Raw genomic sequence first — 72,089 nt, 5'->3', positions numbered from 1 at the left:
GGGGAATACAAAGCTGGCGAGGGAGAGATTTGACGCTGCGAGTGAGCAATATTAGAGAAGAAGGCATGACTCGCGCAGTCTTGCCTTATCTCCTCACAAAGTTGAAGCTGAACCTGACAACAACAGCAAAGTAGAATAGCGGTTCAGGCACAGTATGACATAGTCCAGAAATATTTGTGACTATATTTTGACAGCTTTTTTTAAAAACTTGTATATGCTAAGTATGGAGCACAGTGACGGCTGCAGCTTAACCAGGTGTTATTTTTTCTGTTCTATGCACACGCCAGTACCCCTAAATTTAGCTCTACATTTTGAGATGAAACTTTAATGATCCCTGTGGGGAAATCGGGTCACTGCAGCAGCAACAAAACAAAGTATACAGTGCTGCCTATGAATAATACAAATATAATATACAGCCTATATGGTCCAGGATAAAGTTTGAATTAAAATCAGGGCTGGGCAGAGGGAGCACTCCATCCCAAAGCACCCAAATGAGAAATTCATGAGACCTTGGATTTCATTAGTATGACCGATCCTGCCGCCTTTCTGAATGTCTTTTTTGAGTATCCTCAAATCCAGCAGGGGTTTATCAATGAAAGGGACAGTTCAGCATTTTGGGAAATGTGCTTATTCTTTCTGAAAAAAAAAAAAAAAAAAAAATCAATAAGCTACCACTCTTTGTGCATTGAATATGCATTAATTGATTTTTGTCCATCAACTTCGACTGTGTCTGAGCACCAAGCATCGATGTTGGACTGCAAAATCAAAACAGTGTGTTGAAAGATGCTAAAGTGTTGAGGGGAACTGCAGAGTAAAGTAATAACTCTCTGTGGGTTTGAGCGATACCATTCGCATTACATGCACACTCATTTCATCCATTGTTAATAGAATAGATATTGATGGGTACAGCTGGAGTCAGCATTTAGCTTTAGTAGACAGAGGGGAAGATCTAGACTGGCTGCCTATGAAACCTATGACAGAATACACCAACAACAAAAAAATACACATATGAAGGTGGTCACCTGTTTTACCTTGATTGTTGTACTGGACAGAAATAAAGAACAAACAAACATCATTTTTTGTTTAAGGGAGATTTGTGTGCTTCAGCTGTATATTTTCTTTCCCAGTGATATTGGCAAAGTTTCTAGCCAAAGCCTGTGTTCACCAACAATGTCTTGGAACTCACTCGCCACATTTGGAGATGCTATATGAAATAGCTCCAAACCTCTAAACTCACTAACAGCTGAACTTCTTTGTTACCATGAATAGGCATTCACTCCATACTTTGTTGATGTGCAGGATTGGTGTTTTGGAGACATACTGAATGAACAGTTTCACTTCGCAGGAACAACATATGTGAATTCTGCTCTAGCGTAAGAAGATTTGCAAGAACTACAGCCAGTAACAGATGTCAGTGCTCTCTCTCACTTTTTTTACTTTGTGTGTGTGTGTGTGTGTGTAAGCACTCAAAACTTGCATGCTGCTTCTCCCTGGCTCCTGATGGCACTCAGCCTGGCATGCCTGGGTAAGCACTGGATTGCTTGGCTGTGCGCCTGTGTCTGTAATCATGTGTGTGTGTGTGTGTGTCTGTGAGAGAGCATGTGTGATGACGGAGGGAAAAAGTAGAGCAATACCGCCGTGAGGTTGCAGAGTGAATATTCCTCGCATCGCCGTCCCTCTGCCTGTGTGTCTTTCATTGTGCCAGTTTGCTCACTTGTCTGTGTATCTGCCTTTGTCATTTCAAAGTTTGCTCGCCTCTCTGTTTGTTTGTGTTTCTGCCCGCCCAGTCGCCTGCATATTTGCACACCTCCGAGCCAGTCTGCCAGACTTATCTGCCCGTGTGGCTGTTCTGCATTCCTGCCTCTCTTCTCTCATTTTGTCCAATTTTGCTGAGCATCTGCTAGAATACAGTATGGCTGCTTGCTTGTCTACATGCCTTCTTGCCTTTGACCTTTCCATCTGCCTATCCGTTTGCGCGCACACTTGCCGAGTTTGGGCCTTTTCTATTTTTGCAGTCATTTTAAGCTCTGATATGTGCCTTAAATGTAAAACATAACATCTAAAAAGGTCTTTCTGCCACTTCCATGTTTCCCTGCAGCCTGTGCCCTTTATGTTCTATTGTCCATGTCTATTATGTGTCTGTATCTGCTTGTAACCGTCTTCCTCTCAGTCTTTCTGGCGGGCTGACTACTTGTCCACATTTAACTTTGTTGATCCTGGTTATCCTGTCAATTTCCCTGTCAGTGTCTGCACAGCTTGATTTCCGTGTCTGTTCCTCTGTCTTCCCTCATCAGCAACCGCTTTCATCTCTCCTTCCCTTTCCTGTAGTCTCGCCTGCCGTCTTTTCCTCTGTCTCTCGCACTCCCCCTCGCAGCTCAGCCGTTATATGAAATACCAATTCTAAGTCGGGATGATTTTCTCGGCATGGCGGCGGAGAGGAGAGGGAAGGACAAAGGTGGAGAAGAGTGGCTGCTAATCAGCAAGCATGGGAGGGTAGGATGATAGGAGGACAGGAGTGGAGAGGTGCGGCTGCTTCACCTCGGAAGTTTCACCTGGATTTTGCAGGGAGGAAAGGATTGGGGAGAGACAGGGAGGGCCAGAGAGGGAAGAGAGACACAGAAAGGGGAGACTAAGTGGATTAGAATAAAGGACATGAGGGAAGAGTGAAAGAGAGAAACATCAAAGCTGTTGAGAGAAGATGGTATGTGGCATAGGAGAGAGAGAGGAAAGATGAGGCTTGAAAAGAACTGAGAGTGCTATAACTTATCAAAAAGCGGACAGCAGGCTTAAGTTAGATGTCTGACAGCCCAACCTTGAGATCTGAACCTACCATCCTTCTCTGTGGTGGTAAAAAGTCAAGCAAGGTTAGATCCTGCATTCATTTGGGCGCTCAATAATAATCATGTGCTTGAGTTTCATCATTAATTAGATTTTTAAGAAACTCTGGTTCATGCGCATGTCATGAATCAAAATCCACATCCTTTATTTTCAGTATGCTGGAACAGCATCACACAATGCTTTGAATGCCCTCTATTAGTCATTGCCAGAGACCAGAGTTAGGAGAGTGGGGTTTGGCATAACAACCGCTAAGCATTACAATAGACCACAGGGGTGTGCATTGGCTAACGTGCCCAAGAATTCTCTCACAAGCCAATAAGACTTTGGCACTGACCACCAAAAAGTTTCTTTAAAGCTGGCAACTTGGCCTACGGTCTGAAGACCGAATTTTCTCAAGAACACACACGGTAATGCAGATGCAGTCGAGCTTATCGCCAATAGTTTTTCCAAAAAAAGGGAAGTGTAAAAGTTGTGACAGCAGTACACAAATCGGTGTATTGTGGCTGCTTAGCTGAAAAGAATGAGATATACATGAGGAATGATGACCCAGAGCAGATCCTGCCTTAAAGAATGATTGCTTTCCCTGGTGGACATCATACCTGCACAAACTGATGGATGGATATTTTCACCCTAAAGCTGGCAGGCTGCATTTCGGAATGTGCTGAGCTGCAGGATGTAGCTGGTTTTCTTTATGTCACCCTGTAGCCTCGACTGTATTTTTAGCATTATGTCACCTGTGCGCCTTTAGCTTCATGATAAGTCTAAAATCCCCACATGCAGAATTTTGTCAAGCCAGTATGACACACACTTGCTCGGTTTCATTTCATCTGTCATGAACTCCAAGTCACCTTATTATGTATCAGAGGATAAACCCATGTTTACCCACCCAGAATGAGAAAAATAGAATGACAAATCTTATAATCTTAATATATATACATATATATATATATATATATATATATATATATATATATATATATATATATATATATATATGTATGTATAAAATGCAATTACAAAGCTGAATTCATTAACATTGCATTTACGTACCCCTTTAAGTAACCCATACTACCACAGTCATGAATACAATGGCGTCTTTGTGCACACAAACACTCACAAAGCCAGTGACTGTTCACAGAATCCCTAAACTTATGGTCTGCATGCACAGGAGACCATGTGATTCATCGTCACTGCAAATAAAAGTACAAACCCACTGTGACGTCACGGACTACCGTTTTTAAAGCATCAAGCTGTTGCCATCTTGTTTTTTCTTGTTTCTGAGGTGCTAGATCGAGTAACAAGCAGGGTCATTTTCTCATAAGCGTACGTAAAGCTAGACTTATTTTTGATACCGGTAGAGTCTCCCCATGCTGGCAATTATAAAGAATGCAGGTTTAAGGCTTCACTTTTCAGACTGGGAGGCTCCGTCTGTCAGTCAGTGGTCAAGTGTTGTTTCTGTTTGTCTTTAGGAATAGTGTCCTCTTGTTCACCACAAGAAAGTCCTGCACTATCATTGTCTCAGTAATAACAGATTTTGCTTGGTCATCCCATGTTGTCAGTTCCCTCTATCTGGTCATGACATAATCTTGCTATAGGATCCTTGGCACTCATCCAAATCGAATTCTGAACTGGAGGTCTATTGGGAGTGTGGGTGGCCTGCCAAAATGAGAAGCATCTAGAGAAGCGTTTCGCCTCATTAGCTGTTCAATTATAGGTACCAATGACCTTGGGGGGGCGGAGGTTGAATTTTCAATTTCCATTTCTGCTCATCTGTAAGTGTTCTTAACATAAAGAGAACAATTCCAATAAGTCTCTTTCTTTGTCCTTACCCATGAGAGCGATACAGGCTGGTCTGAGACCTGCAGATACTAAAGAGTGCTTTGAGTCTCATCCCTAGCTGTGGTGCAGGATTTATGAAAAAAGAACTTTTGCTCATTAGCTGCAGCTTGCATTTGCTTAGATAAACCAAGTCTAATGGCTCATTATCATAAGTGTCCCCTTACACCCACAAATAAATTCTTTAAGTTGCCCAAAGTCAAGTGAAACTAACTGGAATAGCCTGAACACTTATCACGTGTGCACATGCCAGTCTGTTTTCTGTTCTTGAGACCCTTGCAGACATTTGTGGCAAAATGGTTTATATCTCTTCGCATTTTGGGCCAAAAGAAACAGTCCCTAATCAACTTTAATGGCCTTTCTGTGCCCAAGTGACCCATTACATTTATGCAGCTCATTTAGAATGAGAGAGCAGTGCACTTCTGGAAGCAAGGGCTGCCATTTGGTTTGATTCTCTCCGTGCATGGTTCCATCTGTGCTAATCACTCTGTGCTCACCCAACTTCCTGACTACAGCCTCACAACTTTCACCTTTCCATGTGTGTGCAGCGGGTCTGTTATTTCTCGTTCAGTGGTAAAATAATTTTCCAGTCACAGGACCTTGTTGTTTCATTCCCTGCATCGCTTCTCATGGTAAGAATATCCTGTGTTTCTGTGTGTTGTTGGAGTGCATAAATGAGCGGATATTGTTCTCTCTGTTGCTCCCAGAAGCACTGCTCTGTTGTTCTACCTATGCCCTAACTTGTATACTGACATTCTTGTCAAACTATTTGCTTCAGCTTTGCCGGACCAATACCAATCTAATCCATAATGCACTATACGTGAGCAGATTCTGCAACGACTGCAAAATAGGGACCATGTTTAAGTACCTGCCGCATTCAGTGGTGGCCTATTTCAGGGTCAGAGGCTTTAGCTCACTTCAGTTTAGCTATGATCAGATTTGGATCTAATGCTAATAAGCAGATTTATTTGCTGGAAACATAAGCCGTTTGGCTATCGCGCCATTATAAAAGTCCTTCATGTGAAACATCTACATGCAGAACAAACTGGTTCAGGTTGAGATAGAAAGGATTCAGGTATCAGGTTTCTCAAAGTTGGTGACAAAGGAGCTTGTGAGGGTTACTGTGCGTCCTTGGGATATCTTTCAAACCTTTCAGAGTCCACTCTCTATCCGTTGCGTCAGGTTGGTGTATGACAGTCTGTCACATTGTCCTTCTTCAATTATACGTGAGCACGGATGTAGAACTTTGTCAAAACAGCCACTTCAAGTATCAGATTCATTCTTTTTGTTGCCAAGAGCTTTTATCTCCTCTTCTAAAGATTTGTGGGACTGCTGCCCCCGTGCAGAATACTTTCATCTCTTTGAGGTGTAGATTGTCCTTCTTTCCTTCATAACAGCTCTCCACTGCCTGGCCTTCCTTGAAGAACAACTCCTCTCAAACCATTTGAATTGCTCCGTCTGTGGGGCCAGAGATACATGCAATTGTTTGATCATTTTGTGAATCAAAGGATTTGAGTAGATTGAGTGATGGAGGTGGTTAGAAGCCTTAGCAAGAGAACCAGGATACCATTTGGAGACAACACAACTTTGGTCCACTTTGTTTGCTTTTGTTTTGCCCTTCAAGTTTCGGATGCAAGTGGAGATTTATGATAGTGAAAACATTAAAGGTGTAAGTTGGAAAATCCAAATCGATGGGGGAGTTAGCCGCAAAGCTAAGTGAACTCTATTAGCTGACTGAACTCCACCTGGACTATGACCTAGGATCATAGGGGGCTCATCACAGGCAATGTAGCGCAACCCAGCCTGGCTCAGCAGCCTGCCGGTGACAACAGGCGGGGACAGAACACAGCTTCAGTGACCGACAGAAGTCAGTTTGAAGACACGGGATACAGTATGGAGGTGATTTACAGCGGCTCCAATTAGTATTTATATAACTCTTGGAATGAGAAGACACAGCAGACGGGGACAGATGAGGGAGGACTGAGCGCAAATTGGGCATAAACTAGCAATGACACAAACGATGTGCAGCACTTTGTAAGATGCATCAATCAAATGCCAGTGTTTATATTTGTCTGCTCTAGTTTTCAAACACCCACTTTCACAACTATATCTGTTGTATTATTGGACCAACTCTGATTAATGTTAATTCAGCCAAAACTTAATATTTGTAGTTTGTATTTGTAATTTGTGTTTAAAGGGTTTCATTAAAGAGACCATCAGACACCAGACTGTGGAAGTTGGTGGAGAAAAAAGCAAGATGGATGAGTTGGGCAGCTGAAAGGGATGAGAGAGAGAAAAGGCAGATAATCATGTGTTTGACATTTCAGCGTCTGGTGAAAGAGAGACGATGGGAGAAAAGAAGATGAATAGACAAGGGATTAGGGGTCTGAAAAGGAAGACAGCTTCTCTTAAGATGCTTTCCCTCTGAAATACAAGTGGGAGGAAGTGAGAGGAGGACCTGTGGTCAGAAAGAAAGACAGAGAAAGTACGAAAAGAGAAAGATGTGAGGGGGAAAAGAAAGGGAAAGTGAGAGAGCCCTCCTACACTCACCAGTCTGTTATTTCTAAAAACGACCCTCCGGGCTCTTAGGATGGAGTGACGCATATCTGGCTACTTTGGATTCACTTGTTTTCTAACACACAAACACACAGAAGAGAGAAAAGACGCACGTAAGAACACAGAAAACAAAACACATTCATCGTCTGTCATTTCATAAAAAGTAACTTCAATCAACTCCCACAGGGCAGTCTATTTAGATACATATCTCACTGTATACATACACACGTACTGCATACAAAGCCCTTACAACTGCAGGGGAAAATATTCATTTAGTTTTATGTTTCCTCTTTATTGTGAGCAACATGTTTTTACCTTGCACCATCAAAAAAAAAAAAATTTTATCAAGCGCTTTGTTCGCTTCCGTTTCTGCTCCCATTTCCCGAAAAAGACAGAACAGAAAATAAGCATAACATATCCACTTATCAAATTTCATTAGAACTGTCAAAAGTGTTGCTTAATCTTTCCCGTAATCTGGTTGTTGGGACACGGCCATGAAGGGGTTGTGTGAGAGCCAAGATATGACACAATGAGGCTGAACGACGAGACAAGAGAATTGAGATCATCGTGTTCCCAAAAAACTCTGATAAGGCCTCTTTTAGATTCTGTGAACTAGACATGGATTTATGAAGAGAGAGTTTGATATTTTTCCTTTTTTTTCTCTGCCATACAATCACTCCCTTGCTGTCTCCTTCTCTCACTTTTAACTCAGCTAGATTACCTTACAGACATGACAAGCGGAGCAACATGGCAGTTCAAAGAGTTTGGGGTTCTTCAAAGGGGTCTCGGAAAAAGCCAAGATCATGTCTCCGAAAATAAACACAATATGTGTTTAGGTGTGTCTATAATAAGAACTGAAACAATATTAAGTGTTAACTTTAGATATATAAATGTTATGATGACAGTTTTTTTGCTGTCTTGTTGTTTGGAGTTAACTCGGTATTGGTGGGAAGCCAGTGAGGGATCATGAACATGTTGCTGCAGATCATAGCCAAAATTCTAAAGCTACAGACACAAAGAACTAGTCCATCTCCATCTCTAGGGAAACCAACTAATGAGGACAGACTATAGACTTATTGATCATTACCCACATGGTACTTGAAAGACACAAATAAGCTATAACTCATACTTTTAATTAAGGAAAGGATAAACCAGTCATTTCAGTGTACAGCTTATACGTCAATCGACAGCTGTGCCATGATAAAGAAATGACCCTTTGGCTCTTCTATCGAGACCACCAACATCAATCATTTCCCCCTGTGGAGTATTAACGGACATTTCCCCCCAGCATAGACTTTAATCACTCTTCAATATGTGCCTTGCTGAACTACTTATTGGTTTTACAGCCAAGGCACCAGAATAATATATTGGCATTTAATGTTTCTGAAAACCACTAATACTTTTGTGGGTGTCATACCAACACATTCTCGTTCCAAACTCAACAAATACGGCAGCCAAGCTTCAAACTAGCAAGTTCTACCTATCCCTCATTTATGCTCATGGAAGGCTCTGTGGTCAAGGTAGCAGTAATACAGAATATTCACCATCATGTTATACTTTCAAAATAAAATTTACTGTCAAACAGGAAATGACATATTATGACTTTCAGACTGTAATTAACATTGTTTAATTAGGTTTAGGAAAATATCATGTTTTGGGTTAATCCTCAGTCTCCTAACGTTCCTAACATGAGTGACGGAAGTACGTCACTAAGTAATATTAGTGACCTCATATACTGTTCGTGTGTTAAATGTCTTAAATCATATAACACTCTTGCTCACAAATGGGACGCAATAGTCAACTTTAACGGGAAAACTAGTGTGTTGCTCCTCATGGCACTAAACTATATTGTACATTGAAAAGACCTACTTCTGGAAAACAATTTCAAACTTGTCTGTCCAAACTGTCTCTATTAAAAGTATTTCAGTAAGTCCATTCTGCAACTATTCATTACTTGTTTCATTCCTTTTTTCCATTATATTTTTCATTATTCTCCCAGTTGTTTCTCCCAACAACTAATCACAGTAAACACTTTTTTGTGTGTGCAGCCTTAAAAACGGTCCGAATATATCATGAATATGTCCACAAAGAGAGAGACCAATGTACCCACATCTGTAGTTGCCTTGTGTTGTTTCATGTGGCTGTTCAGTAATTTATTTGGATCAACTGCCTGTTTTCTACAACATAATTACCATTACATATCATTAATACTGTAACAAATCATATCCACACACATTTTCATCTATTTGTTTGCTACTTTACACAATGTATTTTCTACCTTTAACATATACATTAATTTATTTATTGTTACAACTTCCTATTTCCTCTTTTTTTTCATTTCTTCTCTCATCATCAGAGATTCTGTTAAAGTAGACTGGCACTGGGTGACTTGGGTGAGGGTTGTGCCCCTGACAGAATAACTACTACAAAGAAAAGAAATATAGCAACAATACAATAACGGACTGACTCAATATCAAAAGAGTCTTGGGCATTGTGAGAAGAAGGAAATGACCTGCTATGGACCAGCAATGTTTTTTTTCTTTTATTTGACCCACGTCTGTGTATTTGTCAAGTTATCACCTCTACCCCTAACTTTACCCAGCACTATTTCAGACAAAAGTTAACAAAACTCATAAAACTCATTTCCAGTCAATGGCGGGCATTCTGACATGATGACTGTTGCTAGCATTTTATTGGCTGTAGCTAACTACTGCAATGACAAAAACTCGATAATCCTGTTAAAAGGTCTTCAATTTGAGTTTGGAGGTTGCATACAGGTACATTACTTTGGATATTGTACATGGACACTGAGCTTACATGTGTTCTGTTGGTTTCCCAGCCTGATTTATTATCCCAGTGGTCATTTAGGTTTACCGCAGGTCTTAACCATGTTATAGGCTCCTTGGCTCGGCTAAACCTGTAATGCTCAGGTAGGCTACAAAAAAACTACACTGAGATAGCATGACTTCAATATCACCAACACGGAGTATCTTGCAGTTCTATAGTTCACAGTTTTTTAAAAATGGATCAATCTATAAGTTGTAAAGATAGAGTTAGAATAGTTTGTAAAGATGGACTAAAGAGTAAATGATTATTCGTGTTCAGCATCATGACGTTTAATATACCCCCAAACTTCTATAGTCTCATTTAGAGACCTGTATGCAATCCCATTTTTTTGGACACTTCTTCAATTCAAACCTTGGGTATTCACTGATGTATATATGGTTATAAAACAAATCAGTAGATATCTCTAGACAGTGGTAACCACAGACATTATTTCAGGGATTTAAATGAAAACCCATGAAACAACCCACTGACTTCAAGACGAGGGAACCGTGAGTTCAAAAATGCACAACCACATGCCTGTGCATGATTTGATCCTGGTGACTGAAGCCCTATCAAATCAAATGAACTCTGCATAGAACAGTGTCAACATTGGAAATACAGGCTGTATATTCTGTCCGCTTTTTAGATTGAACATTTGACAGGCAGATGTTTTATTTTGTTTATGCGAAAACTCGCCTAGATTGAATTGCATGCTTCCTATATGAGTCCTTGAGGTGTTTCCTCTGCAGACTCAGGTACAGACAGTATATCAGAGGTGGAGGCGTAAGTGTTTAAAAAAATGAAACTGCTCCTGAACATTTTGATATGAGCTGTATCTGCAGCTCGGCCAACAGGCTGTCAATTTCAAGTGTGAAGACTGACTGGGAGAGCCGACAGTTCACACTCTTGATCCAGGCAGTCGCTTTTTGTTTTGTCACTTGCTGTGCGTCTCCCTCAAAAAAATCCTCAAACTATTTGAGACATCTTCCTCGCACCTGCTTCAAAACTGACAAAATTGACAGCAGAGACCAGACACACATTCTCTCTTTAAACGACGAGATCTACAGGACAACACGGGTCAATTTCTATTGCGTGTAGTGCAACACTCACTCAAATGTTGAGAGAGGACTTTCCCAGGCTACCCAGAAATCCAGCTTCTTGCTTGCTCTTTGTTATCATAAGAGTCCATTCTTTATTTTGCCCAGTCACGTCTTGGTTAATATCAAAATAAATGCTCAAGATTGGCATAAATTAGATACAGAGTGCGTTTGTGGGTATAGAGCAGAGCAATTTGTAACTGGTCCCTGTCACTAAGTCTGAATTGACAGTCTGCCAGCTTTATAGGCTCACGTAATGAAAAGCAGTTTCCTGGCAATAGTTTAGACGGTTAACCCCAACCACATAAAGAGCATGGACAAAATAATAAGCCCCCTTAGTTATTGAAATTTGGAGTGTAAATGGTATTATCATTTAGATGTGATATGAATAATGAAAACCAACACAAATATAAAAGTTGCATTTCTGCAAGGCAATTCTTCTGCAAACTTATAATAATAAAGAAACTCTTACTGCCAGTAGGTCTATATGAAAGGGAGAAATACTATAAGGGAATGTGATGGTCTGTACATGTAAACAGGCACATTCTGAACACTCCTTTTGAGTGCCTGTCTCTTTGAGGCTCTCCTCCATAAAAGTCCTGTGTGCTCTGACTGGTCAGCTCACACAAGCCTGAACAGGCACCACTTCCTGTTTTTCCGCATCTGCTCTGGTCTTTTTTGCAACCATGCCTGTGCTGGGGTCCTGGCTGAAGGCGAAAACTGTATACTTGTGACATCACAACCTTAAGGATGTCATGATGGCTTGTTTCTGTGCTGGAGATACAGTTTATGAATTTGCGCCATGATTTCTCCGTTAAATGAGTGTTTCCATATTTTCACAGTAGTTATATAGCACCTAGTCCTACTTTATGATCAAAAAGACATGACATCTCACTTCCTACAATATGGGACCTTTATGGTATCCCATATCTATTGATATATGAATATTAATGCCCTTGTATAATCTAGGACTTTGGTCAAATTATTAACTTTTTGTATAGGAGAAAAGAGGAGGTGAGCAATATCATAAGCTTCACAAAAGTAGTATTTCTTGCAGGCCTTGCATTATATTGTATAGGTGTTCAGAGTATTGTTTCCAGTCTCTCTCTATCAGTGGCTGTAAGTCTCAGCAACAGAGGTTATCACAGTGAGATTTAGAGAGAGGCAATGAGAGGGGGAGCAATTCATGTCGCTACAGTAGCCTTAATAAGTCTCTGCAGTGTGTGCGCCAGTGTGTGTTGGCATGCGTGTCAGCCTGCGTGTACGCGCTTCACAGTAATAAGCTTGTTGGCTTCTCCAGTTCATTTATCTGCCGCCATTCAGAGTGACCTTCAGCTACACGGGCTGCACTAAGATATTCTCCACACACACTCTCTCCACACACACATGCACAGTGGCCAAAAAGAGGTAGACAAAAAAAACCCACAAACACACACTTTAAGGCGTTAATCATCTCAACGCTAATAATCCAATTTTCATGAGGTTTCTGAAGACGTGTAAACTGCTATATTCTACTTTTTCAATCCACACTCGGCTGGGATTATACAGATGATAGATGTTCCGTAGATGGATGAAATTTGTCATCCTGAAGTTCTTTAAGTCCTTTCCTCTTCATAATTGAGATAATAACTGTTATATTAGCCTCGCAACTTTGCACAGATAAATGGCCTGTGTTCAAGATGATATACGATCAGAGTTATGAGGCCTGATTTATGAGCTTTGCTCAGGTTTAGTGATAAGTTGTTCAGCCAATCTTAGTTATGAGGTAAAGAGCTTGGGCACAGACTATTGACACTATCAGCCAAAATATATACGTGTGTGTGTGTGTGTGTGTGTGTGTGTGTGTGTGTGTGTGTGTGTGTGTGTGTATATATATATATATATACATATGTAACAAAACTTGCATATGCCTAAACAAATGATGTTCAACTGTCTCTACTTATGGTCAAAGAACGACATGGAGTTATTAATTCATATTACCTTATTTACTCACTTTAAGACAGTCATGTCTACAGATAAGTAGATATATAAAAGAAGTTAAAAGTGAAAATGAGTATCTAAAGTATCAGAAGAGAAATACTGGCATCACTGCATTCCTACTGATAACCGGTATTCCTTGTGTGCTATTTTTTAGTAATGCTCTCACCTTCTCTCAGGTCATTTTGGGACCACGGCAAGATTTTCTCTGACTCCAACCTTGTTTAGTACTGTCTCGTCTTCAACAAGCAATACCGTGACACCCTATTTCTCAGCTGCTTGACGGATGACTCAGGTTCGTTTCTGCAATAAAGATGCTTTCCACCTCCTCTGGAATTTATTTGCTCTGTGGCAGCATACAGTAACATGAGGCAAAAACTCTTAAAGGTAAAGCTGAGTTTACTGCAGGCTCATGGCTGGGACACTACAGGCAGGCAGGTAGAAACCATGCATAATACAAGACTCTCTTTTTGTCTTTCAAACGGATGTTATTTTTTTTCTGGCAGAAGGAAATCTGCCAGAAATCTTACCTCTTTTAACTCAAGAAAATTTCGTATCATGAATCATTCTTATCTCTGATTTACATAAAGTCAGACATGCTTTTATTTTTTCTCACCTGGACTACTGTTATGTACTAAATGACGGTATCAGGCAAAGCTGCCTTCACTGAATCCAACTGGTGCAGAGCACTGCTGCCCAAATCTGAAAAACACAGCCATCAAGAGACACAAACACATTCTCGTCCTGTGCTAGCCAACTTATAATGGCTGCCAGTTCTGTTCTGTATTGATTTTAAAATTGTACTGATCACAAGCATTTAAGGGCCCCCAAATTTCATCAAGGATATATTAACCCCCCATGTGCCTGCATTCCCTTTTACTGGTGGATCTCTGACATCCTGCTTTTGACCGAAGGTGACCGCGGAATACTGCCTATTGAGATGAGAAAGGCTCAATCATTAAATGAGACATATTATGCAAATGTTCTGGTTTATAATTTAATTTTGGCTTACAACTAGAGCAGGTTTACATGCTTCAGCGCTCAAAAAACACATAAATTTTCTCATACTGCCAAATGCTGCAGCACGCTATTCTCCCTCTGTCTGAAACGTCTCTTTAAGACCCCTCTTCCCAAATACCCAGTCTCCTGTGATTGGTCAGCTTGCACATGCCTGAGCCAGCACTGCTAACAACCACAGAACGACTTCACTGACTTTATTCTCACGTGCTTAACTGGCTGCAACGCATACATTATGCAAATTTGTGACATGGTGATGTCAGGAAGTCGCGGAATTAACCCTTTAGGCGCCAGAGAGCTGTTTTCTCCCAATAGAGTGTTACATGTCGTTCATACTCCCCACCAGTAGTTGGCAGACATCCTATACTTAGACCTTAGCTCATAAAAACGTCTTGCTTCAATGCAAAATGTTCGAGGAAGTCCCAAGCAAACTGTGCAGTGAGAGAGTGGAGACAGTGCGCTAGGAAGCCATTTTGCTGAAGGGGTATTGCTGGATTCAGACGTTATTGAGACGAAATAAACGACAATGGCATGCAAAAAGTTGACACTTAGGGAAGTGATTGAGCTCCTATTCGGTGATTCTGATTCTGAAGTGGAAAATCTAGCTTTGGGAGATGACGGTCGGTTGATTAGTGAGCTTGCTAGTCGCGGTGCGTCTTTGCAAAGCAATGGCGGTGCCGCGCAAGCGAGGAAAACGCACAAGCACTAACACACGATCCTCTGCCAAATAGGTGGGAATTGAAATGATACACGAACTCGTAGTATCAGTAGGGAAGCGAATGGATGTGGTAGAAGTAGCGGTGGTGGTGAGAATACCGCTGGGTGTCAGCGTTAGTGTTCACTCTTTCCACCGCGACGGTCATGTAGCCTCCATCCGCGGCAGCGGTGCAGCTATGCGCCGCAGCAGTGTTCACGAAGCACAAAGCACACACGAGTCCAGCTCTTCTCACAACACTAGAGGAGATAGCAGGGGGAGACGTGGGCAAAGTGTTTGTAGAAAGGCTGATGGGTGTCATAGGGGCAACAGGGGAAGGCAGAACAGGGCTGGAAATGATGATGATGATAATGGTAATGGTGGCTGGGCTTACTTGAGAGATGAAGTATATGGATAAAGCCCTTTGATGAGCAAACTGGATATCGTGGTGACAGAAAGCTAAGCAATGATTCAAGGTCTATAGTTTTTTTGTCTCTCTTTCTGACTGATGATTTCTGGTATCTTATAACAATGGAGACAATGCTCATCAGTATTTAGGCTGACATGAACTAATTCCAAGTTCACGGTTTCATGAATGGTATGATATATATATATATATATATATATTAGGGCTGTCAAAGTTAACGCAACATCCTCTTAACGCCGTTAATTTTTTTAACGCGCGATTAACGCTCGGTATAAAAAAACAAAAAACAAAACAGGCATTGAAAGATTTACGGCCGTCAGTGGCACCTGTAGTCTTGATCCAGAGGGTGGCGGAGGAAACGATTCAGCCAACCAGCACTCGCTGCAAACTCCTCATCTCTGCTGTCACTCACGGTGGCGGACATTTGTTTCTCCATCGTCCTGATCATTCTGCAGGACACTCTCTCGTGGCGTGCCCGTTTGCTGATAACTCATCCCCGCATGTTTATCTCAGTCTCCTCGCTAGCCTTCTTCCTCCCTCCAGCAGGCAGCCTGGCCCTATTGATGTCCTCCTCGGACAGACGCTCAAGCTCCGTTTCTCTCACTCTCTTCTGGTCGACAGAGAAACATCTAGCGGCTGCTTCTCCCGAGTTTTCCTCTGCATATTTTAACAGAAAGTTTGAATTTCAAGTGGTACTTTTTATTGTTTTGCTGCACCGGAGCCATGGCGATCATCAGTGTGATACTGACTGACAGAAAGCAGCACACTGCGTGAAAAAGGTGAAGAAGAAAAACGTGCAGTGTCAGTGGACACCTCTTCTTCCTTAATTTTTAAAAAAATAAAAAATTAGACCCGACATTTATTTGGAACCGGCGGTTATTTACCAAAATATAGATCTGCACCGGCGTTTAAAGGGACCCTGTGTATAATTGAAACCCGTATATTATTTGGTCATTTACGGTATGAACGGCAAACTACTTTCGAAACACTGCCAGATGGTTCGGTCGATAGGACAAAAGTTATCTGCATGTACTATCGACATGAAATGACTTACCATCGAAGTACATTGAGTCTCAAATATCACTTGCAAGCCAAACACAGGGCAGATGCAGAGAGCCCCCCCCCCCCCGCCAAAAATGTTCATAATGCAAGCATATTTGCCCTTTATACATCAAGGTACATTTAGAACAGAAAAAAATGTGCCAAAAAAATTGCGATTAATTTGCGATTAATCGCGAGTTAACTATGGACAAAATGCGATTAATCGCGATTAAAAAAATTAATCGTTTGACAGCCCTAATATATATATATATATATATATATATATATATATAGTTCTTATTGTCTCTATGCCTTGCAATGAGAGGCTCCACAAATATTACAAACTTTTATCTGGATAGATGGGCACAGATAAGGCCTCTGCAGCTAAAAGACGACTACTGTTATTATTATCATATAATAATAATGATAATGATGATAATAACAATAATAATGATAATAATAATAATAATAATTATAAAGAAGAAGAGAAGAGAAAACAAGAAAAAGGGAAGAAAAAAAACGCATACTGTTTACATGAGTTTTGTGGTGTACTAATAGTGCTAGTTTATGACTGTTGGCTTACAATTTACTTTTTCCCTGTTCATTTGATGTGTGGACAACATAACAAATGGATGGAGGGGATGAATCTGATGAAATAAGTTCAACTCTCTTTCAAAATACCAGGTATTTCATGGAAATTACATAATCCAATATGGCCACCACCATATGACGTCATAATATGCAAATTAGATGGGAAAAATTACTCCCTTCATAAACTTTAGGTCATTCTCAATATTTGTCTCATTTACACTTTGTCTCTATCTCAAACTACATTCAAGCCAGAGCCTTCTGAAATTTAGATGTCAAAATCTAGTATTTTTTTAAATAAAACCCGGCGCCTAAAGGGTTAAAGGCGAGACTACTGACGACACATTTCAGGAGCAGTGTTTTCTGTAGGAGAGAGGTGCTTCTGTTGGTTTGGACTTCGACTTTATTTTACTTTAAAGACATTTTACATGCACAAGAACCTAAATAAAACTCTGATGGAAAGGATAAGAACAAAAAATACAGTAGGTCTCCTTTAATGTCTTTTCAATCGGTGGTCAAAACTTTCTTTTCTTTATCAATATTTCCCATATTGCTGTGTCTCATCGTACCAGTTTTGTAGTTTTCTTGGTGTTTTCTTGGTGAATCTTGAATATCTATCACTCCAGACAATGTTCACTACCATCTGAACCTGAAACCTAAAATGGTTTGTTTTCAAAGTCAATGAGCGGAGGAGGTTGAATAGTGCTGAAAATCTCTCACAGTAATACGCTTATGCAAAAAAAGAAAAAAAAAACATTTAATACTAAAGTGATAGCAGTAACTTGCAAAACATTTGAAGTTATAAATAAGCCAATAAGCCAATGTACTTTAGATAACTAAGGCTTTGAATCCTAAAGTGAATATTTTTTATGAATTATTAATTATGATAATGAAACATCTGCTGTGAACTAACAACCACCACTTCTTCTTCGTCTTCATGACCTGTTCATCAAAAAATAAGATCAAAACAATTTGGGGAAAGAACAGCCATCACACATTTATGCAGATTATGTACAGACTCATGAAACATCACTTACATCAACTACTTGTATACAGTATATCATGCATACTAATGGAAAAAAGGCAATTACTTGTAATGACGCGCTTCCATCTTATCTCACTGTGATTTCTGTTGGCTTCAGATAAATCAGTTGCCATGATTTCACTTAGAATTAACATGCATGTCAGGTGGATGTATTGTGATTTGGTATTGAGATATGGTGAAGCAGAGCATATTCAGAGGTGGAATTGGCGGTGTGTGACCACATTCTTCAAGCAAGGTTTATGTGAACATCCTGGGCCAGCACAGCTGACTTCCTCTGTGTAGATTGAAGTATGTACTCGTTCATGCATCAGATTAACGGTCATATTGATGGAATTTTTATTTCAAAATGATGTAATCGTATCTGTTTTCCCTTATAACATAATCATGATTGTGGATCAATCATTTTACTTTATATTATCTCTGTGAAAGATTGCTGACGGTTGGTTCCAGCTTCTAACAAGGTTTGTGAGCCAGTAGGTGTCATGTGGTATCTGTTGTGTTAATCAACCCTCTTGATAGTTAGCAGTGGTGCAGTTCTACAGTATGTACCCAGTGTTCTGTACTACTTAGTGTGCTAGCGTTATCAGCGTAAGCGTTAGCTAGCTAACACTTCAACAAGCAAAGCAAGGGGACATCGACAACATGTCTGCAAGGCACAGGCTGGGCTGTCCCTTTCATAAGTCCAACATTACTGAACCCCCTCTGCACGTCAAATCGTAAATGTCAAACATGTTTGATATGATCAGGTCAGACCAGGCCGCACGTCAGTCATTGGGTGAGTTAAATCTGGACACTGCCATTCAAAGTTATTGCAATCTATTCCACACTTGTGAAGTAATTACTCCATAAAAAAATATGATTTCACGGGATGATTCAATTGTATCATTCTGCTTTTTGTTTCCACTTTGAATGCAATGCTTTGTTTTATTTCCTCACGGCACCAGGGTACGTCTTATTTCCTTATCTCATTCAACTCTTTATGTGATCCTCCTTCCACTTTCTGATTGTCTTTCTCCATTTACTCATCTTTCCGTCTGTCAGCATCTCCTGATCTGTCTTTCTCCTCTTATTCACTTCGTTAATCTCTCTTTTTCTGCCTTTAGCTAGATTTCATGCCTTTATTGTCTGTTGTCTAAAATCGTTTTCTTTGGAAACCGACTCAGCCTCCAGGGAAAGGACAAACTGACAGCCAAGGAGGAGGACAGGATGACGTGAGGGGGGACAACTGACAGGAGAAGAAGATGGAGAAATCGCCATTGACAGAAAGTGGGGGTGTGGAAAAAAAACAGGTGGCGTGACCAGGGAAATTGTGAAAATCGGTGACAGAAAGAGAGAATAGGGACAGGGAACAGCAAAAAAAGACAAAATTGGGTTTGGATTGGTCACCATAGTCCGCAAATCTGTTTGTGTCATCAATTATATTTGATGGGACAATACGCAACACACAGTTTAACACTTAAAGCCCACTGGCACTGACATCCACAGGGGTATATTTAGGTATGAAATGTTTGGAACAGTTGAATTATGCATACCCATAATTGATGGATCCAACTAGTGCCACTTCTTCTCCCTGAGTAATAGCTGCAGCCAGCAGAACTTTATCATTATAGGCTTAAATGCTACTCAGGGATTTGGAAAATAGTTTTAAAAATATGCCCTGTGGACATGCAATAGGAATACCTTGTTTCCTGTATGTGGGGGTGGTGTGTGATCCTTTTCAACAATCAATAAAGCACACACCTGTTCAAGTGTACCATTATGGTCTGCATTTTCATTAGGTTGAAGGTCTGAAAATTGAAGCAGCAGAGGTGGAGTTTTTCTGGTGTTTAGTCTCCACTTTGGGCAGAGGTCTATGATTGTGTAAAATATGTGTCTGGATTGGAAAATGAAGCTAATACAGAAGTGCCTTAAGCCTGCATTCTTTGTCATGGCCAGCATGGGGCGACACTGCTAGTTCCAAAAAAGTCAGATTGTAAGTAAACTCTTGAGAAAATGATCTAATTCTGGCGCTCCACAAAACCAGGATGGTGACATTCTTAATACCAAACCAGAGACTTCAAACTCCTAACTCCCTTGTGTCCAATACGACAGCTTGATCAGTGGCTTTCAGCTTCTTTGACACTCTACCTTAGCTTTTAGCATCAGTTTTGGTCGTGACGGGCTTTGTGGTCAAGTTAGCAATAATACAGACTGGTGTGGTTCAAAAATAAAGCTTGCTGACAAACAGTTCACTTGTTTTGACACATATGCTGTTAATGGTTTGGTTAGGTTTAAGGACTGGACTTTTATAGCTCTTTATACTACTGTGCTAAGTGGGTGCTACAAGAAGTAAAGAAGGGTATCTACAGTGTCAAACGTAGAAGTGTGAGGCCACTGACCAGGCTGCTGGATCTCATTGGTTGGGGGTGAAAAAGGGCTCATCTGTCAACAGGCCCCTAGATACCCATCACTTTTAAACTCTATACCTCAACTTTGTAACACTGTACACACCCTTTTACACCTGGCCCAAGATAACCTAGATGAAACGTAAGTGTCTCCATAGCCACAGAAGACGAACAGCTGTCAGTACAAACCGAGTTACATCTCCCTGTGACAGGTAAACTTAACTGAAGTTTATAAAATCTTCAAGTCTCGTGTGTTTACCTGTAAAGTCTATTAAATCCATCTTGAATTAAAATTTAGTATAGCCTACAGCCTGCCTGTGGGCAGTGAGCTGGCAAAACTAATTTTAGCTACCTAGTCTGTGTCGAAGCACTGTCCATCAAAAACTGTATCAGCCAGCCATCCTCTGGAGTTTAACGTGAAAATGTAAAATACACTTCAGGTTACAGTCAAGTGTGAAAAGCATGAGTGTTTTTCTTTCTTTAAGGTCATCCAACTCTAAATGGGAAAGCAGGTTTCCTAGTAATAGGACGCTGGAGAATAAACGTTGTACATTTTATACTGTTGATCTTTTCCACTCGATGAATATCTAAATCAAGTGCGTACTTAAATGCCTATTATGTGGAATGGGGTCATACAGTTGTTTTTTCATTAAAGGAACATCTTACCAGCGCTTCCTTCTGGCTTCCCTGTAACAAATCAGTACCATGATTTTGGTCTCCTGAGTACTCACAAAGAGCTTCTTATTCTTCTTCTTGCGAACACAGAATGTGATAAATTTCAGTGACAAGAGTTTATCTCCAAAACAGTTAGTGGAGAGGCTGAATAAGAACATGAATCATTAGTGGGATGAAGCAGTAGATCCTACGGCACAAGTTTTTTACAGCACTCTTCCTCTGGTAGTTTTAAATAATTAAAAAAAGTAACTCCATGCAATGTCATTATCCAAAACCAGACATTTGTTATGTTGTTTGAAGAACAGAACAAAGTGTGTAGAGGCAGAAAATCCCAGGAAAGAAATAGAAAAAGAACAGAGCAGAACAGAAAAACAGCACAAAAAAATAACAACACATGAAACATGACAAAACGAAGTAGAGCAGGATGGAAAGGATCAAAACTAACCAAAGCTGAGGAGAGCCGATCAGACAGAGGACAGAATATGAGCACAAGACCAGACCGGAATAAAAAGAGGAGAGGACAGAAGAGAGAGAGAGAAGGGCAGCCTGTTTTATTTGGTGCAGAGCTGGAGGGGAAATCACACCAGGGAATTCTTGTCAATAACAACTCTAAGTGAGTGTGTGTTTCTGGATCTCTGCACGTGTGTGTGTGTGTGTGTAACCATTTTAAAGATGATTTACTGTGCAAGTGGCCTTGGTGAGGAATTAAATAATCCTTACTACACAATAAATATGTGAATGCACCTGTGTATGTGCTTCCAGATCTGTGTTTGGGCTTTTGTGTGTGTGTGTGTGTGTGTGTGTGTGTGTGTGTGTGTGTGTGTGTGTGTGTGTGTGTGTGTGTGTGCATGCGTGTGTGGGTGTGGGTGTGTGTGTTTGAGAGAGAGAGAGAGAGAGAGAGAGAGATGCACTTGGTGTATCTCTGTCCTAGAAAGTGCCAGAGAACTACTTTCTCAGCACAGAAAATATGAGGCTAGCGCTGCAAACACACACACACACACACACACACACTCACACAGATACACTGCATGGGTCGTAAAAGTGCCGACATTAGTCTTTTTGGTGGCATCTTTATGGATCAGATAAACAGCATTGTTGTTCAAAGTAAACATCAGGACCACAGCACCTATAAGAACACTGCACTCTTTCTATCTGCACTGAGATCTTAACAGTTTATTACCGAGCTCATCTGAATGTGTGACATCAGCTCGTGCCAGCACAGGAATCATGGCTCTCTGAAATTGGTATGAGCAGATTACAACCATGGCAGTTGTAGAGCAAAACAAATCCCATGAACTGAAATGTTGCAAAGGTGCCGATCCAGGGGCTTTCACAAGGTATCATAAAGTAAGGCAATTCCATCACATCCCTTTTTATGTTTTTTTGTTTGTCTGTTCTGGGAAGAGCGTGGTAGGAACAGCAGCAGCCATCGTTAAACACGTCTGAGAGTCATTTGTTAAAGAATTTCAAAAAATGTCAAACTTTCAAGAGTTTCTAACGGCAAGTGCAATTAGGAAACTGAGGGTTGACCATGCATTCTGTCTGGCAGCAAACTTAAAGAGAAAGCATTATTATACTCGTACACTGACCCTATTGAAATTAACTGGAAAAAGTAGACTATTAGAGAGACCCTAACCCTTCAAATCACTAATAATGAAAGTAACGAAAGTTCAAATTTCCTGGAGATTTAATTACAAAGCTCTCTAGATCAGAGGCCATCATCTAGAAAGAGGAACCAATATCAGCAGTCTGGAAAGTCTAAATCAAAAACTTGGACGTTGAAATAGGGGATGCTTCTCCACCCTCAAGTGACTCCGGCCATTGCTCTGGAGAATATGCTGCTCTAACTCTTAACGTTTCAGATTTTTCAGCATTAGTAGGATAAGAAGATGTTTAGTAATTAGACCGTTACAGCGGCCACAACTCAAGGTTTGACATTGCTGCAACAGTTTATTGCACAGGAACAGGAATTTACTGCAGCATTAAACGAAGAAATAAAGTCTGAGCAACAGTAAACAAAACTAGTGCCCTGCTATCAATATCACATATAAACCGACAGTAGACGAATGCTTGCTATAGAATCTTTCCACGGCAGACATTTTGACTTGTCTAAGCAGGAAATAAAAATAATGTTAACGATGGAGTCATTACATTAAGTGTCCCGGTAAGCCACATCAGTGAGTGAGCTTGCACATTACCAGAGCCGTAGCACGTAGCTCACCTTTATAATGTTATAAATTCCACCTGTGCTTTTCCTACTTTGACAGATTAAAAATGTCTGCGGTGAAGAAGGTCAATAATGTGTTAATGAGAACATAAAGTAAAGAGTAAAAAACTGTTGGTTGTTCTACATATTACTTTTTTTTTGTTTGTTTCTTGCACAACTTATATCCCACAGGCCCACCTGAAGTTGTATTTCTGGCTCTTTCTTGCTGCTTCCTCGGCTCTGGTCGGCAGTCTATGGGATGAAGAGGCCCACCGCATCAGGTCTGCCCTCTCAAAGCACAGCTCAGGGACCTCCTCTCTTCTTTGGCTTTTATAATGAGTTGTTTTATTGTTTTTTACCCATTGATTTTATATTGATCTCTATTTGGGTATATGCATGATTTTTATTGTCTGCTCTGTTGGTCTTGTTTAGTTTTGCCTATGTTTGTAAAGGACTTCGATCAGCTCACTGACTTGACTTAGCACCACTTTAAAAGCCTTAACTCATAATCCTGCATCGGAGATTTGAAAGTTACTTTACATCGGAGAGATCAGTGTAGGACTAACAATATTAACTTTATTTAATTTATGATGGCAGTTAAACTCTTAAATCTATCTAAATCTAAAATCCATGCAAGTGAAACTGTTGGGATGACTCGAGCAGGGTGGTGGATAATAGAAAGGCCTTATCGCTGTGGTGATCGGGGACCAGGTGGGTTGTGCAGCACTCAGCCTGAAAGACAGAACGACAGACTCAACAGTGACATTTAAAGTTCAACATCTGCCAGCCGATTGGTTTTCTGAATGCGAGGAGAAAGCTGATTTGTAAGATATGGTGGTGACACCTGGAATTCGTGAATGTGAAGCTTTTTTGCTTTGCTGGTTTGGGGAAACAGACATGTGGGTGACATTGTAAATTATGTTTGATGGCAATGAAATGTGAAAATAATGTGTCAGAACATCAAGTGGTAAAAAAGAAAAAATGTGAGATTATTTTCCTTTTTGAAAATGATGAACTGAATTTGCTGTTTGAAAAGCATTGTATTGGTTTCAACGCCGATGTTGTATAATTTACAGCAACAGAAACGTTGCATTGCCCTTTCACAGCTCAAACAGAGTTAAATCAAATCAAATCAAATCAATTTTATTTATATAGCCCAAAATCACAATCACATTGCCTCAGTGGGCTTTACAATCTGTACAGTGAACAACATCCTCTGTCCTTAGACCCTTGATTCAAGTGAGGAAAAACTTCACATGTTGATGGAAAAAAAGCCTTTTAACAGGGTAAAAAAAACAATGGAAGAAACCTCAGGAAGAGCCACAGAGGAGGGATCCCTCTTCCAGTTGTTTCTTAAAGGGCAATTTGGCTTTTCAAAGGTGGACACTGGAAGACCTAAAAAAGAATGTTGACGAAGTATCAGTGCCCCCACAATCCACCAGTCAGCCATTATCTCTGGTAACACCAAAAAGATTTGGTTAATATGTTTACTAGGTGATGAAATTATCCCCTGTCATGCCATACCTGGACACTAGGTGCCAGTAACGAGTTCCTGCCCCTGTTAATCGCCTCTTCTTTGAGAGAGCTGCCATCTGCCTGCACAGCTGTTCTTAATCTACTCATTGGTTACTCTGCATATATAGAAGCACTTTTCCTGTGGCTGCACTCCATTTTGCTGTGCAAGTGTGCAGCATGTTTCAAGGGCGGGGAAACCTCCTTACACAGACTCCAGGCTTAAGATGAGCAGGCAAGTGTGACGTCAAATCAGCTCATGATCGAACAGCGGCAGGTGGTGGAGGTGCCTCCTGCTGGGGATTGGTGCTTGCAAGAAACAGTGTGATATCAGGTGAGTGATCAGCGTTCGGTCACCCTTTCTTCGAAAAGTCAGCATAATAAACAGAGAGAAAATTTGGTTCCAGGAACGAGGAACCCTGGGAAGTAGCTTATTTTTCTAGATAAGGAAATCAAAGTCTCCGCTAGAGGCTCAAATCAGCAGTACCGCAACTACAGCCCTGATAGTACTGTCCAGACTGTCCTCCCAGGATCTATGAAACTATTTCAACAAGGTAAAAGACAGCTATTTATATTTTAGTGACAAATCTATCAAGAAGCTATAGTATTCCTAACAGGACCTTTTGGGGAAATAAAGTGGAGTCTCTAGTGACAAAGTCCATGAAGTGACGAGATCGGGGTGGATGCATGGGTCACCAAAATGTTGGACTCTAACAGTCCATTTCCTGTCAGTATTGCTTGATGACTATGATCCTTCCTGCAACCTGTTACAATGGTTATGGTTTGGTTTCAGAGTGCACAGACATACCGTGTCTTCCTGCAGATTGGGATGTTGGATCAGAAGAAGCGTTGTGTCACTCTAGATGGCATGGTCAAACTAAGTGTTTTGTTATTTTGTTTGTAGGACCTTTTGCTGTGGGTCATTGGAAAGTTACTCAATTTAGACCTTAGTTCTTACTGTCAAAAGTTTCCAAGATTCAAGATTAATTTAATTTCTGACTAAAATATAATTTAATGGATAGATGAATACTGTAACGATGCACGTATCGAAACTGAAATTGCGACACTCAGATCCATTAACCTGTCTCGCAGTGTGAGAAGGCAGAATCACGACACAAACTTCCAGTCCAGATCCAGCCCTATGAGCTATAAGTAGCCCCTTTCACACAGAGATGCTGCATTAACACCACAGCAGTGGTTCACCAATTCTCCGCCGTTGGTCGTTCACACAGAGTGAAGCACTGCTGGAGTAAAGACGAACCGCTGTGTAATCCACACAGAAAGCCGGCGCTGCGGCTCCTAAAGAGACATGATGGTACACGTCATGATGATGACGTCAGTGTGTTTTTAAGGTGTTTCCCAGATGTCCTGTCAATCTAAACATGCGGGTAAGTTATAATCATATGGATGCTGTTTTAATGTGTCGTGATTGAGATCCTGACCCACCAAACATCCTGGAAAGTGACAAAGTTACGCTCTTCACTCCAAATTACATAATTACATGATCGCCATCAGCAAACAGGTCGCTGTCTGGCTCACTCGCAGGGACGGAAGCTGTTTTCTGGGGGAAAGTTCACTGAAGTCTCGGTCCAGAGGGCTGACCGTCTCGGAGATTTTTTTTCCATCACAATCACTCAGTGAGTTAAAGTTTTTTTCCGGTGACAGACGCTGTTTTTTCAGGCAGAAATGTGACGATGTGAATGTAGGACAGGTGGGAGGACTGACGCTTCTCCACGTACAGCTGCTGTATTTTTTTTTGCCAAAGACAGCTACAGTTACTATGTTACATTCATTTGGTTCTGTAACGTTGCTTTGTGGGACATTTCTCTTTATTTATTTGAGTGAGGGACCATCAGATAGACACGCCCTCCATACGGGCATCTATTCACACTGGTTCAGTTTGCCAATACTGCATTACAGCCCTATTACTAAGTCATAAAAATAAAACAAGGGTTTGAAATCATACATTTGGTGAGTATGAACCCTTCACTGTGGGAAAAAAATGGAATCAGTTGAAATGTGTGTATCAGTAAAAATAATCATATCTGCCAAAGAGGTTATGTTTTCCCTCATGTCCGTTTGTCGGCTGATTTTTCAGCAGGATTACTACTGAATGGACTTCTACTCCCCTAGTGACATGTTTGTGACGTTCTCTGGAAATGTGCATGGATCTTTTTTTGATACAAAACTTGTATCTAGGTGACTGGTAGCTGAGAATGAGTACAAGGGGACTGTTGGCCCTTGGCAGAGGTATGTGCTCTACTGAGTGCCATTCTGGTTATTGTATTAATTTAGCTAGAACAGGCTGAATAGAACAGTAGTCTCCTACGCAATCATAGTATTCTCAGTGATATGTTGGATGACAGTATTATTTTTTCTTTTTAATAGATAAAAAGAAATTACCTACATCTTCATTAAAGTCCATGGGCAAGTGTTTTCCCATGCTTCTCCATAAGTAATGTCCACTGATGAGTAGGTCAGGTTGACACAAGAATACAACAGACGGACTCTGGGGCCTCCCATGGAGCTAAAAAGACACTGAAACCAGCATCCTGATGTGTGTGAGTACTAGAAACGGCTGATGACATATCAAGATAATGTCACTGTCCCATTTTCAGCACTGATGAGCGTCAACACACTGGTTTTTGTCATTCTCTCCTTGGAGTGGCACATCCCAACTTCCATGCCTGGACTTGTTCTTCTCTCTGCACAGTATAGAACATCCTTTGTGTGCTAGAGGTGGCACATGCTGCAACAGGATGCGAAACAGCCAGGGGCTATACAAAAACTTGAACAAGCACAAACCCCACCTGCACTGAGGTCAGTCTTCATTTTCATCTTAGTTGCATCTAAAAAATGGTGTAGCAACAAACTATGTGGGGGTATTAAGTATGGATGCACTGTAATATTAGCAAGTCATCTCAGCCTATAAAGGCTTTTGAGGAGACACATTATGCTTTTTCTTTATTTTCTTCAGTGCTTTATATAGTTTCTTGCGCACGTAAAAGGTCTTGAAAGTGAGAAAGGCCAAAGTCTGGTCAAGACCAACTAATGCTCCTCTCTCCCATAGAAATGCTGCTCCTGAAACGCCTCGTCAGTTGTTCTGCCTCTAGTGGGGGGGCACATTGGGGGAGCACAGTGCCCCATCAATGAAATTTTTACATAAGGACATGTAAACCAGGCTGTAATTCTACAACAACCCAAAATAAACTTCTGAACCTTGAATATTATTGTAAACATGACTTTAAAATTAATGCTTGGTTAGAAATGAACACTTTTGCATGAACAGTAGACAATTTTTATATTCATATAAATATATGAATATATAAAAGTTGTCCACTGATCAGATCAGATATTTGCCAAAATCCAATACTGTTCATACCTAGTATGATTTATACAATCAAAAAAGAAATGTGAAAAACAAGGGCAAATTCAGAAGAGGTGGTGCAGGCACTCAGATGGGTTTAGTGGGAAAATAAATTAAAATGAGATCGGGGGAAAAGGAGGAGGTGGAAAAACATAAAGACAAAAGCAATGTCAAGAACTAGGGAGAAAAAAGATCAATGGGAGGTTAAAAATGGAGGCAGAGGGAAGAGGAAATTACGATGACCTTATTTTCCAGCAGCATGACTCAATTAACCAGGGTCTGATAACCTGACTTGCACATTGATTATTATGCATGTCAGCGTGTATCTACATAAGTATGTTTGCATGGCGTGTATTCCTGAATGCGAGGCATGATGAAGTGTTTTGATACCCGCAGTTACTATGGTTATCAAGTTGTTCGGTGTTTAATCTTCTTGAAGTCTTAAATGCTCGTTCCATGTAATTTTATTTATTTATTTTTATTGGGGGGGGGGGGGGGGGGGGGGTGTTGTCGCCAAGCTGACAGAACAAAGAACGAAGCACTTGTGGCGAAAGACTGCTGTGTGAGACGGGATAGCTGAGCCCAAGCCAGGCTTTTATTGAGCGTTCAAATTCTCGCATCCCGCAGACAGGAACCACAACAAACAGTACAGGGATTATACACCCTTCTAAAACTCTCCCTCTCTGCCTTTTATGTCTCTCTGTCTTTTCAGTTTTTCTTTCTCTGGCATGGCATCCTTCTTCCTTTCACCCCTCGCTTTCTTCTTCTGTTGCAATTCCTCTCTGTCTCCCTCTGATTTAATAAAAGTGGCAGAATAAAGGGTTTACACTCAAAAGAAAAATCACTCAGGGAGCCAGGAAGATAGAAATGGCCTGTCTTAATCACCGCATGCACGCATGAAAAACGCGAACTCTATATATCATTATCACGAGGTTCCAGGCAGCAGATAATCCGGTAACAGTTGACATTTAGCGGCCCGTTGTTCACAGACAAAATTCAGCAGAAGCCCTGATTAACACTGGGCATTAACACGTTTTTTATGAAGACGAGATTAACACCAACTAGCAGGAAACACATCGCGGCAACAACACAGGGCACTGCACCCCAAAACAATAGTGCCATTGTTTGTTTGCTTTACCATTAGTTTGACGGTCTTTTTTACTTTGTGTGTTAGAGACAAAGACGGAGTCGTCAAAGAAAAGTGTTAATAAATCTAAACAGATTAAATCATTGCTCATAAACCAACGTGCTGAGTGTACATTCATATCTACAGGTGGCTCACAGAGATTCAGAATTAATTTAGTAGCATTAGCACCTTGAGCTATATCATCATATACTGTAGATAAGAGCAGCCCGTCATGCCCCCGAGGCTTTGAGGGTGAAAACAGTGAATGGCGAATGCTGGTAAATGCAAATTTTGAGGTCTTTGCCAATTTAGTTGCATACAATAATAATAGCTTCTATGTTTATAACTATTAGGAGCTGTAACCCTATGGTAATGAGGCTAACGATAATGTTATATAATCATGTTAAAGAAAGTGGGTTGGCAAGTGCTTTCATTCTGTCTCCATCTACCTTATTGAATGTCCAGGTCATGTATTTATGTCATCTGTTATTTGTTCTGCCGTTTAGACACTTTTTTTTGCGGTTTCGGTATTCGCTGTGGTAAAGCAAACCCTTTACTGGGAGCTGAGAGAAGTGGAAAACAGGTCGGTTTTAAATCCACTTCCGACATTATTTAATGCTGTTGATAAGCTTCATTATTAAGCTCAACTTTCATGACTAATGTGAAAATTCTCCTCCGTCTCTTTTCTGATTTGCTTCGATCTATAGGCCCAGTCGGCAGACATGTCATTTCCTGTGAGAACATCCTTACCTCAGGGATTTTTTATTGATGACCTGAAAAGGAGCCGTGGTCGTTGTGATGACAGGAAAGTGACGTAAGACTGCTCTCATCTATATGAGGATTAAAATGGCAACCAGACAGCTGTGTTATATCAAGAATTGCATCATCTCACTGGTATTAAACACAAAGTCGAAATCGAGTAGATGGAGAATTAATAGGAAACATGTCTTGTCAGGGCCCTCTGCTGCATGCTGTCTCCGATCTCTCACAGTTCTATTGTGGCTGTTGAATTCAAGCAAAAAATGTCCCAAAATATTTTAAAGGAAGAACTCCAGAAGAAATGTGAAGTTATTCTGCCTGTCTTATTTTGGTGTGCATTTTTTAATCCTGTGTGAAATCTGCATATAGATGACTTTTAATGTCTTAAAGGCTGTTTGTGATTGGTCAGATTAACATAAATTCACAAAATATTTCGCAGAATGTGTTAATTCCTTTTATTTTCAGTCATTGAAATCTGCGGTCCTCACACAGCAACAGGCACAGTATACACGTTGAATTTGCAGTCTCTATACTGCAACCACTCTGTGTAATTTAAACATGGCTGGCCCAGCTGTGAGTGCCAGCATTAATTATTTGTATCTTTCAATATGTCACCAAATAAGCACTTGCTGTGCGTTGCTACATATGATGAGCTGTTCTTAAAGAAAAGAATAACTGACATTTTCACTTATGTTGCAGAAATGGTTGCTAGACATGCTAGAAGGGGAAGATGGTGGGGGGAAGACTGCAACACTGGACATTGTTAATCTTTTTGTTTTAATTCACCTACAGCCTTACAGGTGCACACACTCTTCAACTGGTACTGGAGTACGAAAGCACATCCAGAGAGCTTCATTCCAAACGGCTCACAACGGGGTTCTACTGTGGCTGGATGAGACTAAATCTCAGACCGGCACTTACTCATTGGCACCAGTTTTCGCTAAATTAAAGGCCCAAGACCGACACTGTACCTTCCTGAAGTTGGACTTATGTTGCCGCACTTGGTTGATGTTTGGCTGATTGGTAAAGTTGTTAACATACTAGTCTTTTTTTTATGCAATCATGACTAAATGCATGTGTACAGTTGTCCATATTTAAGACGGTGGTGGAGGCTATGATTGAATTGCAATCTGAAAATGAATGGGCGCCAAATCAGAAGAAATAAAAAGTAGTAGTAGTAGTAGAGCGAAGCAGCAGAATACGATCATAATTCTGATTATGGTATGAGTTAGCTGCAGTGGACTAGACAATGATAGAAAACCACTGCAATGTTTGGAACACACTCTTTATAATTGGTTTCAGCCTGTCAAAACTCCCCCTTCAGTTCATTCGCCGTTAATTCCAGAAGTGGAATTTCTTCGAGATCCCAGAAATCCGGCCTGATGGAGTGTGTGTGTCTGCCGGCATGTCGGCGCACCCGTGTGTCGATGCAACAGCTCGAGGGCGCATTTATCTGGCAAAGGAAATGGATGAGTCAAGTGAACTAATTACAAAGCTGTAATGTACTCATCAATATTTAGGGGTAATCACAGACTTAACAGGTACTGATTAGGCCTGAGAAGAAAAGAGAAAGAGAAACACGGACCCTCTATTCATCCACAGTGTTTCAGACAGGTCGGTATAAATATATGGCTGTGAGGGAGCATATATAGAGGGCTTTAAAGCAGCTTCTCTAGGACTCTAGAAGTATAAGTGCACTGACACCAGGCTAAAAATGAGATAAAGTCAATTTGTCAACACACAAAAAAAAATTTGATTGAACAAAGTGTCCTCACAACGACTGCTCATGTCTTTCTTTCAATCTCCCTCTTCGATTTGCTCTCATGTCCCACTTCTCCGGCCTCTATTCCTCCACATGTGATTCACTGTCTCACGCTCTCCTCCCCTCCGCAATCAGCTCTATATTTTCCCTTCGCCTCGATGCCATGAAAAGGAACATCGACACAAAGCCTCACTCTGCGCTCAAAAAAATCCCCCGAGAGAGGCGCGGAGGAAACAGTTGGAACGTTTAAAAAAAAAAGAAAAGAAAAGAACAGAACAGAAAGAAATAACCAAGGAGACGGAGAGCAACGGAATCACGTGTGTAATTACCCTGTCGTTTTCTCTGACAGACATTCAAATCAAGATTGAGAGAGGAAGCGAGAGGGATTGAGTCGAAGAGAGAGAGCCACTGCTGTCCTCGAACCTCGAACGTCCTGTGTTCAGCAACTGCTAACATCACTATGGGGTCTTCCGTGCCGATTAGTCCCACGCAACCTGGCACGAGAGGTATATGCAGATACTCCCACGCAGGCTCCCGGGAAAGCAAGCAAGCAAGCATGCGACCCACGCTCGGTTGTACACACACCCTTTTTTTACGGTCGTTTGCACCCACACCTGCATACATACACGCGAACGCTCCCACGCACGGTAGTCCTCGTGTTTGTCACTGCACAAGTCCTACAGGGAAAAAAAAAGGGGGAAAAGGGGGAATGAAATAAAGAGCAATGGAGAAATGCAAATTTGCAAACAACTACAGACAGATGGAGGAGTGAGATTGGGGAGGAGGAAATCTTGAAAAGGATGTATTTTAATGAAATAGAAATTGTTTTTCTTATACTAGACGAGGGAGGATTCCCATCAATCCTGATTGCAATATATCCTCACGATTCATCTTTCTCCCGTTAATTCTGATGATCCGTCTCATTTTGCACCGAGGTTTATTACAGGAAATTGATTTTGTTCCCTGTCTGTCATGCCAAGTCCTGAAGACTATGCTTTCTGTGACACGTCCTCCCAGGTCTTGATTCAGAACCCTGCACAATTTGTTCACGAGCTTGTCCTTATTGTCCCTGGTGGAAATTTTGATGCGGTGTTATTAAAGTCCTACATATGTTTCTTAAGGGTATGTGTGGGTTTGATGGATTCAATTTCATTCTAATGTCCCTTCAAGTTCTGCAGTTTTCTTAGGCAATATTTTAAAGACACGCTGAGAGGAGGGCATAGCAGCTGTTTTGCATATGTTTGTGCGAGACAAATGATAAGTATTAAAGGAATAATTTGACAAAATTGGAAAAAATATACTTGCTTGGTGTCTCGCCGAGAGCTAAATGAGAAGCACTCTTGCTGTACAGTAAATATGATCGGAGATGGTTAGCTTTAAGCACAAAGTCTGGATACAGAATCCATCTTTTTTGTTTGTTTGATATGTAGAAAAAACCTACAACTCATGGCAAGCTGCAGGAAGTAATCCTACTGAGATTAGGAACTCAAATTTCACTCCTTGTTTTTTTAGTCGCAGTTTAACAATCAAGATCTAAAAAGTTTTTTTGTGAGCTGGTAAGTACATTTTTCATCTTTTGGACAGAGCCTGGTTCACTTGATAGCTAGTTTCTCCCTTTTTTTCGGGTTGGGATGCAAAGCTAAGCTAACTGGCTAATAACAGTGGCCTTAATGTACAGATATGAGAGTAGGATCAATCGTCTATACTCTGGGCAAGATAGCTAATCACCATGTTTCTGAAAATCCAGGAATAATTGAATTTGCTTGAACAACTTGAAAATCAGTGTTTCAAGGACATTTAGCCACTGCTGTTTGTATTATCTTGTTACTACACAGCCCAGTTTTAATGTCTAATATTTGCCAAGTTGTTCCGCAAAAACTAATTTTTGGAGGCATGGAAGTCATCTACAGTATTTCCCTCGCGCTTCACTAAACATTCATGTCTATAATTTTAAATTTGTCTAGTTTGTCCAATCATTCTGCTGTCTGACATTTGATATCTTTGATATCAGATGTTAGCCTTATTGCCTCTAGCAGGGTGGCTCGTGTCATGGGTGGTACGGTTGGATACACTTTTGTTTCAATTTACAGACCATCGAAATGGTGTCAGGCTTAGTAACAATACCAAGTAGGTATATTTTTCATACTATACATATTTTTTATACTTTATAGAGAAAAAGGACACTAATCAGAAATGACACAGAACCATCAAACTACTCGTGGTCTGTGGTCATCATCATTCTCTGCTAATGGACAACCAACGCGTCATACTTGCCCAAACCTTCATCTTTAAATTCAAGCTAGGATTAACCGCTTCCTTCATGTCCAGTTGTTTGGACTATATTTATATTCTCGGGTGTTTTATTGTTTTCTGTGGTATTTATAGAAGGATATTATGTGCACCTTTACAGTTGCCCCCGTACCGTATGGTGTTACAGTGTGGAAGCAGACTTCTCTTGTTTGAATCCATATTGTGACTCTAATGTTACTTGTAGAAATATTTTATGACTGTCAACAAGTAGGATACAGACACAAGTTAACTACAAAAAAGTTACATCAAAATATCTCGAGGGGCTTTTACATCACTAGCAAAAAATTACCTCTGCCTCCTGTCTCCCCTTCTCTATTTTCACCTTTTGTAGGAGTGTCTTGAGTGGATGTCTGCTTTGGGAAAGGTATTGACCTTCAATGCATGCCAGACACACAATTCGCATTCCCAGTTGTTAACAGGTTGCTCCCTCTGTGGTCTCACGAAACAAGGTCACTCCCTGCGTCTTGGGCAGCCCAGCTCCCTCCACAGGCAACCATGCTATCAAGGTTATTAAATGGACCATCTGTCACTGCACACATAACCACACACATGCCAGCACACAAACACACACACACACGAGCATGCACCATATGCATGCAGGCATGTTCATGGAGACACGTGTGCACATACTAAACATGGATGCACATTCGGGTCTTTAGGGTTCAGTGCCTGTGTATGCTGTGCAAGTGCACACAGACACAAGGTTTAAGTACGGCACACTCAGGCCAAGTACGACATCGCCTTTCGGTCAGCACACAAGCGCACACACAAGCATATCAATGCAATGTGTCGGATTAGCTTTAGTTTGCCGCGATTGAAAATGAGCATGATGGACAGAGAGTACTTAACAATAATGTACAAATGATAAATGAGAGTGTAGGACTTGAACACTAAATGCAGGATCAGGGGATTCCTGCTGTCAGCTAACAGGCTGTAGCATCCAAAACTAGCATGCTACCCTCCCTCATCAATGCACATTACTTACTGCTCATATAAATTTTCACACTGCTTGTGAAAAAGGAATTACAAACTCTTTAATTAAACTCCGATGGTGGAAGTTAATAAAAGGAGAAATATGTTGGATCCATCATTCATTTTGAGTCGGAACTTTGATATCCCCACGTTCCCTGATAAATCTACAAATTACATGAGTAATTAAATCATCCACAGAAGGAGTCGTCCTCCCGCACCTCATATCTGTAAATAAATGAATGCAATCATTTTGAATTTACCTGCCACTGTGACAATTACAACACTCAAATCCCTGTGGCTAAATTCATTCGAGAGTTAAAATTAACTGTCATTCGGTTCCCCCCTTTCCTCCTTTTCATCCGCTTCAAGACAAATAAGGCCCTATATCCACTGTGACAGATAATCTTGGCAAAATAAGATGATTGCACTGCTCTTTAAATCTCATATTAAATTTAACCTTGACATTTAAATTTGCATGACAATTCCCGCTGATAAAGAGAGGGTTAAAGCCGTATGCTCCTATTATGCTTAGTGTCACGAAGAGCATGTAGGTACTGTACCACAGAGCAATAATGGTCGGATGTTCTATTTCTAGATGACATTTAGCTTAGCTTAATCGCACTTAAGCAGGATACACAGGGCTGTTGTGATATCTAAGGGAGTGTGCACATTGATCCAAACCAACGAGGAGAGGTGCTGAGCTGAGAGGGAGCATCGAGAGTCGTAGTAGTTACATGTTCGTGGGAAAAAAAAACGTTGAAATGGCCGGAGTCCTACAGCATGTTCCCTTCATACTGTGCTACCTGAGCTAGTGGTAGCAACGTTGACATTAGCTGACATTAGTAACGTTTACGTGAGCCAGCAAACATTAGTGACATTAATTGTGGCTAATGTTGGCAGTCTTAGTGCGTTAGTCGCATTTATTGCCACTAGCGTTAGCAACATTAGCTAGTGCAGCAAACTGGTGACCACTTGAGGGGGCAGATGATACAAACAGCAGCGGTGATAAGACGTAAACGCAGTGGAAGGGTTAATATAAAGAGGAATTAATACAAAAGTAAATAAATACACATAACTAAATATGTTCACCTTATTCCACACCAAGCTTTACCTCTCGCTACGCTTTTATTATGATTGATTATTTAATGAACATCGTTGTGACATCTCATTTCATATGATGCACATTTGTGGATGAGTGATGGAGACCAAGATGGAAAAGAAAGAGCTTGTACGGCGAAAACTGCATGATCTGTTGATGAGTTTTCATGCTTGATCAGGAAGCTGTCTGGATCCTGCTTGAGGACCGCTGGAGTGCAAAGCATCTAGTTCTGCCAGCCTTGAATCTCTGCCTTGTGAGTTTCTCTCTCTCTGCCGCAGCAGCTCTCCACCTACAGTGATAGTGGCAGCGGATTGTTTGTTCCGTGCTGTTTCCCACTTCTTCATGCACTGTGATCATCCTGAAGAGGCCAGACAAGCTGCTTAGATCCCGAAAGTTGAATCTGACTCTCAGCAGAAGACGCTGCCGTGAGTGGCGGGCCAAAGAAATCTATTGCAAAGAATAAATAAGGGGTGTCGAGATGTTTATTACTTTGAGTCGCTCTTAAATGGCTGTGCAGATGGCATGCTTCATGTCCTTCACCATCCCCAGGTTGTTCCTCGAGGCATGGAAGGCAATAGATATTTTTTTGTTCATGCAATGTTGCTTCAATGTAGCAGGGGTATAAATCCTGAGCCAGTCAGAGATCTTAGCCAATTCGTTCTCAAGCTTTTTGGAGTCTATTTAACTGAATTCCCCCCACCCACCAAACTGATTCAGTTTGCTTTTTTGTAGAGTACATCCTGTGTGCCAGAATGAATACAAACGCTGTGCACTTCTGTGACACAACATTCAGAGAGCAGTTTGGATTAAACCAATCAAAGTATTTTGGAGGTCTGGCAGGGTGTGGACAGATCGCAAAAACAGAACATGGCTGAGGCGCACTTCAGAAAGATGTTGCCCTGCTTTCTTTATCAACACACAATTAGTAGTAACGGTTACAAATAACGTAATCTGAATGACGCAATCAGATCACAAAATATATGAAGTGTGATTTGCCTTTGCATTCCTTTCTGCTAAAATACAGGATTTCTAAACGTTTTTGTATATTGGTGAGGGGGAGAGCTCGGAGATAACTTTTTAACTTGCTGAACTTGACTCCACTCCTGTTTATCAACCTGACTGCAGCAGTTGACCTCTGGAGCTGGAGGGGAAATGTGCCTTACTTCATGAAGACATTACAGAGACACCCTTATTTTGTGCTGTTGCCCGTTAACGTTATCTTATATATTGCATCTTATACATTACAATCTTGCTAATTGGGACGGATAAACACTGCATGAGTGACACGGATAATAATGATAAAGATCCTGCAGTGAAACAAACTTCCGTGGTGGTGAATACACTATCAAACAACCACGACTGCTGCAAATCTACCTGTTTCACAGACGAGGCAATGGCTTGTCAAAGTTCGGTCCTGTTCACTGACTTCCCTATCCCTTGAAGTAGCAACAGGGGACCTAATGCAATGTTGCCTTGAGTAAACTTGGATTTCTCTGGGTTTAACATTGTTGGATACATTCGCGCTCAGGTAAGTACCAAGACATTCCTACCTATTATGTCTTTAATCTTCGGAATCTGTTTTAGTCTTCATCAGTTTGGATGACACAGGAAGCCGACGGGCCCACTTGAAAGCAGAGATTGTGTGGCTTGTTTCAGCTTCCAGAGAATCATCGAATCAGCTGTATTTTCATCCCGCATCAACCGCACGTGTTGTCAGCATGCTTTTTTTTTAATGTGACAAAAACTCAACACACAAGAAAACTACTGTTTTCCTGATGCACCAATCTTTGGAAAATCGCATCAAGCAGAACACCTTGCGTTGCCTCCTTGTCTTCCAGGAGGAGTTAAACCTGCTGGACCAAACTCCAAGCCACCAACCGCTGCATCCACTTTGCAAATCTTCGGGTGCTTTTCCAGTTGCAAATTAAGCCCAGAGCAGCGGATTTTGGGGAAGAAGGCTTTCAAACTCAACCTGGAACAAACGCTCTCAAGTTGGTCTCCCGCTAAGATTTCCTATGACTGTTGGATATTTTTATCAGGTCAACACTCAGGTTGAGAACTCGTGTACAGATTCGGGAAATGAGATTTGTAGCTCAAAGTTGACGTGTTGCTTTATATTCGGGGTGTTTTTCCCCCTAACTTTGAAACTCTTCTCTTAAGTGCTCTAAATCTCGACCTCTCCGCGACCCCGAGAGAACATCACGTCCATCGCCACAAATAAGCCCAAAACCTTGCGATGACTTCCTGCTGACATGCTCATCTCCCTTTTTCCTTTTTCCTCTCCACGGACTCCAGCATGCATCGCCTTGCTGAACCGCTTTTGCTTTTGCTTGACCTGAAGTCTCTTATTTCTCGAACGCTGCCCAGCCAGCGAGAAAGGCAGAAAGCTGGTAGTGACAACAGTTCAGCATAGTCAGCTCAGGCATTAGCGGTAAATGGCTTTTCCAAAGGCGATCAGAAACCGTTTGGCTAATTAAGTGCTATCATGACTGTGGTTACCTAGTCATTCTGTCTACCCTGCTTCCCCCGCCATCTGACTCTGGATGTATTAATACCAGTGGTAGAAACTCTCTGCTTCTTTATACCTCTACTCCACCACGATTCAGAGAGAGACATTGTGCTTTTTACACCACTGCATTCATCTGACAGCTTCAGTCACATGATACTTTGCAAATTATGATTTTTACATAAAAGTAATGCCTGAAATAAAACGCATGCAAGACTGAACCACTGGATTCACTCTACCGTAGTGTCTTGGTGTTCAGTGTGAGGTGGAACTTTGTTTGTCTGTGTTTTCTGACCTAATTATCATCTTTTGACTCCTAAGAAAGATCTTGTGACCCCTCGGCAGTGGTTGAAGGTCTAGGCTCCACTGCAAGCAGCTGAAAACAACAGAATTTTGCTTGTGGCAAGACATGACAAGTGGATTTTAAATTATGGAAATCAACTTCCCTTGCTTGATTTTTTTTTTGTTGTATTACCAGTTTTTCTTAAGTTTTGTTTCAAATTGCAAATGAGGCGTTTAAATATCTGCTCATTTGCATGAAATTTCAGAACAGAAATATGAACTAAAGTGAGACCTAAATTAGTATTTCGGGTGTTGCCGTTCCCTTAATCTGAACGTATAGTCATGGAAACGAAATGGCCCAAAATCTCAAAACTGGCAGAAAATTGTTATTTTTTTTTATGCCTAAACAAACTAAATAAACAAACTCTCTTCGTTTTCATAACTGAATAAACAAACTGACCCTAAAAGGACAATGCAATTTTGTATTGTTTTACTTTGTTTATATTTGGCTGACCCTGCCACCTTTCCTGCTTCAAAAAGCATTCTGGGGACATTATTTTCCTCTTGTTCATTTGGATAGGTCAAGTTTCTATTATTACCTCATTAGTATGGTAAAAAAAAATATTTCTAGTAAACTACAAAATGCTCCTATGTAAATCTTATCACTTATAACACAAAAAAGAACTCAATGGGGCTATTTTGAGCACTTTTCTTTAAAGGGGTAGTGCAACACTTTGGAAAACATGATCACTTGCTTTCTTGCCAAGAATTACATGATAACATTGAAACCACGTCTGTACAGTAAATAAGTAGCTGGTGCCAGCAGCTTCTTAGCTTTGCATAAAGACAGCAGGAGGAAAAACATTGCCTGGTTCCTGTCTTTATACTAAGCTAACCGCCTGCTGTCTCCAGCTTCGTATTGAACGCACACCAAGTCATCACTTTGTGTGGGGACAGAGCGGCTCGAATGAAAATCATATTTAAATGGTCTTTTGTACACGTGATTTTAGGCAGCGAGGTCAGTGATTATAAAAATGGCGGTAAAAAAAGGAAGATAATCCATAATGGCACATCAGAGGGGCAGAGCCAGGGCTACCAAAGAGTTAACATTACAAAAGTACTCAGCATAAAACGCAAAGCTACACTGAATGCATAAGTAACCGTCACCCATATGCATCACATCTACAGCTGCAATAACATGCAGGCCCAGTCGATCTAGCAGTTTTCCTGCACATGCTGTGTTATGTTGCTCAGCCTTAGTTTAAGGTGTAAACAATTATGCTTTTTAAAAAAAAGATTGGGACAAATCTGGCCATTTCTAAAAATGGCCAGTTTTGTCCTTTTGGGCTCAATGAGAAGATCTTTGCTCTTCTCATTGAACCCAAAATGTCAAACTGTTCCTTCCATACTGTCATTTGTGATTAAGCATTTTTATGTTGTTCTATTACTCATTTCTCCCATGTACGCAGATGTCTACACAGCTGGATTATGCAGCTGTTTTTTTTCTTCTTCTGTAGCTTCCATTAGGCCCATCATATGCATCATCATCTTAACCAAACCATAACTCGACTCTGCATGCCATTTTCATATTTCAGTCTTGGCACTAAAATGTATTGCAGCACCCCTATCACACTATGTATGCATATGCACTGGCACACACACACACACACACACGCTGCTTGTCTGCAGTGTTAGTTGTTACCCCTGGTGAGTTGTGCAACATGATGTGTTTCCTCTGTGGGAGAGATTTATATCAGCCGTCTGACAGCTGCTCTGCCGCACACCAACACAATCCGCTGCAGCCGTCTCCGTGCTCTTCCTGCCCTCTTTCTCTCATGGCTCTTCTTTCTCTTCTTCTTCTTCTGTGTTCCGCTCCCGTCCTCTTTTCAACATTTCAGTACATTCCCACATCCTCTAGAAAATGTCAGACTGCGACACTTAATGAATCCTAGCAGTTCAGTTCAATCAGATGCCTTTGCAACTTTGTCTTATGAGTCATACAATCAGCCGTTTTCCGTGCTTCCGCAATTACATGTCGTTGTTTACAATTATAAAAATGGGCCATCAGAGGAACATGGTGGACCTGTTGGACCAGATCACCTCATGTCTTGATGTCTTCTTCTCCTTTTTCTCCTCTCTACACTATTGACTTTCACTCCCCTAAATAATATCCTGTTAAACCTGATACCTCCCTTTCGGTCTTTTCCTGTCTTTTCTGCTTTCTTTTCTGCTTTCTTTTTTGCCTCCTCGTCCCTCCCTCTCTAATACTTCTAATTCTCCTCACTCCTCTATCATCTTCTACTTTTTTCGCCACTCCACTGCTTTGCCTCGTCTCCTCGTCTCCCGTCTGTCTTGCCACGCTACTTGTCTTCTTCCGTTCCTTTAAATGCTGCACTAAGAAGCTCTTTCATGGGTTTATATGCCTCTCTTTTGAATAAAACATAACAGTGTAATGCTCAGAAGCTGAAGGCTGACTGTACGTGTGCATGTGTGTGTGTTTGTGTGTTGCTTCTTTGTCTAACAGCAGGGGGCACTGCTACTCCTCGGATGGTGATGTGTGTGCACAGATGTGCAAATGTGTCACTGAAGCTGGAGGCTGACTTCTTGATATGGAAGGTGTGGTAGAGGATTTTTTTTTTTTTACTATATATATAAACACATTGTCAACTGACACATTGTCAGTGGAATAATGTTTGAGGTCAGGACAGGGCATGGTGTGTTTGGATCAGAGTGAGCAGAGCTGTGGAGAGACTTAAAGACATGTGGAAGGCAGACAATGTGAGAAGAGGTTGTTAGGCTGCGTAAAATGTAATTAAAACATTCAGTGATGGGATTCTCATCACCTTGGCTCAGGCAGGGCTTTTACGAGGTGGGTGTGGAACTAAAGGTGAAAAAAATGCTCGTTCCATCAGTGCATTTTATCCACCTATATTTTATGTAATTTACCTGAAATCATGATCAAAGTGCTTTTAAACAAAGACAACCACTCAAGCAGTCAGGAGAAGAAGCATTGATGCCTGTACTGGCTCCATGTTTTCCTGATTAATGCCTCTAATTTTGTTTACCTGTTGTATTAAAAAAATAATTGAATCACCAGTCCCACCTCAGCTGCACCCTTTGGAGACTGATACCCACCTTCAACAGCTTTAGCTCCAATGTCAGGCAACAACATGTTACAAATATATAAATAACTATCATACTATATTAGATAAGATAATAGATAATAATAATACTCATCATTTATTGTCTCTTAAAAAAGTTTAAGCTATGATTTCCGACAGCCTTGAAAGCACCGTTTCTCTGACGTCATCAGGTATCCCAGCGGCCTCCTCACCAGGAAGTGTTTTGCCGGAGAGGTCTCCGATTTTGTTTTGACGATGATGGAGGAGGAAGAGTTTGAGTTTGCGGAGGATTTGGAGGCTATTTTGCATCTTACCCCCGAGGTGCAGCTAGCTATTGAACAGGTAGCGGCTTGACCTTGTTATTACTGCAGTTTTCTCAATTTTTTTTTGCCGGTCTTGCTAATATACAGCCTGCTGTTAGCAAGCTAACCCGTCCTGGGGTCTCTCTGGATAAACAACGACCGCTAGCTGTAAAGCATAGAGTCCTCCAGTATATTAACAGCGTTTGGTTTACGGAGATAAATGCTCGATAGTGTAAAACCGTGTGGTAACGTTGACATTAGCTGGGAATAATGCGAGACGTCATTTTACGAAGCTGTGTCTGCCTTTTACCCTGACGTCGCGAATGTCAGGACACTTGTGCGTCTCAGATGACAACATGTAGATGCAGGCTGTCACTGATGATTGGTTAAAGTTATTTCAGTAAACTACTGAATAACGTACATGGTATCACCAGTTTTAACAGCAGTTTTTCTTTCAAGGTTTTCCCCAGTCAAGATCCCCTGGACAGAGCAGACTTTAATGCTGTGGAATACATCAACACACTGTTCCCCACCGAGCAGGTACAGACACACACCTTCAGACACACACAGGTGACATGCACAGTGAAGTCTTTATCATGGTGTGTTACACTGAACTGTTACACATGACTCAAGTGGATTGAAGGTTTTGACTCTGGGTATTTATGGATTAATTGTAGTTATAAAATAATTGGCTGATGTCACAGCAGACGATTTCTGTATTATGAATCCTAAATGACTCCATTTCACTTAATCTGAAAAATTGCACACAGTCGAGTTCATCCACAGACAGGTCTATGTATACTCCACCTCCATGAGGGGTCACTGTAACCCTATAGTAAGTGTGCTTAAATGCTGCAGAAGGGAGCCCAGTTGTGTGCATGTCTTTTCAGCTGATTGGGTTCTGTGTGTCTTAATTCAGCAGTCGAGACTGAGCTGTTTCACCTGCCCTGAATTTGACATATTTGTTTGATTTCAAGCAAGGTCTGCCTCTAAGAACAGATGCATTAAAGGTGCAATATGTAGTTTTGAGGAAGACATTTTTATCAGAAGAGAAAGATCTTCATTGACTTTGTTTTATGCCTTAACAAACTGAATAAACAAACTGTCTTTGTTTTCATAACTGAATGAACAAAATAACCTAAAAGGACAACACAATTTCATACGGTTTTACTTTGTTTATATTTGGCGGACCCTGCCACTTCTCTAGCTTCAAACAGTGTCCTGGGGACCTTATTTTCCTCTGAGAACAGCCTGTTTATTCAGTTAAGAATTTGAATTGTAAATATTACAATTCTGAGTATAAATGTCTTCTCCAAAACTACATAGTGCCCCTTCAAATGCTGCAGAGTGTGTATTTCTGTTCAGAGGTGCTTTGTTTTGTGTAACATATTGGATCAACAGCTGAACAGGTTCAGGTACCAATATCATGTGATAAACTGTAACTCATACACAAAGTATGTGTCTTGTTGACCTCCCACAAACCTGCAAGTGACATCTTACATGTGATCTTACAATTTCTCAACATCAGGTCAAACATTATGATATTTTTAGAGGTATGACAGAAGGTTGCTAGACATTTTCCTCATTTCCTCTCTGTATGTTTCCCTTCAGTCTTTGGCGAATATCGATGATGTGGTTAACAAGATTCGGCTGAAGATTCGGTGAGTTCATGTCACTCTCACCCATTCACTTAATAATACATATATATATATATATATATACATATATACATACACTTTATTTATTATATATTATTTTTACCCCAATGTGTTTCTTTTTGTGTCATATTTGATAGACGCCTGGATGACAACATCAGGACCGTGGTGCGAGGGCAGACCAACGTGGGCCAGGATGGCAGACAGGTGAGATGAGCTGCAGATCACAGAGAAACACACTGGGGTTGTTAGGAAACAGTGATCAGCTTCACATTGGGCCTGTCATGATAAGTACTTTTTTGTTGGACGATATATTGTCCTAACAATGGGATTTAAACTGTAGCACAATAAACTCTTGATCAAACGAAAAAAAGTTATATCCCAAATATATGAAATATAATGAAATGAAACCACATAATCAAAACAATACATATTATGTGAAAAAACACTTCAGTGTTGTAAAGGTAGGAAACCCCTGTAGGCTCAAAAGGCACTGACATCCTTATGTAAACAAACATGTATGTAAACAAAAATGTCAGCAAAAATAGTCAAGGTTATGTACATCATCGTGGCAGACCTAGTTCAGATTTATTTTTCTGCATTAAACTTTATCGTCTTTTATAGCAGTACTGCTCAAAGAAATCACATTGCTTTCATTTTAGTTATATCACTCAATAGATATCCAATTTAAGTTTTAAAGAAGTCCTCCAATAGCATTTTGTTATGATTGTTATTCATTAGTTGTTCAGAAATTCTGATTGAGAAAAGTCTCAGACGCAAGGAAAATCAGTGGATGAAACATTGCATAAACCTAATATGGGAGATGAGCAACCACATTTGCATATTGTAAATACACACCGCACAACAGCATCATTCTTCTGAAGATAGAATGCTGCTATAAGTTTCTCCCAACCCAGAAAAACATGTTCTTCCCACTCGCCTGCTCTTTCCTCTCTCCACTTTGCTTCCATGGAAAAGGACAAGATGACTCAGAACCATTCCCGCTGCTCAAACTGCGCCTCTTTATGGAAAACATGTCTGGGAAATAGATTCCTGTATGTAAATACTTTGATTTCTTTTAAACCAGGCTGTTGAGTCTTTGCCTTTTCTTAAGGGAGCATGAGAGAAAGGGACAACCCCTACTGATTTAATCCAGCTCCTTGCTCTGTCAAGGAGTTGCAGCTTAAAGGGAACGTGACACCTGATGGGTGAGCCGTGTATGTTCTGACCGGTTGACATGATTAGGTGTGCGTTGTCGTCAGGGAGTCTGGCCTGGTGGCCCCGTCTTACCCAGTCAGCTACCGTTCGGTAGCAGAGACGCTTTAAATCCCCTCCAGACCAATAACATTACACAGTCACACACACACACACTCACTCTCACACACAATAATTTTAGTTTGTTTTTCCAACCCCACTGTGCCATTCCAACATTTCCAGAGGGAAAATCCGTTCTGCAGACGGAGAGATGGAGAGGTGTGCATTTCAACATGGCGAGTGAAACATAAAGACAGCAATATAAGAAAAACCTACACGATCAGCAGTTATGTCAGTGTTCTGCTGAGAGACCCAACCTAACCTCAGTAAGCTAAATGCAATTCCTGCATTGAAATCCAAGATGGTTACAGTCATGTAGAGGGATGGACAGCACAAGATATGAGGAGAGAGAAAGTGGAGGACGCCTGGGAAATGATTTCCTTTGTGTTTTTTTTTCTGTAGGGAGTCAGACAGTAATATGCTTGAGCACTGAGTGTGTGGAAATGTGACCGCCTATGTGGTCACACCCGGGTGGCTAATAGAGTTGATATTTAGTGTGTTTGATGGCTGTGTTACTGGGCAACAAAACAACTTTATGTAGAAATCTCAAGGCAGGTTTGATGACATAACATCACTATGTGGTATATGATGCAGATAATCCCAGTTTGCCTTTTTACATAGGTGACTTAAGTGAGTGAATACCTAGCAAACCCTGTAGTGTCTTTTGCGTCCTAGTAAGACAGATGCACACACACACACACACTGCCCCACAAGCATAATTTGGTGGCAGAGTGATTGACTGTAATACATGGTGTCCAGTGGCAGAGAGACAGACTTAATTATAATGAAATGAAGTCTTTCTTTAACCAGAAACCACCTGTTTGCGATAAAAGATGCGTCATCAGCAGAGTTCATTGCTCAGTGTGCAATGGAAGTAAACGGTAGTAGCAAAATTGTAGATCGCATTGAAGAAAGGCAAGCTTTTGTTGTATTAAAATGACTGGATGGCTAACAAAGTCTGATGTTGTAGTCTGGCTGTGATGGGTGTGAAGCCGATCTCTCAACTTGACTTCTCGGGTTTCAGGATTATTTGCAGCCAAAATGCTCAGAATGGTTCAAAATTAGGTGCACAACCCAGAACAGAACCTATCCCATGTTGGAAAAGGGGTTGTAGTCTGCTGGCCCTCAGTTAATTATGAGACGCATACACACACACACACACACACACACACACACACACACACACACACACACACACACACATGTTTTCATCTGCCTGTTGTCATGGTGACATGGATACTGCATGCACACCTGTTCCACAGCCAGCTGAGCTCAATATCATAAAGCTAATGGAAGCTTGTTTTGCATTTATTCATTCTTTTTATAGATTTTTTTTTAGTCATGAAAATGAAAGATGTGAAAGCTCTCAAGCTGGAATCTATTTGTGCAAGTCGGAGTCGGAGAATCTCATTAACGAGACCAAACATTTGTTCTCAGTTACTGCCTGCCATTCACATTCCTGTTAATTGATGGCTGAGGAACTTTTTTGCCATAGAAAGCTGCTGTGCACAAGGGTATAAACACACACACACACACACACAATAGTGCAGGTTGGTAACCTGGCATTTGCGTTTTCTTTCTGTTTCTTTTTGGAGGGTTTTCTGTGTTGTGTGTGTGTGTGTGCACGCACTCTTCATTGTGGTATTCAGACTGCTGCATTTAAAAAAAAAAAACAACAAAAAAAAAAACAGTGTCGGTTGGTCTTCCTATAGAATTGACAGTAATGTAAATATTTAATATTAACTGAGAAAAGGCTGTTCACAACTTGCTTTAGTTTCCATGCTTTCATCCTCTCACAGCTCTGTCTTTTTACTCTCTAATGTGTCACTTTCCCTCTTCTGTCTCCTAATTTATAGTTTCAAAGTGCTTATAACTTTCTGTTTTCTGTATTTGTATTTCTTTAAAAGGAATCTGGGTCAAATGCTCTCTGTGGATTCTATCAGTCTGTGCCTCAATTGTCTTCAGTGACTTGTACAGCGCAGCCTATTAAATCTGACTCTGTTATTTTATCTTCAAACACCAACTATGCCAAAGTGTTTTTCTTTCGGTGTGTTTTTTTTTCCAGTAGTGAATATAAAAGGAGAAATTCAACAATAAAAGTGTAGTAGCATACTGCTGTTTATACAAGAATGCATTAGAAAATGGTGTTCTGTTAATTTTATGTAAGACTAGATTCCACACAAATCATTTCCTGAACTTTTCTTTTCCCTCTTCTGTGAGACGTTCCTCTCGCTGAATTGTCTCCCTAGAATGTTTACATAAAGCGTTGCGCTCGGGCGACGTTCCAACCGTTAAAAGAGCACCTTTGGGTTGATCTGCTTCATTGTATGTGACTCTAATCTCACAAGTACCATTTTATATGTCAGAGGGAGGAGTGAAGTGCATGAAAAGAAACTCTATGATATCTCCTGTGTGTGCCATGGAGCATGTGCTGCTCATTGCATGTTAGAGATACACTGGTGTGCATGTGTGTGTTTGTGTGAGAGCAGATAACATCTCGGGCACTGAGGCGCCTTCTGGGCAGTGGTCTCTCTTTCTGCTTTCCTCAAGGCTAAATACAGGAAATGAGCGCTAGGAAGCGAGCCAGATTGACTCAGCTGAGTGTGCATGAGCGACATTCACAGCCTCAGAGATTCTGGCCTCTTTTGCATGCACTTTGTTTGCTCAAGAGCTCCTCCAGGGAATCTCTTTAAAGATTCAGTGGCACTCCCTTCCTCCTCACTCTCAGATCAAAGAGTAATCATTTAACCTGCCCTCTCCTTTTCCAATTCATTCATCCAATCACCTAATAACCAAAGGGGCTGTTTGAAGTATAAAAAAGGGAAGGATGCATGCAGCTTTTGCTCATATCGATTGAGGAAGAGTTGCCCCCTGTCTTGTCAGGCAATCAGATCACACAGAGTAGATTTAGCTTAATATAAGGTGAAAACTGATTTTGTTGAGGATTCATCAGTCCTGACTCTGACTGTGTCACTTTGACGACACTCAGGCAGGAAAACAAATCATCTGCCGTCAATGCAAGCTGTATTTATGTTAACGTGTGTGTGTGTGTGTGTGTGTGTGTGTGTGTGTGTGTGTGTGTGTGTGTGTGTGTGTGTGTGTGTGTGTCTGTGCGTTTCCGTGTGTGTGCGCCTGCATGTGTGCACACTTTTTTAGCATGTTTGCTAAAATGTTCGCTGATTCTTGGAGGTGCTTGTAAAAGTGGTAAATTCCTTGCACAGCTGGTGCTGGCTGTTAGCATTCCTTGTGGGCATGTGTTCTTGTATTTGTGTGTGTGTGTGTGAGTCTGGGGAGAGTCAACGTTGTGTCGCAGAATTGGGCCAAGTGAAGCCAATTACCTTGGCATCAGATGTCGGAGCAGAATCTCTGTTGAGGACCATCAAAGAACAGCTGCTGTGTCAGATGATGGAGGAAATATCAGAATAGCACGTTAACCATCTCACAATTTTAACTGTCTAATGTTATCTAATCCTGTCTGGCTTTGTAGGCTGTTAAAAGTGCTAATAATCTCTTTAGGTCCTCTAGTGACAGCCTTTATGCAGAGATTAGCTTTATGGCTCATGTGTCAACCTAAGACCTCTCCATGTCAGATATTTAGATAGCTCGTGAATTAGACGGCCAATTAGATTGTTTGGCATCGCCCCCAGTCTCGAGCTGGGAATGGGCATAAGGAGGATAATTTTTCACATGGACCGAAGCCAGTGGTGAGTGTGGATGAAAAATAAATATCCCTGGAAATCTGAGCCAGACCGGCACACCACAACTGACACACAGTTATTCCACACACCATCTGCTTCGCACAAAATGGTATTATTAGAAGTGTAGCGTAGTTTATGCTAAGGAAATCTAAAGGCAAGCTTATATGATTGATTAAAAGCAGATTAAGAAAAAAATCAGCTGCTGGCAGGGTTTCTGTGTTCACCGTCCATGACTTTGCAGATTAAAGAAGAACCAGACTTTAGTTTTATAATATTTAGACCAGACACCAGAAGGCAATTTAACGTGTATGTGGATATTTTGACTGTAATTGCACTTTTTTGATATTATTTAGATTAATTTTTAACCTTTATGTTAATGTGTAAGGGGTGAAGATGGAACTTTTTTTTTCTTTCATATTCTCATGTCTGGACTGTATGACTCACCATTGCTCCACTGACTGACCCGACAACAGGTAGAAAACTTCTCACCCAGTCGATCCTTGGCATTCCTCCAGCTTTCTTCTACTGTCAGTATGCAAGAGTAAACTGAGTGAGAAGTTTTTCATCTCTGTGTTCCTCTCAAGGTTTTGGTCAAACATCTGTGTTTGGTTTTACATTTTTACTTCACTTCCTCGGGTCTCCACTTACACCCCCTGATGATGAAATTTGAGCGTGCAATGTGTAAGAATTTTAGTTAAAACACTTAAAAGGAAAATTATAACCAGAATGTGCATATTCGGGGGGGGGGGGGGCGGCGGCTGTAGCTCAGTGGGTAGAGCTGGTTGACTGGTGATCAGAAGATTGCTGGTTCGAATCCCAGCTCCCCGGGGCGGGACTGAGCTACATGTCCTTGTTGTTACGTGTCCTTGAGCAAGATACTGAACCCCAAATTGCTCCTGATGTGCTGTTGGCACCTTGTGAAGGCAGCCACTGCCATCAGTAAGGGTCCTGCGATGAGCTGGCGACTCATCCAGGGTGAACCCTGGCCTACGCCCATAGAGTAAAACTGGATTTGGCCCCAGTAAGCCCCGCAACCCCTTAGGGGGAAAAAGCGGCAACATCCCACGACCCTCACGGATAAGCGGAAAGAAAACGAAACGAAAACGAAATGTGCATATTGCTGCTTGCTCCTGCAGACCCTCACAAACTCGCCAAAGGTATAATCCAGGCTTTAGGCCTTGGATCCAAATTTTCAAATCTGTTCAGACCACAGATTTGTGATGATCATTTCCTGGAATACAGACAATGTGAACATGATCAGTGGTTCTTGTAAAGCAGACTGAAATGTGTCTCCTCTGTTTGTTTCATGTTGCCATTTTTATTTTTGGCAGGCTTTGGAAGAGGCCCAGATCGCCATCCAGCAGCTCTTTGGCAAAATCAAAGACATAAAGGACAAGGCAGAGAAGTCTGAACAAATGGTATGTACACAAAAACAAACATGCACACACACTCACGCAGACCACTCAAGGTGGTCTGTTGAAGCTTCACAGGGATATGACCTTCACTCAGTGGAGATGCAGTCTGTATCCTCCTTCTTTCACAATAGAGGGGAGAGTTATTTAAAGTAGTGGTAATGCACCTTCCATGTGTCTGTCTGTTACAAGTGTGTGTGTGTGTGTGTGTGTGTGCGTGTGTGTGTGTGTGTGTGTGTGTGTGTGTGTGTGTGTGAGTGAGAGTCAGGGTCAGAGGAAGGCCATTATGCTGGGTGAGTAGAGAAAGGATGGGAGGGGGGTGTCAAGCAGACCCTCCCTCCAGAGGCACGTAGGAACAATAATGTCTCAGACCAGTGGGTGTGTCCTCCCTCTTGGTCCAGCTCTCTTTTTCCCCTCTTCTTGCTTCTTCCTTTCTCATCTGATCACCATGTCTGACCTGTTCCTCTCCCTGCACAGGTCAAGGAGATCACGAGGGACATAAAGCAGTTGGACCATGCCAAGCGCCACCTCACTACATCCATCACCACCCTCAACCACCTGCATATGTTGGCAGGAGGTGTCGACTCTTTAGAGTGGGTACAATCACATATGATAGATCGGGACCAAAATATTGAAGCTTATTTAATCGAAACAAAGCTGTAGAAATTGTTCTGAGACTTTGTGGTTGTGCACAGTTAACTTTATGCTGAATTATTATTTGCTGCCGGAACAAGACAGGTCTTGTATCAAATCTTATGTAATAAGCAAACCCCCTGCTGAATGATACTGCAATCCGACCTGTTTTCAGAAGTCTTAAGTCTTACTGATTGAACTGCTAAACAGGAGGAAAAGCCCATAAATCATAGCAATGTATCTTATTTTGAGAGTGTTTCTTCGCACCTAGAGCGTGTTTCGAATGAATGAACATGATGTATCCACTATTTTTTTTATATACGATAATAGAAATAATTCATGTGTGTTGTGTTCCAGAGCCATGACCAGAAAGAGGCAGTACGGTGAGGTGGCCAACCTGCTGCAGGGAGTCGTCAATGTGCTTGAACATTTCCACAAGTACATGAGCATACCGCAGATCAGACAGCTTTCTGAGAGGTATTTAATATGCAAACAGTGACACGCGTACTCGTTCACCACTGACATATGTGGTTACATATGGTTATTTCTATTGGGTTAAGTGCCTTGCTAAAATGTGTCGAGCATCATGGCTGTAAGAGCAGCTCATTTTCAGTAGCCAGTTCGGAGCTTGATCTCTGCTTACAGCTGAAATATTCCACAGCTCGTCAGCTGAACTGTTGAAAAGTGGTTGCAGCATTTGGCTGGAGGTGTTGTGCGTATTACATCCTGTTTATGCAGATATTCAGACACACACACACACACACACACACACACACAGAGTACCACATACACAGGAACACACAGGAAGGAAACCCACTGCATAATGTCCTTTTATGCCAGCATTTCTTCCATTGTGAGAGATTAGAGGCTTTTCTGAGGATGGGTGTGTGCATCTCCATGGATGTGCTGCCACTGTGTGTGTGTGTGCGCGCGTGTGTGTAGATGAAGCATTTTGTGCATTGTGTGCTTGTTGTTGATGCTTGCAACATGTCTTTCAATCATCATACAATGGTACAATTAGGAATGTTTTCATGCCAATATCTGGATGTGGTCCTTTGTTTAAACACACACAGAGGTTTACACACACAAAACAAAGTCCATTGTTGCGCTCTTGTTTCCCACAGCTCTGACTAATTAAATTTCCATTTTTGCTATGATTTTTCCAAGAACACCAGAATCAGTTTTGGACACATTGGTCAAGTTGATGTTCGGGTTCAAAGTATTGCCGATCTCTAGCAACAAAACCTAAAAAAAAAAAAAAAAAAAGCAATGACCTTCGGTTCTGTTTTGACTGAGGTGTGGCAGACAGCGTTCATACCAAATAACAGCTGCGTGGAAGAAGTGACTCTGCTGGAGAAACAGATGATAGGAGACACATGGGTAAGATAGGAAGACAGCTGGATGGGTTAGGGTTATTAACTGAACAGTTAATAGAGAGTATAAAGATCTAACACATGAGCCTCTACAATAACACAGATCACATAAGCAGAAAAGAGACAGAGGCATTCAAAAGATAAGATGAAGATTGGCAATAACTGATATCGAGGCTGGATGAAGGATCGGATGGGGAGTTCGCTAATTCACAACCACGAGGAAAAGTAGCTTGGACATGTTTGCAGCAGCAAGCTAAACTTTGCACATGTCATTGTTGGCCACAATTAAATCATTTTAGACATTTCATGATAGCAGGATGATTAAAAGACTTCCCATTTCTACTCAATTTAGAGATCATAAAAATGTTGACTAGCCCTATTTGAAAGTATTATTGAAGTAAGCGACTGATTTAATCGTTAACAACTAAAGGATTTATCGCCGCACTCCAGTGCAGTGTATAACAGCACGATCAAAAAAGTTGAAACAAAAGTATTAAAGCAAACCTAAGTGCACATTTTAGTTGTAAAAACTAAAGAGGATATTTCATCTGAAAAAAGGAAATGCTCAGTTTTAAACAAATGTGAAAATTCTTCGGGGTTACTGGCTAAATGCACATTAGAGCCTCCATCTGACATTTCTCTGCTCCTGCCTTTTACATCTCCAATTCGTAAGAAGAAGTTAGCCTTTTATCCGACAGTACTTTGAAGCGTAACTAAATGGAGTCAGTGCAGCTTTCACCTTTGAACACGATCAACTCTGATTATTTCTTAATAAGCCTTTTACTCGTTTTCTCATCGCCTAAAGCATTTCCCACTGAGTTCTGTCTCAACTACGCTTGTGACTATCAAAGTTCAGCTGACGGACAGTGACATATAATGTCTGGACTGGTCTCATTCTGATAGTTCTCCTCCAGACTCATACTGGGGCACTTGAAATGAAGACTGCTACTTCAGTTGGCATCAATCTCCACCCTCTCCTGTTTGTTCTGGACGACTGGCATGGCTTTGGGTGCCGTCCTGGGTTAACCCGGCTTGGATGCCTTCCTGCGAACACAGACTCTCTGAAGACTACACACTCAGATTGCCTTAAACAGACCTCATTATGTAAACACTGTTACGTGTCTTTTTTGTTGCATTATTGACAAGAAACCAGTGTCTCTACATTGATGAAAAAGGAACGAATGATAAAGAGACCAGCGAATGTGTGTGCCCATATTGAGATTGAAAATGTTGGGGATAGGGCTGCACAGTGTTTGTAAAAGAAAAATCATATTGCCAGTATTCTGACGGATATTGTGATTTCAGAAACACAATAGTCATCATCATTTCTGAATCACAATTTTCATTTTCGCATGAACAGAAATGATGTCTGTACCAAACAAACATCTTTTTTTACATTTGGGGAAGGCCAGGGGCTCTCTGCAGCACTACAGCCACCTTATAATGCGGTTCTGTTAAACATCTCACCTTTTTTTGTCACCTTCCAAAATAAACATAATCTTAGATTCTTCTGGGCTTTAATTGTGCGTGTGTGGTTCAGGAAATAATTGGCTGTGACAGGTGTTTTTAGAGCTTATGAGGTTTTCAGCGATTTTATAGCAAGTCCTGTGACACTTCATTAGCATCAATGGCCTTGAGGTTTGGCATGTTACTTGTTTTTCTCTGCACTTGGACAACAATGAAACAAAGTATCTTTTAGCTGGCTTTCAACTGTAGAGTCTTTGGACTAAAATATTTTAGCCTAAGAGGAGGCTAAGTTATGTTGTATATTAGAGGCTTCCATGTGAAATTGCCATTATTCCTGTATGATGTTTATATGATTTGAAAATAATGAATAATTGTGTGATTGGTTTTTGTCCTATCAGAGTAAAAGCAGCACAGAGTGAGTTAGGGACTCAGATCCTGGCAGATTTTGAAGAGGCCTTCCCCTCTCAGGGCTCCAAGGTAAATATGTTGTGTAATCATGTTGCTCATGTCTTGCTCTTCCTTTTGTACAAAACAATATGTCAGGGTTTTTTTCGCAATCAATGCAGAGACCAGGTGGCCCTAGTAATGTGCTGAGAGATGCCTGCCTGGTGGCCAATGTGCTGGACCCACGCATCAAACAGGAAATCATCAAAAAGTTCATCAGGCAGCACCTCTCAGAGTACCTGGTGTTATTCCAGGAAAACCAAGATGTGAGTGAGAATTTGAAAATCAATACTGTAAAAGATCATCTAATTCCAGTTAATACCTTTTTGGAAAATGGTGGTATTTAGTTATTAATGAAAAGAACAATCCCACCTGGTTGCTCAGGTTGCGTGGCTGGACAAGATCGATCGCCGCTACGCCTGGATTAAACGCCAACTTGTAGACTATGAGGAGAAGTATGGGCGCATGTTTCCTGAGGAGTGGAGCATGACAGAGCGTATTGCTGTGGAGTTCTGCCACATCACCAGGTAAACACACACAACATGTAGTATGAAAGCCCATCTAGGAGCAAGGAGTGTTCCAAAAGTGGCTTAAAATATAGTATGCTGTTTTTCTGTCCTCAAAAAAATCAAAGAAAAAAGAAGTTGAATGTTAATTAAATTACGAAAGCCAGAAAGTGGGAAATTGGTTGTGGGACTTTTGTGCATCATGAAGTGAACCACACTGGCGTTAGCTGCCTGGCACGAGTCTGTTATTTGGTGCAGCCCTCGGTGCAGTTGACGTAGGTGGCCTACATGCGCAGTGACCGAGTTTCCCAACTTCTACTCCTCTCCTTTCCCCTCAGCTTCATGAGAGAAGAAATACATGGCTCGCAAATTGTGTGTTTCTCCCAGCAGCAACTGACACGATGAAGAAGAAAAAAAAAAAAACATCTGGCAAAAGTTAGAACAGTGTCATCAGAATAAACCCTGACATGGCATGTTTTTGCTAAAAGGAGAAATGTGTATGAATACAATTATATACTAACAAGGATCACTGCAAACATTTTAGGATGTCGATGTCTAGAAATTAAAATACTATGTCCATTTTCTTCGTGTGTGCTTTTGGAAGGGTGGAGCTAGCCAAAGTAATGCGAACACGGGCCAAGGAGATTGAGGTGAAGCTGCTTCTGTTTGCCATCCAGAGGACCACAAACTTCGAGGGTCTTCTGGCCAAACGCTTCACAGGATGCACCTTGACTGACATACCTGGAGTGAGAAAAGCACACACTCGAACACAATACATGCCAGTCTATTGACTATCTACTTCAAATGATTCTAGCACGAGGTGTCCAAACACATACTGCAGATGTTGCTTGCTTGTGTTTGCACAACAGTCACGCTTACACGAAACTGCTTACGTGTAGCCTGTTGTGTTATACTCTTACACTCACCCAAAGAGGTACTCGTGTCACTGACCAAAGAAACCTTTCAATCCAGGTCACGTTGGCGTGTGGAGGAGTAAGTGACACAGCGTAGGGACATATTATGATTATTGTTTTGTTTGAGCATAACTAGGCCAAGCTTACTCAGAAATGATCGTATTTAGGCACAACAGAGGCCCTTTTGTCTTCAGTTCAGTTTACACCCCGGCCTGTTGGGTTCTGTAATTCAATCAGGGATTTGGTTGAGTGGAATTTTATAATTGGAGATGCAGTTTCATCAAAACCTCCCACGAATTGCTCTATACAAACAAGCAAGAAAATGATGAGGTCTGGACTTCATTTTGAAGTTTGTGATGATTACAGGAGAACTTCTGTCAGTCAAAAGTGCTGTCAAAACCAATTATGATGCTGTAATAAGTGAGCATTAGAAAAAAAAACTAATGTTTCATCTTCATACAGAAGAAGAGGCCGGAGAGCCCTCTAGAACCCACCAACCCCTTCTTGGAGGATGAGTCAAGTGAAGATGTGGGCACAGAGAAGGACGAGGATCTGGCTAAGGTGAGACGAGCTGAACTGACCTCAATCTGAACCATACTGCAAAATAAAGGGACTGTTAGATATTGCTTCCTTTGGTGTAGAGTTTTTGCTAGGCCAATTTTTACTGTTTTCTAATGTTCTCCTCTTCAAGGGAATATGACTCATTTGCTCATGGCAACGCACGGGGAAGTGGGACAGCAGTGTAGCAGCCTTATTTAGATATTCTCCCATGAACTACTTCAACTGATAACTGTGTGGCTTTAGTTTGAAGAACAGAATCTTATCTGATATACTTGTTGTCTTGGCCGAAACCTCTTAATCAGGACCTTAACAAAGCAATAGATTGACCAAGAACTTTGGTCATTCATCAATTAATTAAATTTTATGTATCTAAAACTGCTCCACTCTAATGTAACAGCCCTGTGACTTGGTGCGGGATATTGGTCAGTATGACACAAGTTCAAAGGTACCACCTGATTCTGTATTCAGTGTTTTGACATTTAACTTTGCCTGGAGGCAAAACAGAAACTCACTGATTGATATTCTGTGGAGCTGCAACTAAAACCTGTTATTGTTCTAATTCCTGTGTTGTCCTTCATTGTTTCAGCCCAGGAAGCCGAAAGCTCCGGACAACCCTTTCCACGGCATTGTCTCAAAGTGCTTTGAACCTCATCTATATGTCTACATAGAGTCCCAAGACAAGTGAGCAACACACATTCATACAAGCCAAACAGGGTCGTGGTACACAGACCCAGAATCAGGAGCAGGTTGTGTGTAAAGCTGGCACATGCATCCTTTTTCCACTGCCCACTCATCAATCAGATCCCCCACCTCCCATTCTACTTCATTGCCTCTTGTGTCTTTCCATCCCTTGTTCCTGTACAGGCCTCTGTCTCCACTGTGGCAGAAATGTTTCCCATTAGCTGCACGACCACAGACGCAGAGAGAAAGAGAGAGGGAGGTCGAATAAGTGCTGCCACAGCAGATCTGCCTATTTTCATTCCCACCTCCTTATTTTTTTCTTCTTGGTAGCCCCTCTCTGGTCTCTTTCTTTCTGAATACATTTTGTTTCATTCCTCCTTTCTTCATCTCAATCTGTTTGTCTTTTCTTTTTTTTTTTATCTTCCTTACAGTCTTTCTTTCTGTTTCCTCACCTCCCACCATCCTTCGCTTCTCCTGCATCTGTCCCTCCCCCTGTCCCAGTCATGGTGATCGCTTCTGAAACTGAACACAGTTCTGGGACTGCTGTGCTTGCATGCAGCCCCTGGCTCTTGGCTATCTGGAGCGTTAAATGCAGTTTGTCTGTCCAAGAGAACAGGATTGACCTATTCTGCAGCTACAACCTCATTTCACTTCAGTCCAAAGGCCTTAAACAGGCAACAGCCAGATCAGCTTGTCCCCAGTGGGACATAGCAGGAGAGAACAGTGGCCTGCTTGTTTTGTCCTTGGCTTTAGTTCCAAGATTCAGAAGGATTGGGCCACACCAACTGACTGTGGACCTGTTGACTGTAGTACTGAGGATTTTGATATGCTTGGAATATTTTCTCCTATTTATCCATCTGGCTCTCTGTCTGTGCGCCTGTTATTTTATCCTTTTATTTATTTATTGGGGTTAGGCACCAATCATATGTTTTTACTGTTTTAATGTTTATATTTGATTCATTTAATTCCTTTCATGTGCCTCTAACCCAACCACCCATTGTGTGTGTCTGCGTGTGTGTGTGCGCGCGTGTGTGAACCTGTGTGGGTTTGGCTGTACTGTACATTTACGGGCATCTGCAGGAACCTGGGCGAGCTGATTGACCGGTTCGTGGCTGACTTCCGAGCTCAAGGCCCACCCAAGGCGGGCACAGAGGAGGGCGGAGCGGTGCTGCCCAGCTGTGCTGACCTCTTTGTCTATTACAAGAAGTGCATGGTGCAGTGCTCCCAGCTGAGTACTGGAGAACCAATGATTGCCCTCACAACCATCTTCCAGAAATTCCTAAGAGAGTATGCTTGGAAGATCCTCTCTGGAAACCTGCCTAAGTAAGACTGGCTCAATTTATCCATTAGGGTCTAGTCGATGCTGGTTTTAAGACTGACTTGAAGTGCCAGGGAAAACCCTCAACTTCTCATCTGAATTGCCTTTGATTTTTTTTCCCGAAGTTAATCTCATTTGAAAAATTATCTTCCCTCTACTGTGTGATCTTTTCTGAATATTGCTCCAACAGAGGAAGATTTTTAAACGATAACCACAAAAAAGCCAAAGCCAACAATGAATTAGTCCTACTATCAATTATTCCACTGAGCAGCAGACCTCTATTGTTTTCCCATTAAAAAAAAAACTTTTTTTAAAAAGCATCATTTAGCCAGCCCAAAGATCGAGTCTTTTAGGCAAGTCTCATCACCAGCTGCACTCTTGGCAACTCCACTAGGTAGTTGTTTTGGACTAGCAGAGCAAGACCAGGATCCAGTCTAAATGGATGGGCAGAGTGGCATAAGTTCATCATGTCAAATCTGATAAAATCCACTTGAAAAGTTTGCTGACTTTGTTCCAGAAATAAGGTTTAAAACACTTTTTTCCCCACATTATACTTCTGCTACACATGCACGAAAGTTTCACAACGCCAACTTTTTTTATAGCTCAATCCAGAGTGCCAGGCTGTCACGGGACGCCGTGGGCTCCTTCCACCAGAACACTTGATCCAATGCAAATTTAATGTCTAATTTTTAAATTATCTAACCTTCCTTCGTATTTGCATTGGTGGGATATCTTCATCATTCTTGCCTTTGAGAAGTCTGCATGCAGCCTCACCAAAATTGGTTGAACCTGTTAACCAGTGAATTTCTACTGTGGGCTTGCGTCATTGCAACAACACAATTGGCAGACAATTTTTCCTGTTGTGGCTGTTATAAAGCAGGCTTTTAGGGGACGGGGAAGGGGCTGGATATATGGCACAGAATGACTATTTCTGGTGTTATGGACCTTTCTATTTAAAATGTTTTAAGTGGTTAAGACTCCTCTTTTATAACGTCTCTGGCCAAACCGATGCCAGAGGTGACAATCCCGTGGCATGAACTAGCTAGAGTTTCTAGCCTTTCGAACATTCCCACCCTGAATGATACAATTTTCTGGGCAGTAACACAAACACAGATTTATTTGGGATTAACTCTTCACAAACAAGCATGTCACACCCATATTTGTTCATTCCTTTGGTATGGTGATGGAGCAGTTTAGGAGTTTCAGCTTGAAAATTAATGCCTTCAGTCCTCGCTGTGTTTGATGGATTTGGATGGCATGCTATAAGGGATCTGGAGTCGGTTAGGTTGTGGCAAAGTCTAATGTGCTACCAGCAAAAACATCTCTGGCTCATTGGCCACATTAGAACTCATCACTGGGCTGTGGTGTGTGTACATATTCGCACACAGACACACACACACACACACACACACACACATACAGGCGTGCTCTGTTTCTGTCTCACATGTGCATGCATGTTAATTACACACTTGCCCTCGCTGTCTAATGTATACCATATTCTGAGCCGTATTCAAACATGGTTCAAAGGTACTCTTAAACGCTTTGCAAGTGTATACATTCACAGACGCATGCAGACACGGTCGTCCAGTATGGTGTGCTGTGAATTGGTTTTGTGAGGTTTTGAAGGGGGCCCTCGAAAGGAGTTTGAACTATGTTGTGGTTTTACCCACATGTCTCCGTTATGACGTTTATTAATGACTGGGCCGCTGTTGAAGCCTCATTGGCGCAGAATCCCGACACTTGTGTCTGCTTGTAGTTATGCCTGTTGTGCCTCAGTTACTAAAAATGGCCTTCTTTACCTGTGGTTTAAAAAGTGTTTTACAAAGAGTGTCTTTTAAACCTCTGTCGCGAAGGGGGTCCACAATAGCCAGTCTAAAATAAAACCCAGACACACACATAACAAACCAGCTATCACCCAAAAATGTCTTATCACTAGTACTAAAACTATACAACAGCTATATATTAGTCACTATTAGACTCAGATATCAGCCTTTCTCTCCCGCTGTTAACCCCTCGTTATATTTCTGTCTCCTTCTATTCTTCACTGCTGTTTTTCTATCTATGTCTCTGTCCAGATCGAGCAGTAACAGCGGGGGTCTCACTATCAGCAGTCTGCTGAAGGAGAAAGAAGGTTCAGAAGCCGCAAAGTTCACTGTAGACGAGCTCTGCCTGATTTGCAGCATCCTCAGCACTGCAGAGTACTGCCTGGCTACAACACAACAGGCATGTAAACACAACAAACAAACCCACAGATTGTCAAGAGCATAAGAGACTATTTTTTACAATACACATACAGCAATTATGTGTTTAATGTGTTAAAAAAAAACATTTTTATATGTTTTATATTTGTGTTTGTCTTCCAGTTGGAAGAGAAGCTAAAGGAGAAAGTAGATAAAATCCTGATGGAGAGAATTAATTTGACTGGGGAGATGGATACATTCAGCACGTAAGTGGACAGTTTTCCTCTTGATATAAAAGAAATTACCTTCTACTATATGAGCCGTCTTCATGGTTTCAGTTATTTACTTTCATGTGTCCTCAGTGTGATCTCAAACAGCATCCAGCTATTGGTTCAAGATCTTGATGCTGCCTGTGACCCTGCTCTCACCGCCATGAGCAAGGTTAGACATGCATGCACACATTCAGCTCACGACAGATGCTTGAGAGTTTTGAGCATATTTTGATGATTGTATCAATCTTCCCTCCCTGCTCTCTCAGATGCCGTGGCAGAGTGTGGAGCACGTTGGTGACCAGAGTCCTTATGTCACGTCAATCATCATGCACATTAAGCAAAACGTGCCTATTATCAGAGAAAATCTGGCGTCCACGCGCAAATACTTCACACAATTTTGCATCAAGTTCACAAAGTACATGAAAATACACACATTATTTTTCTTTCTATTATCTGTGATGAAAGGTTCCTAAATCTGATATAATTTGTTTCTTTCCTCAGTTCTTTCATTCCCAAGTTTATCAACCACCTGTTCAGATGTAAGCCCATCAGCATGGTGGGAGCTGAACAAGTGAGTTTAATTTATGTTAATCTGTCCTAAAGCTTCCTCATCTTAAACACATTTAAGCAATACATGTATGTGCACTGTTACATGATATTATCGCGCACCGGTAGACATGTTCAACCTTGAATAACAGTTCTTATATGCCTGAGAGTCTGTCTTGTGTATCCTACCCCACCAGCTCCTCCTCGACACTCACTCCCTGAAGACAGTCTTGCTGGATCTGCCCTCCATAGGCTCCCAGGTGCTCCGCAAAGCACCTGCCAGCTACACTAAGATAGTGGTGAAAGGCATGACCCGTGCAGAGATGATCCTTAAGGTGAGGATGAAGGGGTGAAGATGCTTTTGGCTGTGCGGCTTTCAGGTGCAGTGTGAATGAGTGCACTTTGAATGTTGGAAAAACACTTAACCACGCACCTAAAGCTAGTAGAGATAAATTCAAACAGTTTATCTTTCTCACGTAAACTCAGAACGAGCCCCCCCATCTTTAACTGATGGACCTGAGTTGTACTCTAAACACAAAATAGCTAATATTAAACACATTATCAGAGCAGCTCAATCTTTACTGCTAACTTGAGATTTTATGGCATTTTACTTGGGTGTCTAAATTCATGCTCTTTTTTTTACAACCAAAGCTTCATTCTCTGACCTTTAAAGGATCTGAACCTGAGATAGACCTTTTTGTGTAAGTGCAGCCTGAATGACTTTTCTTTATCGCTTGTTTGCCGTTTTACAGATTGAATGTTGGAACTCTGACATATCCAGTCAAACATTAGCGTTGGTGTTGATGCTAACACATTAACCAAGGATGGTCTTGCACAACGTGCTTCTAACTTCTTTTTCCACTGATTGGGCTCCATCGTTACAGGCAACAATTGTCTGAACAAAACATTTCTCCTTTTGAGCGTTTTGCGGTTTGAATGGCAAGCCTGTATTAAAATGTTTGTTTTGAGTTGCCCATGCAGATTATCTACTTAGAGTTTATTTTTGTGCAGAATAACCCTTTAATTGAGTCATTAACCCCACTCACAATAGCATTTTATGAGCATGTTTCCACCTCACATGAGGATAGGAGGGAATAAGAATAGAGCTCATGCACCACTGGTTTAATGAGTGAGAGACGGCCAACGTGAGACAAACACACACACACACATTTATATTCTGACACAGTATGTGGTTGAGGCAGTGGGAAAGGTGAGAGTAAATAAGTGAATGCATGCAACCATGCGTCTACTCACGTAAACACACACGGATAGAATAAGTGTGTGTTGGATTTTTTGTCGTCAGTAAGGAGAGCAAAAACAGGATTTAACCATTTGCCTCAAAATTACCTTATGCGACCCCAGAGGACACTGGAATGTGGCTGCCATAGATTAACCCCACCCTAATTAACCGTCCCTGGAGTGTAAAGAAATGCACACACACAGAGTACGCGTCTGGATGTCCTTTGATTTCCTCTGAACTCCCAGGAGGCCGTCTTTCCTTCCTAAAGTTGGACTGCTGATGTTTATAGCCGTTAATGTGACCCGCTATGGTCATGCCTTCACTGTGAATAGCTTTAAAACAATGTCAGACAGCAAATATTTTCAGTTTATGGTATTATATTTTCTTGTTTTATCTCAGACACTGATTGTCTAACAAAGCCCTCTCGCCGTTTCATGTTCGATTGCCTCGTCTGATTGTTTTCTACTGGGATGCATACTGGCCCATATGGCCTGTGTAAAACTTGTCTTTGTTCCCTGGAACAATTCCCTGAATGTATATACATGAATTTCCACTCATCTGCCACACATTAAAGAGGCTTTCACATTATAGAGTTATAGAATGCAGTCACATCAGGCCACTCCTGCTTCTTTTTTTTTTTTTTTTACTTTCTGAATTCAAGTGCCAGCGGGCCCTTTCAGCTGGAATGCCATCTATATGTCTCACAAAGACGTAGCTGACGCTGCATGAAGGGCCTTCAAGTGATTCACATGCATTACTGTGACAGCAGAAGACACTATAATCATTGTGGAGGCTAGAAATCTGATTCTGTAAGAAAAACCCAGGTAACACATCTTATAGTGTGGAGGAAAAGTCTTGGTTGTAATTGTAATGAGTAATAATGCTGCACAAGATGATATATATGTTTATAGACATACAAAGGTTTCCTCATTATTGGCCTTGGAAAGTGAATGAGTAGAGCTTTTGTACTCGTGCCAGCATTTTAGCCATCAACTTTGCGCTACATCAAGGTCCCTCACACAGGTAATTGCTTCCACCTTGGGCAGAAACCGGCGCTTCTGAAAGACAAACCCATGGAAAGAAGTCCCAATACAAGAATCCCTCTGTCCAGCCTCAACAATAGTTTTAAATTACTCTCTGTGATGCTGGGACTTGAAATTAAATCTGGCGTATCCCGAACATAAAGACTGCGATCCAGTGCAACAATTGAATGTTGTGTCATCTTGTGTTATGGATCAAGAGTTGACTGAATGACCTCACACTAATCTAAACTATCCTGTTGATGTTACAAATTGAGGTAGCTGAGCAGTGATTATTCTTTTTTTAAAATTTTTCCTTGAGAGTAGCAGAATAAGCTGCTAACATTTACATATTTTCACCGTATAAAGTTGTCGTGTTGGCAAACAGTTGGCTTTTTACACATTTAGCATACATGAACTAACATAAGCATTTATTTGCAGTTAGTGGTGTTGAGGGAAATGTCTAGCTCGCAATCCGCCAAATGCTCCACAAATGTTTACCAGCTAGTTGCCAAATTTAGCGCTCTTCTGTTAGATGCTGGGCAGACAGCGAACAATGGCTTCTTCAGAGCTTGTTTGCTTCTTTTAAGAACTGAAAAAAACGGCTGTTAATAAACTAAAAACAACACAATCTTAAGTCGTAAAACCAAAACAACGAGCTGAAAGATGCCAATGTTTGATTATTTAGTTTGCTTGGGCATAAAAACTAGTCATCGGAGATTCAATGTTCCCAAAACTACATAGTGCACCTTTAAGGGCCCATCTCTTAAATCTGTACGCAGCTGTCAGAGTATCTCCTTTGGGTGTTGAAGATGAATATATTTGGGTCGTCTGTTTCGGGAGCCAGCGCTCAGTTATGTTCAAAGTCTGTGGGATTCTTTCTGTCTGTCTGTCTGTCTGAGACGGCCTCTCCTGGCTGGTTCGATGCCTGTGAGACGTGGCTGTTTTCCACGCTCTCCCAGCCCAGCCCACCATAGCTCCAGCTCTCTCTCTCTCCCTCCTCTGAAGTTCTTTTCTGTGGAGAATTTAAAAGGCAGACCCCCCTCCCCTCTTCCCCTCTTCCCCTCTTCCCCACCCTTGTTCAGCCTGAATGTTTCCCCCCCTGACTCTGTTGCTCTCTTGCGCTCCCTTTTTATGCCCATTTTCATTCTTAAACTCCCTCTCCCTCCTTTGCTTTCCCTTTTTTACAAGGTCCCTACAGGCCTTTCCCTTGGCCTGGCTCCAGGACAGTTGCTAAGTAAATCACTCAGTCAGCAGCACTAGTAAGAAAGCAAAGAATTCCACACAATCCTGAGCCTTTTTTATGCCTGCTCTTCCCTCTCTAGCTCCACTCTGTGCAGCTCACCTCCCTATAGTTATTTACATTTAGTGAAAAAGAAAGGAGTGAAGCCTGAAAGAACAAGCCTTTTTTTTCCTAAAAAATGAAGGATAAGAAAAACATGTTGTGAGATGGTCCTTGGATGCATACATGAGACGGGAGGTGGGGGTTCTGTCAGCCATGTGTTGTTCTGCCAGCTTTGTAGCGACTGCAAGAAAATGCTGTCCGATCCACGTTTTCCAGCCAGCCTCTATCGTTGGGAGGGGGGAAAAAAACAACCCAGAGAATCCAATCCATAAAGACTTGTGCCCCATTAAACCTTTTCTGCCTACTCTTGACTAATGCAGATTTTTGCCCAGGCTCATTATACCCAAAAATAATTACCGGTGAAACTAATTCTTGCCCACTCATGCATGGAGTAATTGGTGTGTAAAAGGGAAAAAAAAAGAGTAAGGAGTCGGCTCCTAAATATAGAACCATAGTCTCGACTTTGTTTGCAGCTTGAACTGCTTGGTTTTGTCAGTTCTGCCCCCCCCCCTCTCTCATTTGGGCCATAGCTGCCCCATGTGGGATCATTTAAAGTTCTCTTGGGTCGTCCCTCACAGGAAAGGAGGGAGGGGTGAAACCAACATTAAACTCTCCTTTTCCACAGGTGGTGATGGCCCCACATGAACCACCAGTGGTGTTTGTTGATAACTACATCAAGCTCCTGGCGGATGGGAATCCTGAGACCTTCCAGAAGATTCTAGACATGAAGGTCAGCTTGTTTGACTCAGCCAGTAATTTAAAGGGATAGTTCAAGATTTGGGGGAAATGCACTTTTTTGCCTTACAGTTGAGCGATAGGTGAGAAGATCACACTCTCATATATAGCAGCTAGTTCACTTAGCTTATCAGGGGGAAACAGCTAGCGCGGCTCTGTTCAAAGGTAACAAAATCAGCCAACCAGCATCTCTAAAGTTCATCAATTGATATATGCACAAGTTATAGTTTCTTTACACTTAGTTTTGGTAATATAAGCTGTTAAGTAGTGAGCTTTAGAGGTGCTGGTAGGTGGACTTTGTTACCTCCGGACAGGCACAGGTTAGCCATCTCCCTTTGCTTCCAGTGTTTATACTAAGCTAAGCTGAGAAGCTCCTCCAGCTTCATAATGACTGTACAGATGAGGATGGGATTTTTCTTCTCATCTAACTCTCAGGAAGAACAAAAATAAACAAGTTTCCTTTAAATGTAAAGTTAATCGTATTTGTAAAGGTTCACCCAAAACTGAAGGTTCTGTAATGGTTCGGGTGAAGTTCATAGCGTTTTTGGATTTTCACAGGAAATCGCTGCTGCAGCATTCTTCTAAAAAACTGAAGTAGCTGGGGACTCTTTTTATAACGTTAAAAAACAACCAAAAGTACACCTTAAATCGCCCGAACATTGACATCCGAAATTGATTTGAAGACAGGTTATTTGCACCCTTTAAGATGAAATCTTTACTGTAGCTGCTGAGCTAAAATTGTAAGCGTGCTAGTGGGTGCACAAGCTCAAACGCACGTCGCAGGTGTAAATAACAACCTTTCAAATCAGTTTAGGACCTCTGGGCTTCCAGAGACTTGTATTACGCCAAACATGCTCCATGGAGCCATTTTATTGTTTGATCAAGTCTCCACCTACTTTAGTTGTTTAGGAGAATGCTAAACAAGCTCCAGAATTGTTTTGTGGACTACAAGACTTTCCATTGGCCTGAGGCGGAGTAGATAATGACTGTATTTTCATTTTTGGGTGAACTTTTAGGTTTGCATTTTCCACTTGTCCTGTGTAAGATTTTTTTGTTTTATGTAATGAGTATTTTCCCCTGTGTATCTGTTTGTAGGGTCTGAAGCGCAGCGAACAGAGCAGCATGCTGGAACTCTTCAGGCAGCGGCTACCCACCCCACCCTCCGGGGGCGACGGCGGCCCCTCTCTCTCCTTCAGCGCCCCCACCCCTGAACAGGAGTCCTCCCGCATCCGCAAACTAGAGAAGCTCATCAAGAAGAGACTGTGAACAGACACAAACACACACACACACACTCTGAAATCTCATCTTGAAAATGAAGACGGCTGCAGGATGAGACGCAGGTTATTCATCTCAAAGACTTCATTATGCTCCATTCAGAGATCATGGCAAGCTACGGAAAGAGCGAAAAGTGGACTGAATTTTCTGACTGACAGTAATATGAACCCAGGCTGATGCTGGATTATGAAGAAACTTCCTCAACTGCTCTTTGGTGTTGCTACATGTCATTCTGTACCTTCCCACATTTTCTTTTCATGACACTAACATCTGAGCTTTGTAACATTTGTATATCGTTGCACAATGTACTCGCAGTCCGAAGAGCCAAATGTAGTCCTTTTTACCAATTTCTGGCTTCTTTTGTGGGATTTGTCTAATCCAAGATGATTACAAGCAGCATGATCTTAATTTAAGGTGGCATTAGAAAGAAAAAATGTATGTCAAGGAGGGTCGTGGTTTTCTTGAAATGTTTTAAATGAAATGGGAGGATACCAGGTGGAAATTTGTGTGCATCTCTGGCATCCATTAAAATGGACAATGCGTCAACAGTGGCCTGAAATAAATCTCTGAATCTGGGTTCCTAAGTCTGGGACAAAGAAGGTAGTTGGATTTTCCTTCATCTTCAATCAGACATGAGAGCTGGCATTTAACATCCCTCTAGGTTGACTCAGAAATGAGAGCCAGCTAGCTGAAGTCTTTCAGCTTGAGCTAATAGGAGGGGGGGGTTTATTGTATATTTGTAGGCAACATACGTACACATGTTTGCGGCCAGTCAGAAATCTTCTGGCTTATTTGCATTTACATGAAACAAGGTTTTGTCTTAGTGAGACAAAATGCATTTGTCTCAGTGCTTCACTAAGTGATCTCTTGGTGTCTGAAGCTGCTCCCACACGTTCTCTTCAGATGTGAAAAGAGATGTTTTATAAGTCACTGCCCTGGTTATGGTCTCTGATTCTGATGCCTCCTGCATTCCTGCCGTCAGGCCTGAACTGTTAATCATTTGTATTGTCTAATAGGCTCTCACAGGCACAGGAATATAAAAAAAAAATGCCATCAGTTAATTGCTTCAGTGCTTCAATTTTCACACTATGCACAATACCAGAATAAACTATAAGCCTAATTTGTTCATCAAAGTCCCAATTTTGAATGAGGGGCTGGAAAAGTTCCCATGACTAGCTCGGTCTCTGGTTGCCATCCAATCAGGAGCCGGTAAGTGCTTGAAAAGGCGTTTCCTGTGTGAGTGTTTGTGGATGAGAAGGCCCCTCAGAGGGGGGAGAGGTTTGAAGAGGAGCCGCGGGTAGCAGGGTCTTTCACAAGTGGACCAACTTTCTACTCTCAAGTCACACTCCCGGTGGAGCTGGCTCGTGTTTCTTATGTTTTAATGTCACATTAAGAAAGTCGGGTTTTTTTTAGTTTTCCTGCTGTGACGTGGGTTTTTTCAGGTGGAACTGAATTACCGCCCGGTTGACGATATTTCCAGCGGGCAGTCGTGCATCCTGTCCGGGGAAGAGGTTCGCGGAAACACCGTGAGGAGAAAAAAAAACAGAAAACAGGATACTCTTACGGAACTGCAACCTGGAAGTCTCTGTCGAAACCCGCGTTTTACTCGGTGGGAGTTTCGCAACTTTTTAACCAGAAATGGTTGGCAGGCTGAACTTGCCAAATGTATGTGAAGGAGACCCGCTGGATGTGATGAGCTGCAGGGCTGATAGAGGACTTGACAGCCCGGACTCCGGCTTGCCGCCGAGCCCGAGCCCTAGCGCCTGGCTGCTGCCTGCGTGCGCGGAGAAAGCCGGGGGCGTGAGCCCGGTGTCCGAGGACGAGGGACGGGGCTCCCTGGTAGGTAACACTAACGCTACTTCCTGCCTGTGTGTTATTAAAGCAATATGAACTCCCTGTGGAGAAAAAGGTAGACGGCCACGAATTTGCAGCTGAACATTTCTGATTGGAAATGCCAGAACATTCCACTACTTGCAATTTGATATGGAAGACTTGGCACACTGCGAGGAATTTAGTCCTCCACGCATGAGAAGCCTGATGGTTTCCACAAATGCATGGGTAGATGTTTTATCCCTGCAGTTTGAAAAGACAGGAAGTAAGCCCTGAAATGAAGTGCTGCTCTCTGCCAGTCGTACGGTGCCAATCCACCAACACATGAGCCAGTTTTGAGTAAAACGAACCAAATGTTTGAAAGGTCTTTGACTTGCTTGCATGTTCGGGGCATCTGAAGAAAGTGGGTCACTTCAGTGCTGACCTTTTGAAGTACTGGCTCCTCATGTGTTGACTGTGGGGCCACATTTTATTGTTTTTGTTTTTTTGGCGTTGCAGGTTCCAGTTTTGCCCACTGGGTCTTTCCAGCAGCTACAGCCATTGTCCTTTGGGGAAGGCATAGCACTCGATCCATTACCAGCGAAGGAAATAAGGTGGGTTCACATTAGACCTGAGGAAATGCTTTTAAAAAAAAAACTAGAATGGCACTCAGTAGAGCGTCTACCACGACCCAACATTCCCCTTTTGTACTCACAGATATCAGCCACCTAAGCCACACCAGACATAAATGGGGTCCATTCTGGGTCAAGACCCATCCCAAGTTTTTGGGAAATCCAGTTGATGGTTTTTGTGTAACCCCTCTTACAAACCAACAGACATGGGTGAAAACATAACCTCCCTAAGCAGAGGTGATAAGAAAAAATTGGACACCATGCTGGCTGTGGTATTTTTGCTTTCATAAGTACCAGGACATCCAGCAACAACTGCGTGTGCTGAGATGCAAACAAGACTATGGACTATGACAGATCTGACATTGTAGTTTTGGAGAACAAATTCAAATATATAATTTTGATATTTACATATTAATGAGGTAACTCAGACAAACTCAGGCACATTTTCCCATAACAGAATGAACAAGCTGTTCTCATAGGAAAATAAGGTCCCTAGAACACTGAAGATGGAAATGTGACGGGGTCCGCCATATAAACAAAGTGAAACAGTATGAAACTGTGTTGTCATTTAAGGTCAGTTCATTTATTCAGTCATGAAAACAGAGAGTTTGTTTATTTATTTTTCTTAAGCCATGAAAATCAGTTTGTAAGGACCTTTCCCTACCACATAGTGTACCTTTTTTTTTAATTGGTCATCAATAATTTAGCACCAATAAAACCATAAAGCACTCTCTCTCCTTCACAGATACACCTCATCTGTGCACTATGACTCGGACCGCCACTTCATCCAGGTTGTGGCCCTGCAGCCATCGGGCCAGGGCCTTGAACACTGCATGCAGACTATAGTGGCCGTGCCCCACAGCACCTGGCGCCACTACAAGACGCAGCTGGAGTTCCAGCCTCGCCATCGGCCGCAGCACTTCAAGAGCACCACCATCGTCTACCCCAAGAAAACCAGCGCTGTCTTCACCACAGAGCTGAGCTACGATTGCCACCGGCTATCAAGGCGCTTCCTGTCCAGCGTGGAGCTGGAGGCGGCTGGCCGCAGAGAGCTACCTCAGTGAGGGTGGGAGTTGGGGACACATAGGGGCGATTATTCCAATTGCCCCTATACTGTAGCTCCCCCGTGGCTGGCTGCCATTGACCTGCTGTGTTGTCTTCTTACACTTGTGTAGCCCGTTATCCTTTTTAAGTGCTCTTCCCAAGCTGTGGACAAAAGACATCTGTGCTGTTGCACAGATATCCGAGAGGACAAGACATGGACAAAGAGGGCGAAATAGCGATTCAGTCCATAGTTTATGTCTTATATGTTTATATCCCTGCTGCCAATGGATGATCTATCCGTCTCAGGAATGGATATTTCATTAAATGCTTCACTTTGCAGCTTATAGGTTTCCAGAGCTCATATTTGATTTGTTTTTATTGGCTGTAGAATTGATTCATATGGACAGAGATGAAGAGAAGACTCATCCGCCCTCAGCAAAGTCACTCTCCTCAAGTTGGCCAAGCATGCCGAGAGAACGGTTTTTAATCTCGAGGCCAGAATCAGTTCAGAGAAGTTGGGGTTTTTTTTGTTTGTTTGTTTTTTTTTTTTTTTGTCTGAAGGGTAGTGCTTTTTAGAAGTGTCTGTGTAAAGGAGATGAGAGGCAATTAAATGTGGTGCATGCTAAGAGATCACTAACTTATCCACACTGTACAGAGGATGTGGTGAAAAACACTTAACACATGTTGTGTTTCTTCACAGGGTATTGTGTATTCCCGCACGATGTTGGCACAGGCTAAGCCCTCTCTCTCTGGGCCGCTGTTTATGGCCACCGCTCATGATGTGCCTTGTAAATGTTGGTAGATTTGAGTGAACATGTGTAAGCTTAAACAAAACTGATAAGTAGTGTGTGTGTGTGTGTCTGTGTGTCTGTCTGTGTCTGTGTGGTAATTTTGCTATCACTCACTGGCTTATAGTGAAAATAACAAGCTGCATTCCACTGCTATCACTTTCGTTTGGCTTGCATTGGAGTGAAATTGTATTTATTCAGTCGGAAGTTTTTAGAGTTTTATCAGCTGATTAACGGGTCTCTCCACAGTCACAGCAAGGGATATTTTTTACAATGTCCTTTATTGATGAAAGTGTTGATGCTTCTTTTTGATATTAGTCACTTACTCAGTGCCAGTTTAAAATAAAGTGTTCATTATTTCAACGGTTGTGTAATTTTTGAGTCACTCCTGCTTTTCTAAAAGATGAAAACCAACGGAGGCATTTGTTCATAAGTGTTTCATTAATTGGTAAACCTGCACAAAAGAAGAATATCCTGGCATGGTTTTAAAATGTGTTCCACGCTTTGAGGGCCACAAACCTAATGCCTACAGGTGCAGGTATTGAGATATCGCCAAATTACACTAAAACAGTCCAGACAGATGGCTGTGTTATCACTCCTTTCAGGTAGTAAAAAAATTAGTATACTCGAGGGTGAATTGTCCTTTTAATGAATAGAATTGTGTTACTTCAGCGCCCTCCTGTGGCCAGAGAGTCGAGGTACTAAAGGGAACTTGGGTTCATTTGGAGCAGAGTTGATTCTGTGCTCCAAGATGCATTTTTAACATTATAGATTTTGATTTTGGATTGGATTTATAAAGAATTGCAACCGTGGAAATCGGGGATAATTTGAGGTAAAGTAAAACCGAGCCAATATCAAAGTCTGTTTATTGTCACTGTAAATGATTATGGTGGCAAACGTCA

At 41.6% G+C, this 72,089-nt stretch overlaps 2 protein-coding genes and 1 long non-coding RNA gene across 4 annotated transcripts; all 3 read left to right on the top strand.

The window, feature by feature from the left end:
• The first annotated feature begins 24,890 nt into the window (after positions 1–24,890).
• LOC115568240 (uncharacterized) lies at positions 24,891–32,848 on the top strand. The gene is made up of 3 exons (XR_003981353.1): positions 24,891–25,053; positions 29,920–30,026; positions 30,764–32,848. It is a non-coding gene; the product is annotated as an uncharacterized LOC115568240 (long non-coding RNA).
• Positions 32,849–42,215: 9,367 nt separating this feature from the next.
• Positions 42,216–67,970, top strand: vps53 (VPS53 subunit of GARP complex). 2 transcript variants are annotated; one of them, XM_030395326.1, is made up of 22 exons: positions 42,216–42,366; positions 42,786–42,866; positions 43,938–43,987; positions 44,122–44,188; positions 50,325–50,411; positions 50,883–50,998; positions 51,396–51,515; positions 54,277–54,355; positions 54,445–54,588; positions 54,707–54,849; positions 55,433–55,574; positions 56,205–56,303; positions 56,890–56,984; positions 58,065–58,307; positions 60,378–60,525; positions 60,666–60,748; positions 60,845–60,923; positions 61,021–61,169; positions 61,256–61,325; positions 61,498–61,635; positions 65,530–65,634; positions 66,735–67,970. In XM_030395326.1, exons 1-22 carry the CDS (start codon positions 42,280–42,282, stop codon positions 66,903–66,905), a joined length of 2,496 nt encoding a protein of 831 aa, XP_030251186.1. In that variant the 5' UTR covers positions 42,216–42,279; the 3' UTR covers positions 66,906–67,970. The 2 variants fall into 2 exon arrangements, with proteins under 2 accessions (XP_030251186.1, XP_030251194.1); XM_030395334.1 differs by having other exon boundaries at positions 56,208–56,303; positions 66,735–66,905.
• Positions 67,971–68,155: 185 nt separating this feature from the next.
• On the top strand, positions 68,156–71,550 carry rflnb (refilin B). Its single transcript, XM_030395343.1, has 3 exons — positions 68,156–68,753; positions 69,243–69,337; positions 70,101–71,550. Exons 1-3 carry the CDS (start codon positions 68,553–68,555, stop codon positions 70,417–70,419), a joined length of 615 nt encoding a protein of 204 aa, XP_030251203.1. The 5' UTR covers positions 68,156–68,552; the 3' UTR covers positions 70,420–71,550.
• The last annotated feature ends 539 nt before the right edge of the window (positions 71,551–72,089 follow it).

The sequence above is a fragment of the Sparus aurata genome, chromosome 2 (genome assembly GCF_900880675.1).
Source record: "Sparus aurata chromosome 2, fSpaAur1.1, whole genome shotgun sequence".
NCBI lineage: Eukaryota > Metazoa > Chordata > Actinopteri > Spariformes > Sparidae > Sparus > Sparus aurata.
The sequence above is the reverse complement of the archived record's forward strand: the minus strand, read 5'-3'. Positions and strand labels throughout refer to the sequence as shown.

Excerpts from the sequence above, each read along its gene's own strand:
- vps53 (XM_030395326.1), top strand. The coding sequence starts at position 42,280 with ATGATGGAGGAGGAAGAGTTTGAGTTTGCGGAGGATTTGGAGGCTATT. Across the intron at positions 51,516-54,276 it reads ATCAGACAGCTTTCTGAGAG|AGTAAAAGCAGCACAGAGTG; the intron begins GTATTTAATATG and ends TTGTCCTATCAG. Across the intron at positions 54,356-54,444 it reads TCCCCTCTCAGGGCTCCAAG|AGACCAGGTGGCCCTAGTAA; the intron begins GTAAATATGTTG and ends CAATCAATGCAG.
- rflnb (XM_030395343.1), top strand. The coding sequence starts at position 68,553 with ATGGTTGGCAGGCTGAACTTGCCAAATGTATGTGAAGGAGACCCGCTG. Across the intron at positions 68,754-69,242 it reads ACGAGGGACGGGGCTCCCTG|GTTCCAGTTTTGCCCACTGG; the intron begins GTAGGTAACACT and ends TTGGCGTTGCAG. Across the intron at positions 69,338-70,100 it reads TTACCAGCGAAGGAAATAAG|ATACACCTCATCTGTGCACT; the intron begins GTGGGTTCACAT and ends TCTCCTTCACAG.